The following is a 72,089-nucleotide window of genomic DNA, read 5'->3' as shown; positions in this document are numbered from 1 at the left end:
GGGAGCATTGAACTTGATATCAATAGATTGGGGAGCATTGAACTTGATATCAATAGATTGGGGAGCATTGAACTTCATATCAATAGATTGGGGAGCATTGAACTTGATATCAATAGATTGGGGAGCATTGAACTTGATATCAATAGATTGGGGAGCATTGAACTTGATATCAATACATTGGGGAGCATTGAACTTGATATCAATAGATTGGGGAGCATTGAACTTGATATCAATAGATTGGGGAGCATTGAACTTGATATCAATAGATTGGGGAGCATTGAACTTGATATCAATAGATTGGGGAGCATTGAACTTGGTATCAATAGATTGGGGAGCATTGAACTTGATATCAATAGATTGGGGAGCATTGAACTTGATATCAATAGATTGGGGAGCATTGAACTTGATATCAATAGATTGGGGAGCATTGAACTTGATATCAATATATTGGGGAGCATTGAACTTGATATCAATATATTGGGGAGCATTGAACTTGATATCAATATATTGGGGAGCATTGAACTTGATATCAATATATTGGGGAGCATTGAACTTGATATCAATATATTGTTACCTAGAAGGACAAAGGCAGGGACTACATGACACAATAACAAATAAATAGCATAGGAACAAATCAACGGGCGAAGCTGGTGTATATATATATATATTCTCTTTCTATCCGACTCCCCTCCGCTCCCCCCCCTTTCCCAATTCTCTTTCCCTTTCTCTGTATTAATTTTTATCTGCCTGTCTGTCTATGCATACGTCACGTGCAGACCCAGTCTGTGGAGCCCGCCCATTTCTCGTCGTCTCCCTTCAATCCTGTTTTGTGCATTTCTCCATGACCGCACCGTTCTATTAACCCTTTCCCTTCCAGCCACATTAACCCATTGGGCCTTGACTATAGAGCCGTCTGACAGCCATGATCCAGGTTTTCCCTCGTAGCTATGTTCTTGACAGAAGATAATCTCGCTGCCAAAGAGACAGAGAGAGAAACTCTCTAATCCACCTCGCTAGAACAGACATTGCAAGAAATATATTTAATTACAAGTAATGCAGGTATTTTTTTTCCTGTAAAATTACTTTAAATGAAAATTCTATGAGAAAATTGTAGAAACTATTTTAATTCCTAATGAGGTAATTTTTGGTAGTATAAATATTAATATTTTTTTTTATCAAAAATGGCATAACAAAAGTAAACTCTAGAATATATATATATAGAGAGAGAGAGAGAGATAGATAGATAGATAGATAGATAGATAGATAGATAGATAGATAGATAGATAGATAGATAGACCAAGCTAATGATTAACCTTGTGGCAAGGCCGGTCTTAACCATTCCGGGGCACTATGCGGACTGCGCAGGGGCCCTGTCTGGGTAGGGACAATGATAATAAGTGAAAATTAAGATTTTGTATTAGAAAATAAATTCGCCTTTGCAATTTATTCATTCTTTACTAAGTACAAAATCAAGATCACACAAAATTTACAAGCCTTGCGTTTAACGAAGTCATACAGTATATAAAAATTCTGTTTCCTACGTAGATCAGGGTCAGTATCAAGAATTATCAAATGTTTCAACTATATTCGACAATTGTTGACCTCAAGTAATTTTTCATTAGTTTGATGCGCGAGAAGTCTCTTTCATCAGATGCTATAGTTACAGGTATTGTATAATGCCGGTTTTTTTTATTGCGCTTAGGATTAGCGTTTTCCATATTGAATGACACCCAAAATGATAATTGTTCTATATTTAGGAGTTTTATATGAGTTTTCATAAGATTTTTATAATTTCAGGAGATTTCCAGGAGCTCTTGGTAAATCAGAAGGCCGCGGGAAATCTGTTATAGGTTATAAAAGGGTTTCATTTAATAATTTGCGCGAGGCCTATAAAAGTGCGGGCCCACTTCGGTCGCATAGGTTATAGTGGCCTAAGGCCGGCCCTGAGTTGTGGTTTATCTGCGTTCAGTAAGAAAGAAGTGCTGATAATATATAACCTCTTGGAAACGACTATGGATCCTCTCATGGAAGAGAAACGAATACTTGGGCATTAGCTATGGTCGAACAATGATCTGAACACACCCAATTGATCTATTCAAAGGAACGGCGAGTTCCGATACAGTTTGGGATCAGTGGCATCGCAGGCTCTGAAAGGGCTGCCTATGGATAACAGACTCCTTATTTTTCCCCAGGGTTGACTCCCGAAGCATTTCCATTGTTGGTTCAGCTGCAAAGCAGCAGATGTTTGAATAAAGAGTTTTCCTTCTCTTAAGAGGGTAGCCAGCCAAGGCTAACGAGTTTCTCCTGCCCGAAGCTGATAACCAATGTATATTAAATTAAAAGAAATAATACACTTTTTTTTTTCACTCTATAGCACTATCCAACTATAAATCTGCAAGCCATTCTCTTGATGCATGTGGTAATTTTTAATGCTTGGTTGCTAGCAGTAGTCTTAAAATCTGACGTCGTGGCGTTGTTTAGTTTAATATTGTTAGTTTAATTTATTTACGCATTTCACCAAACCTTTTCTTGTTTTATTTTCATACTTTTTACAAAGCTTATATCAACTAGCTCTGTCTGTATGGTAAAAAGTTTGTACACGTTATTTCTCCCAAACCCAATCTGGGATCAAGCTGAAATTTTGCACTATTATTTCTTATAACTGACAATACGAGAATCAATTTTTAAAAAATTAACCACTTAGTAATAAATATTTTTTGGTATCTCAAACAAGGGAAAGAATTTGTACCTGACTGAAGTGGTGGTATAAGGTGAATTGGTCCCCTTTATATATTGTTGCCTGAGGCTTAGTGAACACAGTTGTGAAATAGCTTTGGTCCACAAGTTTGAATTCAGATCGTTCACTTTAAAAAAAAAAAAACATTTAAAAAGCGATCAGCAAGATACCCCGTTCTTTCTTCTCCTACCCCTTTCCAACTGGACCAGACAAGTGATAGGATCATAGCATATTAATAAAGCTAAAAGCGTGAAATAGTGCTAAACAAAACAATTTGTAAAAAAAAATATTTCTAATCACACAGATGTATTAATGTTAGTCTAGATCTATTACAAATTTAATTTCATGACTGATCCAAACAAAATGATACACTTAATATAGGCTTTTTTTATTGGAAAAATTGTTTTTTTCCTATTTTGCTTGTTTCTTTAGATTCCATCACATTGCCTCAACATTTGTTCATATCTCTTTCTCTTCTGTTTCTATGTTACTTGATTTTATTGCTTGAAGAACGTAAACGGAATCTTTAAAAGAAAACATTCACACTTCCCTGGCTACACAGACAGTAAAAGGAATACCCTAAATCGAAACCACCTCTGCCTTGCGGCTATACAAGACATGGGAAAGGGAGTCAACCCTAAGAATAAATCCTAGTGCCCAGACAGAAACTGCAAACTGTGTCGGGTATTTGTCGTTCCTGTTTGGAGAAAGGGAAACTGATGTGTGGGCGCCATCATTCCATCGCTAATGCCCAGGCTTTCGCCTCACAATTTAGGAGATCAGCCATAGTCGTTCTCTTAGTGAAGAGGGTCACCCAAGTCTATAAGTCAAAGTCCTTTGATCACATTTCAGAACATAGTCCAACAATGAATGAGGAGCTCAAATGTAGTCAATCTGAGTGTTTCAATTTGTTTGGACCAATAAAAATGATCTTACCTTATCTAATCTCACAACGAAAATGGCCAAGCCCTGTAGATCACAACTCAATCTCCGTTCAGGATTTGAACCTGCGGTATTCTTAGATCAGCTATCCCCTCCCCCCCCCCCCCTTTCTCTCTTTTTCTCTGCTTCTTTCTTTATTCAAACCTTGTATCTTTTCTGTTTTCATCGATTCCATTTGTTTCTCTCTAAATTCCTCCTTTTATCCATCTCAATACTTTTCTGTCGATCTTTCTTAACTGTCTTTCTGTTTATGTCTTTGTCTTTCTGTTTATCTCTTTGTCTTTCGGTATTCATGTGTGTGTTTGTGTGTGAGTGTCATGTGAATGGAATAAAAGCCAGACATTTGTCCTGTCTGCCTCCAAAGCTTGTGTCTGTGTCCACTCAAAATGTCACTCCGACTTTCGGTTTACTCCTGAGATGCCAATCTATCTTCATTAGCGAAACCCTCTGTGTTGATTGTGATCCAACTACACATGAAACAGATAGGTTTTAAAAGCAGTTCGACAATTTGCAGACGATTTGTTAAACAGATACATAGGAAGCCCTAGGCTTATCATAGCGAGCACAGCCAAACAAAAGTTTCTTTAGTGTCAAGAAAACATTTTGTGTAGTGTTATGGAAGCATATGTTGTGTTGTCAGCAAATGTTTGTACTGTATGGGAATGATATCACTGACATATCTGTAATTATGAGTTTGTGTTTCAGTCTTTTTATCTTTCTTCTAAATAGTTCCTTTTAAAGACTTTAAATGTTCGAATAGCCTTACCTTTAAAACACACACACACACACACTGTGCTGCAGGCGAGATAAATCATGTTCCTTATTTTATGATAATAACATTTTATATTTGTCTTACATTAATATTTCGTGAATGCAATAAAAAAAATTAGCTGGAAAAAAATAAAAACTAGAAAATTAAACTCTATGCATACTCTAGTTAGATAGATAGATAGATAGATAGATAGATAGATAGATAGATAGATAGATAGACAGACAGACAGACAGATAGATAGATAGATAGATAGATAGATAGATAGATAGATAGATAGATAGATAGATAGATAGATATAGATAGATAGATAGATAGATAGACAGACAGACAGATAGATAGATAGATAGATAGATAGATAGATAGATAGATAGATAGATAGATAGATAGATAGATAGATAAAACAAGTGGAGAATTTAGGGTCAGACAGTTTAGGTTAGAGATTAATGAGTGGAGCGAGACCAATCGTTATATTAGGCCTCCACTATGACCTGCGATGTCTTAACCTGTGGGCAGTGGAGACCAATAGCTCGTTGACACGGGTTGCGACGTCGCAGGTCAATATTGATGTCCATTGAAAAAATATAAAATAGATAGATTATTATTATTGTTGTCGAAAAACTTATGTAGTTGGGTTTCTAGGTTTTAAGAACACTAGTGACATGTAGTTGGGTTTCTAGGTTTTAAGAACACTAGTGACATGTAGTTGGGTTTCTAAGTTTTAAGAACACTTGTGACATGTAATTGGGTTTCTAGGTTTTAAGAACACTAATGATATGTAGTTGGGTTTCTAGGTTTTAAGAACACTAGTGACGTGTGGTTGGGCTTCTAAGTTTTAAGAACACTAGTGACGTGTAGTTGGGTTTCTAAGTTTTAACTTAGCTTTTCTACAGCGGTGACGTCTTGTGAAAGGGGAGACAATTTCAGCTTTAGGGCAGGTTGAAAAAGTGGTCAATGAAGATTGACATAATGAAGAATCACAACGGAACACTCCAAGATTGAAATGCAATGTTTAAGGTAAATGAATGGACTCTTCACATGCGAGTTGTATGAGCTTTGAGCATGTCAGAGCTGCCCTACTCGCACAGCGACATTGTAATATAGGCAGCATCCCCTGGTCAGTAACGGATCCAGAACACACATAGCCCCTACTGCCCCCCCCCAACCCTCAGTTCCGCCAGGACTATGATTGGAGTTGGAAATATTTTGAAAGATTATTCCCTCTGTCCTAAGGAAGAAATGTACTACGATGAAGCTTGCTCCAAAGAGGACAGAAAAAGAGATTTATAAAAGCAACCAATATTTTATCAAGAGGGAAAAAGGAAACTGTACTCCATCTATTTGGTTGTATGCTAGAAACTTTTGTAGTTAGATAGATGGATTTTTTACATTTTAAGTCTGTTTGTTTAGATTAGTTTGGTTTTGTTACTTGCGGCAGTGTTATTGTTGTTAGAGGTATTATGTTATGGAGAATTTACTTTGTACAAAACTTATATCAACTAACTCTGTCTGTCTGTCTGGTAAAAAGTTTGTACACGTTATTTCTCCCACACCCAATTTCGGATCAAGCTGAAATTTTGCACAATTATTTATTTCTTGACAAAACAAGAACCAGTTTTAAAAAATTAACCGATTAGTTAATTATCTATTAGTAATTAATAATTTTGTTTGTATTTCGAACAACGGAAAGAATTGGTACTTGGCTGATGAGGTGGTATAAGTTGAATTAGTCGCCTTTGTACTTACTTTGCTTTAAAGTTTGAAACTAACAAAAGATAACTATAAGGCCTATTTTAATAAGCACTTCTCTGCTACAGTGGCAAGTGTATCTGCTTGAGGAAGCTTGAGGAGGCTAGAGCCCGCGAGTTCCAATCCAGCCCGTTCATTTTTTATTTTTATAAATGCATATAAAAAGCGATCACACAGATTCCCCCTTCTTTCTCCTCCCCACCCCTTTTCCAACTGGCCCAGACAAATAAGTGATAGGAGTATAGCGTATTGAGAAAGCTAAATGTATGACATTGAGCTAAACAAAAACAATTGGTCTAGTGTGTTTACTTAACTGCAGCTGTACCAATATTTTACTAAGGCAGCGAGATACACATTGGAGACCAAAAGAAAATCTGCTGCATAGGACAGACGTAGACAGCGAAAAGGGAACCCAAATCGACCACCGGCAGACAACGGTTTTGCCTGCACTGACAAAATATGTAGATGACAGCTAGGACTGTCACACGTAGCCAAGTGAAATAGTGTACTCCTCTTTAATCCCCGGACTCAAATGCAAGCCTTTTTAACACGGATGTTTTCCTAATATTTAACACTCATGTTTTCCTAATATTTAACACTCATGTTGTCCTTAGTTCATAATACAAATGTTGTTTTCCTAAACAATTTCCTGAACTTCTAAATCTTTAATGACCTAGACTTTTTAGTTCATAAGGTCTTGTGTGGCTAGTTCACACAATCCTAACTCAATGGTCTGTATTCCAAATATAACAGAAAGTCATTCATGGCAAGGACTCGATAGAAAACATGTAGATCTTGTAACGGATGCTTCCCCCCTCTCTGTACAGTATTCATAATGTTTTGTTCTTTTCGTTTATCAAACAAGCCAAAATAAAAAAGAAAGCAATCAAAACAGCACACGTGAAGGTCAAATTATTAGAAGGTCTACATTTAAACAAAATGACAGCCGGATTTCGGTAATCCAATGTAGTATTTGGATTAAATAGTACCGGAGAGCTCGCGTTGTGGCATCATATAGTCTTTCTTCATTAGCCGCGTATTGGATAATCCCTTGGTCTTTGGGAATAGTTTTATAGTTCAGTGCTAACTATGTCTCAGTAAGGATGTCCCAAGTTTATGTTTGGCTAATGAGATTCTAAAGCTTCGTGGGCGTGGGTACATACTTATGTCTGGTGACATCCCCAGAGAAGCTGAAATAAAATGTTGTTTACGTTTTGTGTTGGGTTCATGACATCATAGAATGAAGTTCGCTGCTCACGAGGGCGTAGCACGAAAAGTGATGACGCAATTTGTGGTTTAAGAGAGGCTCATATTTATGGGATTTCTTTTTTTTTGGTTTTAGTATTGCTGAATTTCAAAATGGAATCAGCGGTGGCGCAGTTCTGGGGGTGCATTTGAAGTTTATGACTTGCTACTATTTAAGTTTTTGAGGTTTACGCTTAGATATGTAGGCCTATAGTTTGAATGTTAGCCTATGTTTTAAAATGTAAGGTTTGATGCTTAGTGTTTTTAAGAAGTGCTAGGATCTTTATGTTTTGAGTTTTATGTTTTAAGGTTTATACAAACGTTTATACAGGGTGGTCGCTATTAAAGCGGAAAATTTGAGGGTCAAATGAGATGTTGAATAAAAAGCTCCACAAGCCAAGACTTATGTGTCATGGATGACTGCGTTTGGAGCTTGTTAATATCAGAGCTTCACAATTGTCCACGTGACATAAACTCTATTGATGATTGGAAGACAAGCTTGGGAAGAGCTTGGAACGATATCTTACAAGTTGCCCTTCAAAACGTTACCTGAGCTTGGATTTCTACGTAAAGACGCTGCTCTGAAGTCCACAGACGACATTTTGAACGTCTATGAATGTAATAAACATATGACTGGGGGAGGGAGAGATTAATGTTATTTTTGTATAAATCAATTGCTGTTTGACCACCTTTATTTTGATGCTTATTTTTTGAAGTTTTGTGCTTGATAATTAGGATTAAAGTAAAAAAAAGTAAAGTGCCCCTTACACGATCTTTAGGGCAGATGACATAAAGGTCATCTGTTTCTTTAGCCGATGGTTAACGAGGGTGTCATGTGGCCAGCCAACGTTTACTTTTCCCAATTAATGTCAGCTCGGGTGGACTCAGGAGCGTCTTAAAATTTCTGCGCCACGCGCTTTACAAGTCAGCCACCAGGCTTAGTGAACACGTTGGCGTAGATCAGTGTTTCATATAGTGGGGCAAGCGTGCCCCCAGGGATACGGGAAGAATTTGGAGGGGGTACGCGTTGCACCTCATTAACTATGCAATTTTTTCAATACCCATTTATTATGTTCTGTTAATAAATTAAAGTGTGGTGGGGGGAGGGGAGCGAGGGGTACTCAGCATTACAAAAATTGTACAAGGTGTACACAGAGGTCAAAAGGTTGTGAAACGTAAATGAAAACGTTTAAGGTTTATGTTGAGATGCTTCTTGTTTAAGATGCTTCTTGTTTGAAATGCTTTTTGTTTGAGATGCTTTTTATTTGAGATTCTTCTTGTCTGAGATGCTTCTTGTTTGAGATGCTTCTTGTTTGAGATGCTTCTTGTTTGAGATGCTTCTTGTTTGAGATGCTTCTTGTTTGAGATGCTTTTTGTTTGAGATGCTTCTTGTTTGAGATGCTTCTTGTCTGAGATGCTTTTTGTTTGAGATGCTTCTTGTCTGAGATGCTTCTTGTTTGAGATGCTTCTTGTTTGAGATGCTTCTTGTTTGAGATGCTTCTTGTTTGAGATGCTTCTTGTTTGAGATGCTTCTTGTTTGAGATGCTTCTTGTTTGAGATGCTTCTTGTTTGAGATGCTTCTTGTTTGAGATGCTTCTTGTTTGAGATGCTTCTTGTATGAGATGCTTCTTGTTTGAGATGCTTCTTGTTTGAGATGCTTCTTGTTTAAGATGCTTCTTGTTTTGAGATGCTTCTTGTTTGAGATGCTTCTTGTTTGAGATGCTTCTTGTTTGAGATGCTTCTTGTTTGAGATGCTTCTTGTTTTGAGATGCTTCTTGTTTTGAGATGCTTCTTGTTTGAGATGCTTCTTGTTTGAGATGCTTCTTGTTTGAGATGCTTCTTGTTTGAGATGCTTCTTGTTTAAGATGCTTCTTGTTTGAGATGCTTCTTGTTTGAGATGCTTCTTGTTTGAGATGTTTCTTGTTTGAGATGCTACTTGTTTGCGATGCTTCTTGTTTGAGATGCTTCTTGTTTGAGATGCTTCTTGAAATGCTTTTTGTTTGAGATGCTTCTTGTTTGAGATGCTTCTTGTTTGAGATGTTTCTTGTCTGAGATGCTTCTTGTTTGAGATGCTTCTTGTTTGAGATGCTTCTTGTTTGAGATGCTTCTTGTTTGAGATGTTTCTTGTTTGAGATGCTACTTGTTTGCGATGCTTCTTGTTTGAGATGCTTCTTGTTTGAGATGCTTCTTGAAATGCTTTTTGTTTGAGATGCTTCTTGTTTGAGATGCTTCTTGTTTGAGATGTTTCTTGTCTGAGATGCTTCTTGTTTGAGATGCTTCTTGTTTGAGATGCTTCTTGAAATGCTTTTTGTTTGAGATGCTTCTGTTTGAGATGCTTCTTGTTTGAGATGCTTCTTGTTTGAGATGCTTCTTGTTTGAGATGTTTCTTGTTTGTGATGCTTCTTGTTTGAGATGCTTCTTGTTTGAGATGTTTCTTGTTTGAGATGCTTCTTGTTTGCGATGCTTCTTGTTTGAGATGCTTCTTGTTCGCGATGCTTCTTGTTTGAGATGCTTCTTGAAATGCTTTTTGTTTGAGATGTTTCTTGTTTGAGATGCTTTAGGAGAACATAACTCAATGTTTAAGAGTTACAGTACGTTGATTGAAATAGTCAGGCTTAGTTATATCAGAAATCTACTTTAATTTTATAACGAGGATCATAATTATAATCATGGGTTGGGTCTATGTCTAGTCATATAATTACTCCTTGATACCCAAGGCACACCACAGAAAAAGGTGACCTTTACATCGACGCCTTCGAGGTCTCGGAGGTCACGTTTACATCATCTGACCTATAATGATGTTACTGTGCAAGGTTGTTTTGTAAATGAACACCCTTAACATTTGTCTCCTAATCAAAAGGAAATAATCAGTTTCGTATAACATACTCCTTTGTAGCTCAATATGAAAGTATTGCAAATATTAAGTGAATGTACACTGAAGACAATGTGAATGGATGTGCTAACAGATAGATCGTACTTTACGTTTCAAAGAGCACTGTTTTTTTTTTTGTTGTTTGTATGACTTGTTAATTTAAAATCCCAGTCTTCGAATCCAGGACCCCGGTTTGGAAACCAAGCGCTTTACCGATCTTTGGGCGAGGGGTCCCGGGTTCAAATCCTAGTGAAAACTGAGATTTTTTATTTCAATATCCACCTAGCTCTAATGGGGAAAAGCAAAGGCGGTTGGTCGTTGTGCTGGTCACATGACAACCTCGTTAACCGTAAGCCACGGAAACAGATGACCTTTACATTATCTGCCCTATAGACCACAAGGTCTGAAAGGGAAACTTTACTTTTTATGACTCTTGTAGTTCTATTGTGCTTGAATTTTTTTTTCTGCTAGCTCAAGAAATAATCTCTGCTAGTTACGGGTCATGATCTACTTTTAACATCGTGATATTGACATAAGGTACCAATGATGCAGACTGAGAAACCAGCATGTCACTGCTACTGCATGACGTCATAATCTACTCATTCCATACCTCACACACACACAGACACAATTACAAACTTGTCCTCCGACCCCCATGAGATGTCCTTGAACTCACAATGGCCCCCAACTGATTCGCAAGCTCATGAATCGTGCGTGATCCACCGGTCTAAGTTCACTTCCTTTTTGACTGAAACTTGGGACTTTGATTTTATTTTCTAGTGCTTGGAGAAATGTTCAAATTAAATTCGTCTTGTCATAAAGTCATGCGACTCTGGGGGCGATTATATATAAAACTATGAACTGGTATCAACTTAGGGTTATCAAACTACTGGCCACAAAGACGACATGCCCCCATTTATTAGTTATTTTTTTCCTCAGTCCATAAGGCATCGTCTTGAAATGTCCAAATGTCCGGATTTTGCCCTGTTCCTTATTGCGATGACATGGTAGCCTATCAAATGTCTCGCTCTGTTCCTTATTGCGATGACATAGTAGCCTATCAAATGTCTCGCTCTGTTCCTTATTGCGATGACATGGTAGCCTATCAAATGTCTCGCTCTGTTCCTTATTGCGATGACATGGTAGCCTATCAAATGTCTCGCTCTGTTCCTTATTGCGATGACATGGTAGCCTATCAAATGTCTCGCTCTGTTCCTTATTGCGATGACATGGTAGCCTATCAAATGTCTCGCTCTGTTCCTTATTGCGATGACATGGTAGCCTATCAAATGTCTCGCTCTGTTCCTTATTGCGATGACATAGTAGCCTATCAAATGTCTCGCTCTGTTCCTTATTACGATGACATAGTAGCCTATCAAATGTCTCGCTCTGTTCCTTATTGCGATGACATGGTAGCTTATCAAATGTCTCGCTCTGTTCCTTATTGCGATGACATAGTAGCCTATCAAATGTCTCGCTCTGTTCCTTATTACGATGACATAGTAGCCTATCAAATGTCTCGCTCTGTTCCTTATTGCGATGACATGGTAGCTTATCAAATGTCTCGCTCTGTTCCTTATTGCGATGACATAGTAGCCTATCAAATGTCTCGCTCTGTTCCTTATTGCGATGACATGGTAGCCTATCAAATGTCTCGCTCTGTTCCTTATTGCGATGACATAGTAGCCTATCAAATGTCTCGCTCTGTTCCTTATTGCGATGACATGGTAGCCTATCAAATGTCTCGCTCTGTTCTTTATTGCGATGACATAGTAGCCTATCAAATGTCTCGCTCTGTTCCTTATTGCGATGACATGGTAGCTTATCAAATGTCTCGCTCTGTTCCTTATTGCGATGACATAGTAGCCTATCAAATGTCTCGCTCTGTTCCTTATTGCGATGACATGGTAGCCTATCAAATGTCTCGCTCTGTTCCTTATTGCGATGACATGGTAGCTTATCAAATGTCTCGCTCTGTTCCTTATTGCGATGACATGGTAGCTTATCAAATGTCTCGCTCTGTTCCTTATTGCGATGACATAGTAGCCTATCAAATGTCTCGCTCTGTTCCTTATTGCGATGACATGGTAGCCTATCAAATGTCTCGCTCTGTTCCTTATTGCGATGACATAGTAGCCTATCAAATGTCTCGCTCTGTTCCTTATTGCGATGACATAGTAGCCTATCAAATGTCTCGCTCTGTTCCTTATTGCGATGACATGGTAGCCTATCAAATGTCTCGCTCTGTTCCTTATTGCGATGACATAGAAGCCAATCAAATGTCTCGCTCTGTTCCTTATTACGATGACATGGTAGAAATTCAAATGTCTCGCTCTGTTCCTTATTACGATGAGATGGTAGCCTATCAAATGTCTCGCTCTGTTCCTTATTGCGATGACATGGTAGCTTATCAAATGTCTCGCTCTGTTCCTTATTGCGATGACATGGTAGCCAATCAAATGTCTCGCTCTGTTCCTTATTGCGATGACATAGTAGCCTATCAAATGTCTCGCTCTGTTCCTTATTGCGATGACATGGTAGCTTATCAAATGTCTCGCTCTGTTCCTTATTGCGATGACATAGTAGCCTATCAAATGTCTCGCTCTGTTCCTTATTGCGATGACATGGTAGCCTATCAAATGTCTCGCTCTGTTCCTTATTGCGATGACATAGTAGCCTATCAAATGTCTCGCTCTGTTCCTTATTGCGATGACATGGTAGCCAATCAAATGTCTCGCTCTGTTCCTTATTGCGATGACATAGTAGCCTATCAAATGTCTCGCTCTGTTCCTTATTGCGATGACATGGTAGCTTATCAAATGTCTCGCTCTGTTCCTTATTGCGATGACATAGTAGCCTATCAAATGTCTCGCTCTGTTCCTTATTGCGATGACATGGTAGCCTATCAAATGTCTCGCTCTGTTCCTTATTGCGATGACATAGTAGCCTATCAAATGTCTCGCTCTGTTCCTTATTGCGATGACATAGTAGCCTATCAAATGTCTCGCTCTGTTCCTTATTGCGATGACATGGTAGCCTATCAAATGTCTCGCTCTGTTCCTTATTGCGATGACATAGTAGCCTATCAAATGTCTCGCTCTGTTCCTTATTGCGATGACATGGTAGCTTATCAAATGTCTCGCTCTGTTCCTTATTGCGATGACATAGTAGCCTATCAAATGTCTCGCTCTGTTCCTTATTGCGATGACATGGTAGCCTATCAAATGTCTCGCTCTGTTCCTTATTGCGATGACATGGTAGCTTATCAAATGTCTCGCTCTGTTCCTTATTGCGATGACATGGTAGCTTATCAAATGTCTCGCTCTGTTCCTTATTGCGATGACATAGTAGCCTATCAAATGTCTCGCTCTGTTCCTTATTGCGATGACATGGTAGCCTATCAAATGTCTCGCTCTGTTCCTTATTGCGATGACATAGTAGCCTATCAAATGTCTCGCTCTGTTCCTTATTGCGATGACATAGTAGCCTATCAAATGTCTCGCTCTGTTCCTTATTGCGATGACATGGTAGCCTATCAAATGTCTCGCTCTGTTCCTTATTGCGATGACATAGTAGCCTATCAAATGTCTCGCTCTGTTCCTTATTGCGATGACATGGTAGCTTATCAAATGTCTCGCTCTGTTCCTTATTGCGATGACATAGTAGCCTATCAAATGTCTCGCTCTGTTCCTTATTGCGATGACATGGTAGCCTATCAAATGTCTCGCTCTGTTCCTTATTGCGATGACATGGTAGCTTATCAAATGTCTCGCTCTGTTCCTTATTGCGATGACATGGTAGCTTATCAAATGTCTCGCTCTGTTCCTTATTGCGATGACATGGTAGCCTATCAAATGTCTCGCTCTGTTCCTTATTGCGATGACATGGTAGCTTATCAAATGTCTCGCTCTGTTCCTTATTGCGATGACATGGTAGCCTATCAAATGTCTCGCTCTGTTCCTTATTACGATGACATGGTAGCCTATCAAATGTCTCGCTCTGTTCCTTATTGCGATGACATGGTAGCTTATCAAATGTCTCGCTCTGTTCCTTATTGCGATGACATGGTAGCTTATCAAATGTCTCGCTCTGTTCCTTATTGCGATGACATGGTAGCCTATCAAATGTCTCGCTCTGTTCCTTATTACGATGACATGGTAGCCTATCAAATGTCTCGCTCTGTTCCTTATTGCGATGACATGGTAGCTTATCAAATGTCTCGCTCTGTTCCTTATTGCGATGACATGGTAGCCTATCAAATGTCTCGCTCTGTTCCTTATTGCGATGACATAGAAGCCAATCAAATGTCTCGCTCTGTTCCTTATTACGATGACATGGTAGAAATTCAAATGTCTCGCTCTGTTCCTTATTACGATGAGATGGTAGCCTATCAAATTTCTCGCTCTGTTCCTTATTGCGATGACATGGTAGCTTATCAAATGTCTCGCTCTGTTCCTTATTGCGATGACATGGTAGCTTATCAAATGTCTCGCTCTGTTCCTTATTGCGATGACATGGTAGCCTATCAAATGTCTCGCTCTGTTCCTTATTGCGATGACATAGAAGCCAATCAAATGTCTCGCTCTGTTCCTTATTACGATGACATGGTAGAAATTCAAATGTCTCGCTCTGTTCCTTATTACGATGAGATGGTAGCCTATCAAATGTCTCGCTCTGTTCCTTATTACGATGACATGGTAGCCTATCAAATGTCTCGCTCTGTTCCTTATTACGATGACATGGTAGTCTATCAAATGTCTCGCTCTGTTCCTTATTGCGATGACATAGAAGCCTATCAAATGTCTTGCTCTGTTCCTTATTGCGATGACATGGTAGCCAATCAAATGTCTCGCTCTGTTCCTTATTACGATGACATGGTAGTCTATCAAATGTCTCGCTCTGTTCCTTATTGCGATGACATAGAAGCCTATCAAATGTCTCGCTCTGTTCCTTATTGCGATGACAAGGTAGCTAATCAAATGTCTCGCTCTGTTCCTTATTGCGATGACATAGAAGCCTATCAAATGTCTCGCTCTGTTCCTTATTGCGATGACAAGGTAGCCAATCAAATGTCTCGCTCTGTTCCTTATTGCGATGACATAGTAGCCTATCAAATTTCTCGCTCTGTTCCTTATTGCGATGACATAGAAGCCTATCAAATGTCTCGCTCTGTTCCTTATTGCGATGACATAGTAGCCTATCAAATTTCTCGCTCTGTTCCTTATTGCGATGACATAGAAGCCTATCAAATGTCTCGCTCTGTTCCTTATTGCGATGACAAGGTAGCCAATCAAATGTCTCGCTCTGTTCCTTATTGCGATGACATAGTAGCCTATCAAATTTCTCGCTCTGTTCCTTATTGCGATGACAAGGTAGCTAATCAAATGTCTCGCTCTGTTCCTTATTGCGATGACATAGAAGCCTATCAAATGTCTCGCTCTGTTCCTTATTGCGATGACAAGGTAGCCAATCAAATGTCTCGCTCTGTTCCTTATTGCGATGACATAGTAGCCTATCAAATTTCTCGCTCTGTTCCTTATTGCGATGACATAGTAGCCTATCAAATTTCTCGCTCTGTTCCTTATTGCGATGACATGGTAGCTAATCAAATGTCTCGCTCTGTTCCTTATTGCGATGACATGGTAGCCAATCAAATGTCTCGCTCTGTTCCTTATTGCGATGACAAGGTAGCCAATCAAATGTCTCGCTCTGTTCCTTATTGCGATGACATGGTAGCTAATCAAATGTCTCGCTCTGTTCCTTATTGCGATGACATAGAAGCCTATCAAATGTCTCGCTCTGTTCCTTATTGCGATGACAAGGTAGCCAATCAAATGTCTCGCTCTGTTCCTTATTGCGATGACATAGTAGCCTATCAAATTTCTCGCTCTGTTCCTGATTGCGATGACATAGTAGCCTATCAAATTTCTCGCTCTGTTCCTTATTGCGATGACATGGTAGCTAATCAAATGTCTCGCTCTGTTCCTTATTGCGATGACATGGTAGCCAATCAAATGTCTCGCTCTGTTCCTTATTGCGATGACATGGTAGCCTATCAAATGTCTCGCCCTGTTCCTGATTGCGATGACATGGTAGCCTATCAAATGTCTCGCTCTGTTCCTTATTGCGATGACATGGTAGCCAATCAAATGTCTCGCTCTGTTCCTGATTGCGATGACATGGTAGCCAATCAAATGTCTCGCCCTGTTCCTTATTGCGATGACATGGTAGCCTATCAAATGTCTCGCTCTGTTCCTTATTGCGATGACATGGTAGCCTATCAAATGTCTCGCTCTGTTCCTTATTGCGATGACATGGTAGCCTATCAAATGTCTCGCTCTGTTCCTTATTGCGATGACATGGTAGCCTATCAAATGTCTCGCTCTGTTCCTTATTGCGATGACATGGTAGCCTATCAAATGTCTCGCTCTGTTCCTTATTGCGATGACATGGTAGCCTATCAAATGTCTCGCACTGTTCCTTATTGCGATGACATGGTAGCCAATCAAATGTCTCGCCCTGTTCCTTATTGCGATGACATGGTAGCCAATCAAAGAATCAAAGTCACTTCCCTATATCTTCTTACAGACGCACTTCTTGTTTATCATTGTATTTTATCTTTTTAAATTTATCACTAAACTAGCCTGTGGTTTTAACTCTTTCTCTCCGTAATTATTTACCACATTCTGGTGGAATCAACCCTGGTATCGTCAGTTAGGAGAGAAAGACTTAAGTTATTTTTAGAGCAGAATAAATTCTGTGAAAGAGAAAAAAAAAAAGCACTAACAAAAAAGCTAATTAAGAGGAGCAGATAGAGTTTGCGTGTCGACACGGCATTACCCAAGGTTCCAGTCGCTCTCACACAGACTTGACAAGTTTAATAGATTTCATTTCAGCTATGTCCTTGTTTTAGTTGACTTCTATGTGTGTGTGTGTGTGTGTGTGTGATTAGATTTGCGTGTGTATGCGTGTTGCTTTGTATTGTCTGTGTTAGTGCGTTTGTGCTTCTGTCGTCTGTTGTGTGTGAAAATTCCTTTAAAAAAAACTAAACTTTGTATTTTCTCCTTGGGATTGTTGTTGTTTTTTTTCGTCTCTTGGAAGTTTCTCTTGAGATTTGACTCTTCTCTTTGTTGCGTAACTCAAACATTAATGACATGGAAAGTACGTTGTCCCACAGACAGAATGAGATGAGATTTTATTATTGACATGTTATTATCATAATCATCTTTTTTTTTTTCAAAAGAGTACGCAACAAAAAAAAGGAAAAAAAAATAGTACAAATATCCTTCCGATGTTTACAATGTAACAAAGAGGTCAACACACAAGGCAAAGATAGACTAGAGAAACCTTTCTGTGATGGGTAGAATTACAAATGTAACTAACATGGTTAAGGAGTTTGAGATCGATGTTTAATAACTAGTGTACAAGAGTCGTAACTGGATGACTGACAAATAGAGTATACATTGATTTAGAAAACAATTAGATTATGGATTTCATACATTTTTTATTTTAATCACAAAGCTTATGCAAAGTTTAGTTGTAACAATTAGTTTGGATCAGTCATCTCATTAAATTTGTGATAGATTTAGACTAACAAGAATAAATGTGTGCAATTAGAAATATTTTTACCAATTGTTTATGTTTAGCGCAATGTCATGCTTTTTTTGGCTTTCTCAATACGCTATGATCCTATCACTAGTCTGGACCTGTTGGAAAGGGGTAGGGTGGGCAAGTATCTGGATCGCGCTTTTTATAATCTATTATTAAAAAAAAAAGTGAACGTCCTGAATTCGAACTCAAGGGCTAAGGCCTCCTCAGCCTCCTCAGCCTCCTCAAGCCAATACAGTAATCACGGTGCCAGGGTGATGCTTATAAAAGTAGGTGTCATAGTTATTTTCATTTTTGTTTTCTACAAACAATAAAGGGGACTAATTCAACTTATACCACTTTATCAGTGAAGGAAAATTTCTTTCCCTTGTTTATTTACCTATTATTAATTAACTAATCGGTTTTTTTATATTGTATTGGAGTGTAAAAGAAATAATTGTACAAAATTTCATCTTGATCCGAGATTGGGTGTGTGAGAAATATTAAGTGTACAAACGTGTTACCAGACAGACAGACAAAATGAGTTATTATAAGCTTTGTACAAAAAAATTAAAAAGCAATAGACCAAACTTTTGCAGATTGTTGTAAAGTTTCAGAGATTATTGTATTGTCTAAGAAAGAGAGAAAAGACAACATAAAGCTAATTAAAGTTCAAGGGTCAGAAATCGATGTTCAAGACTAAAAGCAGAAGCGGTCCTAAAGGGTGGCGAGTGGGGCTATTGCTCGGGCCCTGCGCCTTAGAAAGGCCCCGCGATAAAGAGAATCCTTTCTCCCCGTCAGTCCAACGTACAAATATTCTCGCAGCCTCTAGTACAGCGGTTCTCAACCTTTTAATGTCAGCGACCCCTTTTAGAATCCCCCACTCTGACACGACCCCCTAACACACACACAGCAATAGAAGAATAGACAAGAACAATCTATATTTTCGATGGCCTTAGGCTACCCCTGGCAAATTGTCAATCGACCCCCAAGGGCTGTCGCGACTCACAGGTTGAGAACCCCCTGCTCTAGTATAAGGAATAGATTAAAAGTCCGATAATTAACGACTAAGAGATTGGTGTATAACAAACGGGTGAGTCTGAGATTGGTGTAGAATTGTAGATGTATTACAAATAGTTAAAGACTATGATGGATGCACTATTATCGCCATTTCTAGAAGGCATGCCACTTCGCGAAGTTGCCTTTCATATCGCAATATGGCTGTAGATCTTTAGCCCACTTACCCAGGGGAGTCACTGCCATCTAACAATTTCAAAGTTTTCATGAGATAATGTTTCCTTTACAATGTTCCTTCAATTATCTAAACAAAATTCTACTGAACGCTAAGAAGACCACAAAAAGAGTGATCAGTGTCAGTGTTAGTATTTCATTTCATACCGGCAGGCTACTTGACAAGCACAAACCAGCAGAGAAGGATTCCTGTTCAATAGTGTCAAATGAAAAAAAAAACAACTCACTATTATTAGCTTTAGATCAGGGCTTTAAAAGTTGTTGGAACAGAGAGTGTTCTTAATAGGACAAGGACACAGCCCAGACTGTCCTGTGGAGACGAAAGAGTTAGCAGCTGAAATGTTGTTCCTATTTTTTTTTTTGTTGATAGCAACATGAACAAAAAGATTTGTCAGTAGTACTTTTATTGCAATCTATAGGAGGTGGAAGACTGGTAAAGCGCTTGGATTCTGAACGGAGAGATCTCGGGTTCGAATCTGGGTGAAGGCTGGGATTTTGAATTTCGGAATTTAATTTAGGACACCCTTAACTGTACCCAACTCTAATGGTACCTGACATTATTTGGGAAAAGTAAAGGCTGTTGTGCTGGCATCATGACACCCTCGTTGAACGTTGGCCAAAGAAACAAATGTCCGTCATATCATCAGCCCGATAGATCTCAAGCTCTAAAAGGGGAGATTATTTTTTTACTTTTAAAATCTACTTCATTACGTGATCAACCGTAAGTATGAACGTCATTACGTGATCAACCGTAAGTATGAACGTCATTACGTGATCAACCGTAAGTATGAACGTCATTACGTGATCAACCGTAAGTATGAACGTCATTACGTGATCAACCGTAAGTATGAACGTCATTACGTGATCAACCGTAAGTATGAACGTCATTACGTGATCAACCGTAAGTATGAACGTCATTACGTGATCAACCGTAAGTATGAACGTCATTACGTGATCAACCGTAAGTATGAACGTCATTGCGTGATCAACCGTAAGTATGAACGTCATTACGTGATCAACCGTAAGTATGAACGTCATTACGTGATCAACCGTAAGTATGAACGTCATTACGTGATCAACCGTAAGTATGAACGTCATTACGTGATCAACAGTAAGTATGAACGTCATTACGTGATCAACCGTAAGTATGAACGTCATTACGTGATCAACAGTAAGTATGAACGTCATTACGTGATCAACCGTAAGTATGAACGTCATTACGTGATCAACAGTAAGTATGAACGTCATTACGTGATCAACCGTAAGTATGAACGTCATTACGTGATCAACAGTAAGTATGAACGTCATTACGTGATCAACAGTAAGTATGAACGTCATTACGTGATCAACAGTAAGTATGAACGTCATTACGTGATCAACAGTAAGTATGAACGTCATTACGTGATCAACAGTAAGTATGAACGTTATGTTAGAAGAGAACAAGATATCAACACAATGTTTTCAAGTTTCTTTTCAAGTTTCTTTGCTGCACAACATTTGCTTCAATTCACGCTTAGTGTATGATCAAAACGCAACAATTGTACAGACAACAGTCATGAAATTACTTCTAAAACAACTAAATTTTTGTTTTGTAAGCTAATGAACAGAATGTGTTCTAAATATACATCTAGCCCAAAAAGTTCGAAGCGTTCATAACAAAGACTTCATTCGATAATTTTGTCAGTGTTGAGCAATGTGTGTGTGTGTGTGTTATCCTTTGAAATATTTCTGTTTCATCGGGTGACCTCTCTCTTGACCCGTATATCTATTGCTTTTAATGGCGGTACAACAATGTTTTGGTCAGGTGGGCAGTCTGCTATTGTGACACCAAGACTTGGATTTAGGTTTCTCCCGTGTTTTTTTAATTCCCAAAGGTATTTCAATCTACAAGGATCAGTTCAAAAACAAATTCTATTGGTTTATCTTTCAGTACATCAACAACAACCACAACAAAAAAGCACAGAATGTATTTTGTGAAGTATTTGTACAAAACTTATATTCACTCACTCACTCTGTCTGAGTGGAATCTTTTCTCCCGTTTCCCATTGCAATTTTGCACTATTATTCATTTTTGATGGCAACACATGAATCTATTTATAACAAAAATAGTTAACTCCTAACTAATTAATTTTATTTTTTTTATAGAAAAAGCACTAAGCTAAGATGAGATCAATCTTTCAATAAAAATAATAATTATAGCTTTTATAAAGCGTCACTTTCATTCTTATACTGAAAGATATGTCAGCTATTGAACGGTGTTTTCCTTTGACTCGGTATAAACTTTGTATTTTTCCAAGTATTTTTTTATAATTGCTTCATAAATAGATCTTGTTAGTTATCACATCGTTTTCAGAAATTCGAATTAAGAAAAATGTGTTCTATAATACTGCGTTGATATCAACAAACATTCCTATAGCGACTGAAAGACTTGTTTTTTACTTCCAATCCTTACAGGTACCGGTACTCTCAAACACCATAAGTAGTTAGTTAATGACCATTCGTGTTGATTCAATCAGAGTCATGGGCGTATTCTTTAAAAAAAAGTCTTTACGGTGTAACAGTAACTGTACTTTTACATGAAATGACTTGCCTGTCTCGTGCATTGATTACCTCAATTTTTTTTAGTCTGGCGAGATGCTTTAGTTAGTGCACGTGCCAGACATTTAAATCATATCTAATTCATGGCACTAGGAACCAAGTCAATTAGAAGAACTTTAAAACAATCTTGAACTTTTAACTTTATCTGGAACAGAGGTTCCCCTCATAAAAATTCTCAAACGCTACAAATGATGACAATGTTGGTATTTTTTTTTAATTTTCGAATTTTTTTTTTCTTTCTCATTTCTCATTTATAAACATTCAAAAACGTGTTAACCTGTGTTGGTAAAAGTCTTAGCACGCGATTTAATTTGCCCCAAAACGCCACGAAATTCGGTAATTTTCGTGATTGAAAATTCTAGATCCACTTTTTCGTTCCCCCCCCCCCCACCACCACCACCACCACCAACCATGAAAACCAACAAACAATGTCCAAGTACTTTCAGAAGTCAGCTTGTAGCTGTTTGGTCAGAGTTGAAAAATTGGAGGCAATTAGACAATGTTGGTGGAGAGTTTATGCTGGCAAGGCTAATAGGTCCAGGATTGTTAGAAGTATCCTAAAATTGAGCCGCATAGGGCGAGTGGTCTAGTTCGAGTCTGTAAAAAGAGAATAACAACAAATGACGCCTTCCTGTCGTCGTCCAGCAATGTGAAACAACAACCTTGAAGTGTCTGTGACATTGTACAAAAAATTGAAGTGTCAGTGACATTGTAAAAAAAAATTTAAGTGTCAGTGACATTGTAAAAAAATTGAAGTGTCAGTGACCGTTTATAAACCTTGAGGTGTCAGTGACATTGTACAAGAATTAAAGTGTCAGTGAAGTATATAAAACTTGAGATGTCAGTGACATTGTACAAGAATTAAAGTGTCTGTGACGTTTATAAACCTTGAGGTGTTAGTGACGTTGTACGAGATTTAAAGTGTCAGTGACGTTTATAAACCTTGCGGGGTCATTGACATTGTACAAGAGTTGAATTGTCAGTGACAATGTACAAGAATTGAAGTGTCACTGGCAATGTACAAGAATTGAAGTGTTATTGACATGTAAACCCGTGATTTGTTTGTGGCATTTTACAAGCCTCGAAATGTCATTGACCGTTTACAAAGCTGGCAGTGTTATGACATTGTTCAAATCACTAAGACTAAATCTACGCCATCACTATGACATTATGTATTGGGGGTTCTACTGCATCACTAATAAGTTGGAACTCAGCAGGGGGGAGTTTGATGACACCATGACCCATTCCATGCTAGGGTCTATTCTATATTCAACACGCACAGTAAACTTCTGGAGATCGCGGTGGCTGAGTGGTTAAGCGCTTGGCTTCCGAACCTGGGGCCCTGGGTTCGAATGTCATTGAAGACAGGGATTTTTGAACATTTGAGATTTTTAGGGCGCACCTGAGTCCACCAAACTCTAATGGGTACCTGACTTTAGTTGGGTTTGTCGTTGTGCTGGCCACATAACACCCTGCTCGTTAACCGTTGGCCAAAGAAACAGATGACCTTAACATCATCTGCCCTATAGATCGCAAGGTCTGAAAGGGGAAATTAAAAAAAAAATATTATTTATTCATATCAAACTTCTAGTCAGTCAACACCATACTAACTATAAAAGAGCAAAAACACACACGCACACAGATATAAACGCACACCTCTACTAAAAAGAGATATCAACTAGCTATCATCACATACCAGAACGTGTATGGACTGTGTAACCCCCAGGAAGGAGGCAACCATCACGAGAAGCAGGAGACGGTGTGGTGAGACTATTGAAATGTATCGAGCAAACGTTTAAATGGATTTTTTTTTCAAAAGTTTAATTCCATAAAATTTCAATTTCCTAATGTTTTTGTTGAGTTTCATGAGTCAGACGTCGAGTTGATCAGATGAATGGGTCACAGGTTAATGAGGGTGAAAGATAAAAATAAAAAATAAAAACATTTTGAATACGACGTCTGCTTCGACGTTTTAACGGATTGCTTCTATAGGTGAAAAGTTCCCGCACTAAAGACATGAATTTTCTGTTAAAAGCATTGTATCAGAAAAGCCTTTTCTGTACCGATAACATTTAGACCGTCATAGGTTTCTTTTACCACTAACATTTAGACTTTCATAGGTTTCTTTTACCGATAACCAGTGATGGAGAACCTTTTTTAGGAGAAAGCTAAAGACTTAAAGAAACAATTTTGGCGGCCATTATATAAAAAAAAAAGAATAGCTATAAATAGAAGTGAAGTATTGGAATATATAAAGTCCCTATAAAGGAGCTTGGTTTCATAGCAAATGAGACACACTTTTTGTTGCAATATTACAATAATGGTTGAACTCATTTAAAAAAAAAAATTCATTGTGAATGATGCTTTTATGATATTAAGGCTTTAACAACACATGTGGGCAGAATAAAACTTCTCATCGGACCGGAATTTGCCCACGTGCCGTGATTTGCCTATCACTGGTTTAAATTGTATTGTTTGCCTAAGGAATGCTTTTAGTCGTGAAGTCTTGTAGTTGGTTTGATTAGTTGTAGTCTTGTTATCAGACATGTGTTATCAGACATTTGTTATCAGACATTTGTTATCAGACATTTGTTATCAGACATTTGTTATCAGACATGTGTTATCAGACATTTTTTATCAGACATTTGTTATCAGACATTTGTTATCAGACATTTGTTATCAGACATTTTGTTGCGTGTTACAGACATTTGTTATCAGACATTTGTTATCAGACATTTGTTGCGTGTTACAGACATTTGTTATCAGACATTTGTTATCAGACATTTGTTATCAGACATTTGTTATCAGACATTTGTTATCAGACATTTGTTATCAGACATTTTGTTGCGTGTTACAGACATTTGTTATCAGACATTTGTTATCAGACATTTGTTGCGTGTTACAGACATTTGTTATCAGACATTTGTTATCAGACATTTGTTATCAGACATTTGTTATCAGACATTTGTTATCAGATATTTGTTATCAGACATTTGTTATCAGACATTTGTTATCAGATATTTGTTGCGTGTTACAGACATTTGTTATCAGACATTTGTTATCAGACATTTGTTATCGACATTTGTTATCAGACATTTGTTACAGATATTTGTTATCAGATATTTGTTATCAGACATTTGTTATCAGACATTTGTTACAGATATTTGTTATCAGACATTTGTTATCAGACATTTGTTATCAGACATTTGTTACAGATATTTGTTATCAGATATTTGTTATCAGACATTTGTTATCAGACATTTGTTATCAGACATTTGTTGCGTGTTACAGACATTTGTTATCAGACATTTGTTATCAGACATTTGTTATCAGACATTTGTTACAGACATTTGTTATCAGACATTTGTTATCAGACATTTGTTACAGATATTTGTTATCAAACATTTGTTACAGATATTTGTTATCAGACATTTGTTATAAGACATTTGTTACAGATATTTGTTATCAGACATTTGTTGCGTGTTACAGACATTTGTTATCAGACATTTATTATCAGATATTTGTTATCAGACATTTGTTACAGATATTTGTTATCCGACATATGTTATCAGATATTTGTTATCAGACATTTGTTATCAGACATTTGTTACAGATATTTGTTATTAGACATTTGTTATCAGACATTTGTTGCGTGTTACAGACATTTGTTATCAGACATTTGTTATCAGACATTTGTTATCAGACATTTGTTATCAGACATTTGTTATCAGACGTTTGTTATCAGACATTTGTTATCAGACATTTGTTATCAGACATTTGTTATCAGACGTTTGTTATCAGACATTTATTATCAGACATTTGTTATCAGACATTTGTTATCAGACATTTGTTATCAGACATTTGTTATCAGACACTTGTTATCAGACATTTGTTATCAGACATGTGTTGCGTGTTACAGACATTTGTTATCAGACATTTATTATCAGACATTTGTTATCAGACATTTGTTATCAGACATTTGTTATCAGACATTTGTTATCAGACACTTGTTATCAGACATTTGTTATCAGACATTTGTTGCGTGTTACAGACATTTGTTATCAGACATTTGTTATCATACATTTGTTATCAGACATTTGTTATCAGACATTTGTTATCAGACATTTGTTATCAGACATTTGTTATCAGACATTTGTTATCAGACATTTGTTATCAGACATTTGTTGCGTGTTACAGACATTTGTTATCAGACATATGTTATCAGACATTTGTTATCAGACATTTGTTATCAGACATTTGTTACAGACATTTGTTATCAGACATTTGTTATCAGACATTTGTTGCGTGTTACAGACATTTGTTATCAGACATTTGTTATCAGACATTTGTTATCAGACATTTGTTATCAGACATTTGTTATCAGACATTTGTTGCGTGTTACAGACATTTGTTATCAGACATTTGTTATCAGACATTTGTTATCAGACACTTGTTATCAGACATTTGTTATCAGACATTTGTTGCGTGTTACAGACATTTGTTATCAGACATTTGTTATCATACATTTGTTATCAGACATTTGTTATCAGACATTTGTTATCAGACATTTGTTACAGATATTTGTTATCAGACATATGTTATCAGACATTTGTTACAGACATTTGTTATCAGACATTTGTTATCAGACATTTGTTGCGTGTTACAGACATTTGTTATCAGACATTTGTTATCAGACATTTGTTATCAGACATTTGTTACAGATATTTGTTATCAGATATTTGTTATCAGACATTTGTTATCAGACATTTGTTACAGATATTTGTTATGAGACATTTGTTACAGACATTTGTTATCAGACATTTGTTACAGATATTTGTTATGAGACATTTGTTACAGATATTTGTTATCAGACATATGTTATCAGATATTTGTTATCAGACATTTGTTACAGATATTTGTTATCAGATATTTGTTTTCAGATATTTGTTATCAGACATTTGTTACAGATATTTGTTATCAGACATATGTTATCAGACATTTGTTACAGACATTTGTTATCAGACATTTGTTATCAGACATTTGTTGCGTGTTACTGTGACCTAAAAATAGGATAGGTCATAAGACCAGTGAACTGTACTGTACTAGCAAGTTAGTCCAGTGGTACTTTGTGGTCCCAATTATATTATCTAGGCTAATAACTATAGCCTCTAGATGTATAATACTACCGAGACAAACAAATAATAATTCTGAGATTTCAGTTACAACAAAAAAAAGGAGTTTATTTACAAACAAAAGGAAAAGATCATGAAAAATATAAATTGCAATAAAGGCTCACCAAAAGAAAATGACATAATGAAACTAAGCAAAGTAGCAAGACAGTTTCAGGTCAATATAATGAAAGGACCACCATCATAGAGGCACAATAATGTCTTATGCCGAAAAACCAAAAAGATGGTTTATAATAATACCATACATGCATTAACAATGAAATGACGTCATTCATGAGACATTTTATGTCAAAAACCAAAGCGAGGGTTTACATTAGTTTACAATAATATCATACATACATTAACTATGAAATGACGTCATTCTTGAGACACACTACTGTCTCGTATCTAAACAAAATATGTCTTTCAAAAAAAAAACATACAGAAGAGGATAAGAGACTAAGTAGACCTATACCATTTACATAAATCAATTTAGTACTAACAAATTGATAAAATCTACTTAGCTCATTATCGAAATACTCTTCCCACAACAGCGGCACACTCCTCTTGAGTAACACAACAATAGTACAACACAAGGATGAGTTAAACAGTATATAGATTTAATTCAAAATACACTGGTCAGTTGAAAGGCTCAAGAGAGAGTGGCGATCGTAAACAATTGACAGGGACTTAAATCAAGTCATAAAGGGGGCTAACTCTAATAAAAAAATAAAGGTAGCCACCCTTATTGTCCCTCTTGTCACACCTCCCCCCTTAAAAATGCTCTTGTGGGGAAATTATATGATGCACAAGGCATTCAAATTGTATACAAAGAATACAGTTTTTTCAAAACCCAAAAATTACATCAGCTCAATATTATCGTCCTTTGTCTAAACAACACTTCTAATCCAAAGGAGAGGAAAAAGTCTGAGTAACATTATTTACAATACAAAAGTATCAGTAGACTGATTGTCTTCTACTGTATAATGTTATCTACACTCTTGACAGAGCGTCAGCAACTACATTCTCTTTCCCTTTGACATGTACAATATTTAGATCAAACGGTTGGAGAGTCAAACTCCATCTCAATATTCTTTGATTCTTCCCCCTCATTTGGTTAATGAAAGTTAGGGGGTTATGATCTGTGTATACTGTTACAGGATACAGATTACTATTTACATAGTAGCTGAACTGTTAAAACAAGACCCAGTGCTTCCTTTTCTACCACGCTATAGTGCATCTGATGGGACTTAAATTTTTGGGAAAAGAATGATATTGGGTGTTCATTGCCAGTTTCATCGGTTTGGGTCAAGACCGCACCCACCCCAGAGACACATGCATCAACATGCAAAATGAGAGGTTTAGAATGGTCAATTGCTTTTAAAACTGGGGCTGTACTGAGAACACATTTCAGCTCTTCAAAAGCTCTTTGAGCAGAAGTGTTCCACTGAAATTTCCTTTTCCCTTTTAGGAGGTCAGTTAATGGGACAGCTATAACTGAATAATTACAACAAAGCTTACGATAGTATCCTGTCATACCTAAAAACCTTCTGACTTCCTTTAAAGATTTAGGTACAGGGTACTCTTGAATGGCTTCCACTTTAGCCTGAATAGGTTTAACTTTCCCGTTACCCACAATGTAGCCTAAATATTGTATTTCTGCTCTACAGAAATCACATTTGTCAAGGTTAATTGTAAGATTAGAGTTCTTCAGCTTTTGAAATAAAGTCCTTAGACAAGCCAGATGAGCATCAAAGTCATCATGGTATATGACTAAATCATCAAGATAGGCTGAACAGTTTGGGATGTCGGCAATAACTTTGTTCATCAACCTCTGGAAAGTAGCTGGAGCGTTTTTCATACCAAAAGGCATAACTTTGTACTGATATAGGCCATCTGAAGTGCAAAAGGCAGAAACTTGTTTCGCCTCCTCCGATAAAGGAACTTGCCAATACCCAGACAAGAGATCGACTTTTGTTACATAGGTGGCCTGTCCAACTCGATCAATTAAGTCATCAATGCGGGGAATTGGAAATGCATCTGCTTTGGTCACTAGATTCACCTTTCTATAGTCAGTACAGAATCTATATGTACCATCAGGTTTAGGTACCAACACGCATGGTGAGCTCCATGGGCTTTCACTTCTTTCTATAATGTTATTTTCCAGCATATAGTTTATCTCAGAAGCTAGGAATTGAGATTGGGCGAGAGGAAGTCTGTAAGGGTGTTGCTTCACAGGAGTTGCATCCCCTACATTAACTTCATGTATCACTAAGTTTGTCTGCGTTGGCACATCAGAAAACAGCTGCGGGTACGCTTCGATTAAATCACTGATTGCTTCCCTTTCTCGTTGACTAAGATGTTCTAATTTTTCTGACAACTTACACAGGGCTTCAGAATTTTTTATCTTAACTGTAGGGATTTCTTTGTCGAGAACGGTATCCACGAATACCTGGTTCTCTTTTCCCATGGGGACTGAACTCTTTACAATAGCTAGTGCAGTTGCCTGATCTGAGGATCTTTCGTGAAATTTCTTTAACCTGTTTATGTGACAACGAATTTTTCCTTTTCTCTTTCCAGGGACATGTATGGTGTAGTTGACATCACTTTCCTTGCCCACTACCTCGTATGGCCCATCATACCTTTTCTGAAGGGCATCACCTTCCGTTGCCGTTTCCACTAATACTTTGTCACCTATTTTAAACTGTCTTTGTTTGGACTTCTTGTCATAGATAGATTTGGATTTATTTTGGCTTTCTCTAAGATTGCTATAAGCAAAGTCATTAATTCTAAAAAGTTTGTCCCTTAGATTTCTAACATATACCCTCAAGTCTTTCGTTTCCTCTTGAGTTGGTATCCAGTTTTCTTTAATTATATTCAATGGACTTCGTACTGTGTGCCCAAACACAAGTTCAAATGGACTGAACCCTGTCGATTCTTGCTGGGCATCGCGTAGAGCAAACAGTAAGAAGTTAATGTTTTCATCCCAAGTGTTTGTCTCGGTCTCAGCATACGTTCTCACCATGTTTTTCAGTGTTTGGTGAAAGCGTTCGATGGCACCCTGGCTTTCGGGATGATATGCCGTTGAAACCGAGTGTTCAATTCCCATCTGACGAAGTGCCTGTTGGAAGATGTCTGACATAAAATTGCTGCCTTGATCTGTATAACCTTTGGCAACCCGAACGTTGTGATAAATTTTGACAATGCTGTCACAATGGTTGTTGCCTTGATGTTTCTCAAAGGTACTGCCTCTGGATAGCGCGTAGTCTTGCACATTATGGTAAGAAGGTACTGGTTCCCTCGTTTTGACCTTGGCAATGGACCAACACAGTCCATAAGGATGTGTGAAAATGGTTCTTTTGGTGTTATATTCTCTTGAAGAGGCGCTTTTGGAGGCGATTGATTAGGCTTTCCCGTGATTTGGCAGGCATGACATGATCTGCAGTACTCAGCTATTTCTCTGTTAATGCCTGGCCAGTAGAAATGTTTGTATATGCGTCGCCGTGTTTTGTCAATCCCTAAGTGTCCGGACATAGGGATGTCATGACCAAGCCTTAATATTTCAGACCGGAACACATTAGGTATTACAATTTTAAGGGTCTGTTCGTCAGTGCTGCCATTAAGTGATGATTTTTCTGTCCACTTTCTAACAAGAATGTCATTATGCATGGCATATTGTTGGCCTATTTTTGTATCGCCACCTTGTAGCTTGTGGATGATGTTGGCTATTTCCATGTCATTCATCTGGCTATCACGAAGGTCAGCTATTGATGGTAGGCCGTTTTGAAATGGATTACAGAAAAAGTCAACTGAAAGTTTAGGTTTCTCATCTATCTGGTCAGTATCTTTCTTATCATTTCTTTGTTCTCGGATTAGTTTTTGTTGCCTGGTTTCTACTTGTTGTATCGTTTCTTGTACTACATTTGTATTTTCATGACATCGGTTTAGTTGTTCCATATCCTCTACTTGTCTTGGCCACCAGCTATAAGTTTCTTTCCATTTGGTAATTTGAGACTCTGTTGGAAAACCAATGTTAGGAACATTTTCTATCAGCAGTTCAAATGGTCCTTCATCCACCACTATTACTTCCACCATTTCGTTGAAGTATGGGGAGTTGATATGTACTTTGGCTGTCGGATACTCCTTAATGTGGCCACCAAAACCTTGAAGTCTGCAACGTTTCCTACAATATTGATTAGGATTCACCAACTTTGCCAACACCACACATTTTGTGGCCCCTGTATCTCTTAGGGCTGCCTGGATGTAATGGCCATTCACGATTGCAGGGCTGACATATGGTGACAGGTTGTTATCTAGCCCGCCTACATAAGCCACTACTTCCTTTTTCTTATACATTTTTCTGCCTGTGTCTCTACATTGTTTCACCACGTGTCCAAATCTACCACATGTATAGCATCTTGTACTCTGTCTTGAATCTGTTGTACTAGATTCTGTAAATTTGGATTCCGTTGTGGCAAACAATGCACTTGCTTGATCCACAGGAGCTTTTTGCAAACTTTCGCCAGGATGAGCAGCAACGTATCTTTGGCATAGGTACAGGACTTCGTCCACATGTCTGGGCTTTCTTTCTTGGAGGAATGCAAAGAGATTTTCCCCAGCCGACGAAATTATTTTATCTACTATGATGAACTGTTTCAAGTTCTCGAAAGATTCCTCAATGCCTGAGGACTGAAACCATTTCTCGAAAGTAGCTTTCACCTCGCCGACAAATTGTTTCATGTTGCCGTCGTTCGGTGGTTTCAGAGCGTGGAATTTACTTCTATAGTCGTCCTCACTGCATTGGTAAAACTCTAGTAGAGTCTTTTTCAGCAAGGTGTAGTCTCCCACGTCCTTGTCATTCAGCACCTGCAGCGCATCTAGTGCTCTTCCACCCACTAGGCTGAGGAGTTCTCTGGCCCATTCTTTCTGGGATTCGCCTTCCAGCCTCATCAGCATTTCAAACCTATGGATGAATGAATCCATTCTGTCTGTCCCTTCAACAAACTTCTGCATTTTTGTGCGCCTTGTATTTCTGATGTTGGGTTCGTCGTTGGCTTCAGCTGTTTTGGACTCCTTTGCAATTCGTGCCTTAGATTCGTGTTCCTCCATCTTGATTTTTGCTGTCACCTGCAGTTCCTCCATTTTTCTTTTGAACTGTGTTTCTTCTTCCTGCATTCTGAACTTTTCTCTTCTCTCCTCTGCTCTTGCGTCCCTTTCTTCATTTTGCCGGATAGCTCTGGCAACCCATTCTTCAAGTTCTTCTTTCTGGTAACCTAATTTCTTTCCTGTCTCGTACAAGTCCAGAAGTTCACTTTGTTTTACAGACATTTTTAGGATTTAGAAACCTGAAAATAATACTAGTACAGAAGAAAACAAAAAATAATGAAATCACAATTCAGAATTTTACAGTATACAATCAAAAATTACAATGAAAAAAAACTATACTGTCCTTGTAATATCTCAGTAGGGTTCAAGGGAAGACGCACTGGTCTTTACGAAAACAAACAAACTATTTCACCCTGTTCACGAGCCCCCATGTGACCTAAAAATAGGATAGGTCATAAGACCAGTGACCTGTACTGTACTAGCAAGTTAGTCCAGTGGTACTTTGTGGTCCCAATTATATTATCTAGGCTAATAACTATAGCCTCTAGATGTATAATACTACCGAGACAAACAAATAATAATTCTGAGATTTCAGTTACAACAAAAAAAAAGGAGTTTATTTACAAACAAAAGGAAAAGATCATGAAAAATATAAATTGCAATAAAGGCTCACCAAAAGAAAATGACATAATGAAACTAAGCAAAGTAGCAAGACAGTTTCAGGTCAATATAATGAAAGGACCACCATCATAGAGGCACAATAATGTCTTATGCCGAAAAACCAAAAAGATGGTTTATAATAATACCATACATGCATTAACAATGAAATGACGTCATTCATGAGACATTTTATGTCAAAAACCAAAGCGAGGGTTTACATTAGTTTACAATAATATCATACATACATTAACTATGAAATGACGTCATTCTTGAGACACACTACTGTCTCGTATCTAAACAAAATATGTCTTTCAAAAAAAAAACATACAGAAGAGGATAAGAGACTAAGTAGACCTATACCATTTACATAAATCAATTTAGTACTAACAAATTGATAAAATCTACTTAGCTCATTATCGAAATACTCTTCCCACAACAGCGGCACACTCCTCTTGAGTAACACAACAATAGTACAACACAAGGATGAGTTAAACAGTATATAGATTTAATTCAAAATACACTGGTCAGTTGAAAGGCTCAAGAGAGAGTGGCGATCGTAAACAATTGACAGGGACTTAAATCAAGTCATAAAGGGGGCTAACTCTAATAAAAAATAAAGGTAGCCACCCTTATTGTCCCTCTTGTCACAGTTACAGACATTTGTTATCAGACATTTGTTATCAGACACTTGTTATCAGACATTTGTTACAGATATTTGTTATCAGATATATGTTATCAGACATTTGTTATCAGACATTTGTTACAGATATTTGTTATCAGACATTTGTTACAGATATTTGTTATCAGACATTTGTTACAGATATTTGTTATCAGACATTTGTTATCAGATATTTGTTATCAGACATTTGTTACAGATATTTGTTATCAGATATTTGTTTTCAGATATTTGTTATCAGACATTTGTTACAGACATTTGTTACATATATTTGTTATCAGACATATGTTATCAGATATTTGTTATCAGACATTTGTTACAGATATTTGTTATCAGACATTTGTTTTCAGATATTTTTTATCAGACATTTGTTATCAGACATTTGTTACAGATATTTGTTATCAGACATTTGTTATCAGATATTTGTTATCAGACATTTGTTATCAGACATTAGTTATCAGACATTTGTTGCGTGTTACAGATATTTGTTATCAGACATTTGTTATCAGACATTAGTTATCAGACATTTGTTGCGTGTTACAGACATTTGTTATCAGACATATGTTATAAGATATTTGTTTTCAGCTATTTGTTATCAGACATTTGTTATCAGACATTTGTTATCAGATATTTGTTATCAGACATTTGTTATCAGACATTAGTTATCAGACATTTGTTGCGTGTTACAGATATTTGTTATCAGACATTTGTTATCAGACATTAGTTATCAGACATTTGTTGCGTGTTACAGACATTTGTTATCAGACATATGTTATAAGATATTTGTTTTCAGCTATTTGTTATCAGACATTTGTTATCAGACATTAGTTATCAGACATTTGTTGCGTGTTACAGACATTTGTTATCAGACATTTGTTACAGATATTTGTTATCAGACATATGTTATCAGACATTTGTTATCAGACATTTGTTACAGATATTTGTTATCAGACATTTGTTATCAGACATTTGTTATCAGACATTTGTTACAGGTATTCTTATTATTAGCGCGACATCTATGCTTCTAATACTCATATAGCAAATCAGTGAGCTCAGATTCACGCACATTTGTGGATAGGTGGGGTAGAGGTGCATCTGTCGGAAGTCTCTGGGCGCTCAGCAAAACCTATCGGCTGGAGTCAAATTTCAAATTTAAATTTTCTACTTTTCAGCCACACCTACAAGCATAGATAGAAGTTTTGCTATTGTAATTAATTGATTAAAAAAAAAACATCCTCATTAGTCACTGGTCAAAGAAACAATAAATGACAACTACTTTTTAAAAAAAAAAGATGAAAAGAAAGATCTCTTACTAATTATTGCTAACAATCAACAGGCGAACACAAGTAATGGACAATAAGTAGGGACTGCTTGACCCCGAGAAGATCTAGAGATTACCGCGTGTTTTGGTCTTTGAGCTGGCGTGACATGACCTATGTTCCGAGTTCTCTCACGCTCACACTTCCTGTCGTCTTGTTCAAGGTTGTCGCCCAGACTGTACTCGTCCACATCCTCAGCTTTTACCTAACGAGACTAGACCCAAAACCACAAGTATTTTTGTTTCGTTAGTGCTATTTCTTTATCACGCCATGCTAGATCTACATTTTGACATTTATTGCTACAATACAGTGGAGGCAACTCGTGCATGGCAGTAGCATGTTTATTTATTGTCCTTCATTTACAGGCGGAATCTAAATGAAAGCAATAAACTGTCAGCTGTGTGTTGTGGTCCATCTTGAGGCTTAGTGTTTTAACTTCTTCTGTGTCATTGAGATAATAATTACTAACCTATTGGTGGCTCCTTGTTTTATGGTTCTCAAATATTATTATTTTATTATTTTACCCAGCAGAAGAAATTATAAGATTGTTTGTAAAATGTTTTACATGTTTCGGATGTTCCTTCAGAGTGGAAGATGATTACTTTCTAGTCCAAACCTCCCGCAGGACGACGGGGGATGGGAGCGGGCAGGGTTTGAACCCGGGACCATCGATAAATCTGAAAGACAGTCCAGTGCGCAAACCGCACGACCAGGCAGCCATCCTAGATTATTCGATAGCAATGTCCTACTTGGATTTTACCTAGACCATTTTAAATTCGTGCTGTCAAAAAATGTATTTCATATCGAATTTTAATTAGTTTTTGCAACTTATTTCTTTTAAATTCATATAGGCCTACTAGTGACAAAAAAAGCGTTTCTTAACCAGGCAGCATTGTTTCTCACTTCTTCACATACGTAAGCGCGCACACACACACACACACACACACACACACACACACACACACACACATACATACATACATACATACATACATACATACATACATACATACATACATATATATATATATATATATATATATATATATATCAATAAGCAAAAGTTTACCGATTTATTCATAAATTAGTGGTAATGTCTTAATTTAGTTTAATATTGATTAAAGGAAATCTTACAGTATTGATATATGTGGCTATAAATATACATTTCTTCCCTTTAGATATTTTTTGGGGGTAAGAATTTTTAGCACCCCCGAAAGGGGAATAGACGCTATTAGTTTTGTGTGGTCCGTCCATCCGTCCGTCCGTCCCGTTTAGATCTCGTAAACTAGAAAAGATATGGAAAATCCGACATCATGATATTTTAGACCTTTTAAAGTTCTGATGCAACGGCTACTTTTTTCTTTTCTGAAAGCGAAAAAAAATTTCTTTAATCAACTCTGCAAGCAGTTTTTTCATAAAAGTACACCATTTTTACAATTGTTCATTATAAATAGTAACACAAACGGGAGACTATTTAGTAAGGTAGATGACCATTTAACATATTTTTTTACACATTTACGCAAACGGTTTTAGATTTTTTGTAAAAAGAATTTGTTTAAAAATTGTATTACAAAGTTAAGTAATCATCAGTCCTATAATCTACTATATTTACAAAAAAAAATTACTTTTATTTTAAAGAGAACAAAATGTATTTAGTATCCATACAAGTGGAAACAGTGTTTCATATTATAGACAAGAATTATAACTTCTTGCATAGACTGAGCAATATGACAAAGTGAGGAGTTATATTTATTGAAACTATAATTGAGAGAGTAACTCTTTACAAAACAATTAGCTCTGGATCGCTCCTCATGGCGTGAAGCTGTGAATCTTGGAGTCTTAAGATTTGAAGCAAGAAGATTGACCAGGGTGAAAGAGCTGAGAGAAGAAGCAGGCCTATCTGCAACTGACCCAATCCACCCATGCCATGTATACGGCTGGCTTTTTATAGCGAGGATTGGACTTTACAGTCATCTTCGAATCCATAGAAATGTGTTCATCTTCGACCACGAAGGAGGAGCTATATATATAAATAGATAGATAGATAGATCAATTAGATAATCATTCCATAACATCAGTTAGGCCAGGTTGACATTTAACTTCGCGTTCACCTTCTCCTTTCCCTTTATCTGTTGGACCGTTGGGGCACCACACAAAATCAGTCAACCGTCTTTCTCCATTCCTCTCTGTCCTTTGCATTGGATACAATTTCATTCACTGACAGGCCTGTCAATTCTTTTGATACTGTCTTCCCATCGCTTTCTCTGACTTACTCTTCATCTTCTTCCTGGTACTGTTCCCTGAACGAAGGTCTTTGCGAGCCCCGAGGACCTTGTGATGTGGCCATATTAGTTATTAATCATGTTTCTAATCTCTTCAAGTGACACCTAGGATTTAACTATATCGTTGAACGTTGGCCACAGAGTCAGATGACCTTTACATCATCTTCCCTATAGACCACGAGGTCTGAAAGGGGAACTTTTTTTTTTTCATAATCATCAGGTGATTGAATGCAAATGAATATTAACAATGCACTAATAATAGCATTAATATATCTCCATATCAAGTCGTTGAACAAACTCGACACCATCACGTCTCCTCTTTTTGTATCTTTTTGTAGCTGTTGATAGTTTGTAGCTCATAGTTTGTAGTTGATAGTTTGTAGCTCATAGTTTCTGATATTCTTTCTAAAATATAGAAACTTGCCTTTTTATCTACCTGAGCGAATCTTTTCGGGGGCCTATTTTGAGTTTGAGTTTTCCACACAAACTCTCTTTGTAACATTTTTATTTTGTTGTTGTTTTTCAATATTTGGCTTGTTCATTTATTTGATTAGGGCGATGGCTGTAACAGAAACGTATTCTCTTGACATAGATAGATCATAGAGCATTTATTTCCTATACAACGAATAAGGAAGTTGTGTGGTCAGCACGGGGACCTCGTATCTTTACTACCCACAACTGAGACCAGGGACACATTAATCCAGGGACCGTAGCAGTGATCTCCATGTTACGAAAAAAAAATGTATCTACGTGCCTCCACGAGAACCGAGCATGCGACTTTCGATCAACATTCAAGCGATCTATCCTTCTGCCCGCCGCCGTTTAAAATAATTAGGATTATTGCAGTTAGATAAATAACAAAGTGGAGATTTTATAAATAAAACATGAATTACAAATCTCAAATCAGGAAGTTCGGTAACAAATGTAAGCGACACAACTCACTTTATTAAATCGTTGTAAATTTTCGTAGTTATCTCCCTTAGATGTGTGGTCATAGAATTAAACTTGGCCATTACTTGTGATGTTAGTGGTGGGAGGATGTTAGTTAAAAGTGTTAAAGTGTCAGTGCTGCTATGTTCGAGTCTAATCCAGCCAATGACAGCAGTTAAGACGTTGCCTAGGCTCACCCTTCACGCGAGGATTTGTTAGTCCCAGGTCCAGTCGTCAAGTTGTTTGTCCCGTGTGACAGCTCTGTTGGGGGACAGGTTCGGGTGACAAGTCGCTTCTTCTCACGGCATCAGTTGGAGGGAAAACAACAAAAGATGATCTCTTTACGATTTGTTGGCATGACAAGCAGACGTGAAACAGTTCACCGTCCAGGCAGAGTACACTTGATATAGAAAACTGTTGTTTGAAGTTCAATCCAGAGTTAAGACACGAGTTGTGTTTGTGTGTTTGTGTTTGTGTGTTTGTGTGTGTTCTATTATTTTTTTTTACTAATAGTACTTCCTGTTAGCTTGATCTTTCTAACTCGATCTAAACAATTCTGTAATATTGATTTCATTTTAACACGTTTGCACAATACAAAACAAGGTGATAGAAGACATGAAGTCAGAACATGGAGTCACTATTCGGAGTCAGAACATGAAGTCAGAACATGAAGTCACTATACGGAGTCAGAACATGAAGTCACTATACGGAGTCAGAACATGGAGTCACTATATGGAGTCAGAACATGAAGTCACTATACGGAGTCAGAACATGGAGTCAGAACATGAAGTCACTATACGGAGTCAGAACATGAAGTCAGAACATGAAGTCACTACACGGAGTCAGAACATGAGGTCACTATACGGAGTCAGAACTCGGAGTCAGAACATGAAGTCACTATACGGAGTCAGAACTCGGAGTCAGAACACGAAGTGACTATACGGAGTCAGAACTCGGAGTCAGAACATGAAGTCAGAACATGAAGTCACTATACCGAGTCAGAACTCGGAGTCAGAACATGAAGTCACTATACGGAGTCAGAACATGAAGTCACAACATGAAGTCACTATACGGAGTCAGAACTCGGAGTCAGAACATGAAGTCAGAACATGGAGTCACTATACTGAGTCAGAACTCAGAGTCAGAACATGGAGTCACTATACGGAGTCAGAACTCGGAGTCAGAACATGGAGTCACTATACGGAGTCAGAACTCGGAGTCAGAACATGAAGTCACTATACGGAGTCAGAACTCGGAGTCAGAACATGAAGTCACTATACGGAGTCAGAACATGAAGTCAGAACATGAAGTCAGAACATGGAGTCATAAGAACATTCGCAAATATTTATTTTGGTTTATTTTACAAGCTTCGAACGTTCTTTGGCACTAAAAATGATTTACGACCTCGTCCAAACCTCCTGCAAGACTGCATCCCGCAGAACGTACTACACGACCAGCCAGTCATTCGTATATGGACCTACATAAGACTAAGACTTGCTCTATTGATCCTTGTGGAAATTTGTTGTGATTACAAGGACTCTTTTCTAATATAAAAACAACACAATAGAAACATTCACAAAAATAGAACAGACACAACATAAAGAATTACTTGAGTGACTACACACAGACCTCTTGATCCTTTTCAGGTTTCCGGATCAACGAGTAGCGTTGATATAGTCTGACCTAGTAAGGAACGAACGAGTTTTTGTATCGCTCGGTTCTAGTCTTGATGGACAGAAGTCTCCCACTTCGCGACGACTTGATGTAGTTATGAAATCAACTATCTTTGTGCATTTGTAGAATTTATACTTCTTGCTTTTTTATTTATAAATGCAGTCTCATTAGATGTGCAGCCTAGGGATCAGATTGTTTATAATTTAGTCTCATTAGATGTGCAGCCTGGGGATCAGATTGTTTATAATTTAGTCTCATTAGATGTGCAGCTTGGGGATCAGATTGCTTATAATTTAGTCTCATTAGATGTGCAGCCTGGGGATCAGATTGTTTATAATTTAGTCTCATTAGATGTGCAGCCTAGGGATCAGATTGTTTATAATTTAGTCTCATTAGATGTGCAGCCTGGGGATCAGATTGTTTATAATTTAGTCTCATTAGATGTGCAGCCTAGGGATCAGATTGTTTATAATTTAGTCTCATTAGATGTGCAGCCTAGGGATCAGATTGTTTATAATTTAGTCTCATTAGATGTGCAGCCTAGGGATCAGATTGTTTATAATTTAGTCTCATTAGATGTGCAGCCTGGGGATCAGATTGTTTATAATTTAGTCTCATTAGATGTGCAGCCTGGGGATCAGATTGTTTATAATTTAGTCTCATTAGATGTGCAGCCTAGGGATCAGATTGTTTATAATTTATTCTCATTAGATGTGCAGCCTAGGGATCAGATTGTTTATAATTTAGTCTCATTAGATGTGAGGCCTGGGGATCAGATTGTTTATAATCGTTAACGTCTGCAACAAATATTCTTTTAAAATAAACATAAAAACGTATAGTACAAACAATCGCAGACGCCAACAAGAAACTTTTTTTTATCGTATTTTTAGGTAAGAAATATTTAGAGGAAAATTTAACAATAAATACTAGTATTCTATTCACTGCACATCCCGCCTCCACTCAACAGATTCTAATTTAAACTATTGAATGTGATCTCCTTGCTTGAGAACAATAATATCGGCATACTGTGCTCAACTGGCATGTAGAATGTCAGCGTAATAAACTGAAGATACTATTTTTTTTTTTGGTTATGCATTGTATGAAACATTTTTGCCTAATCTTCAGCAGAGTTTCTAACACAAAACAAGGTTTGACAACAAACAAACATATTTATTATAAACACTTAAAATGATATTAAAATGACAATAATGAACTAATACAAATTAGAGAACTCCTCTGTTTTGATAGTCACTCTTCAAATAATAAATCTAGATCAGTGGTTCCCAACCTTATTCAGCGCGAGGGCCACACACATATCCGACACGCATTTCACTGGGGCCTTATTCACGCACACACACATCTGACACGCATTTCACTGGGGCCTTATTCACGCACACACACAAAGTTGAGTCCATCGGAACCAAGTTTATGATTTCTGTGCACGAGGGTTAAAAAAATGTCGAGGTGTCTTATAGCACCGCGTCACTTGCTGGATATGGCCCCCGGGTCGTAGGTTGGAAAGCACTGATCTAGATGATGGGAGTCTTGTCAGTTTCGTTATTCAAGTTCTGCTTGATTCGATCCAGCGCCCGAATTCTGCAGCAGGTCATCTGAAGCAGCAAACACAGGAATACCACCATGCCCCCGACGAGGAAAGCCCCTAACAGCAGTCCTTTAATCTTCGTCTCCATGGTTACAATGTTTGGTGGATGGTACACTGGAGAAAGTAGTACACAAAGTTATAGACAATAAAGAAATAGATCTATATACGTTTGAGAGATACATATAAAACGATAATTATAAATACTAATAGAAATACAAAAGTCAATTCGTTATTGAAATGTGATCATTGTGATTCGCGATGTTTCTTTTTTTTTGTTTTCCACAATCTATAATTGTACATATGTTCAAAACTGATTTAAAACAACAACATAAAAGAACAAAGCAGTGTGGTTTTTATTTCAGAGGACAGTTCTCCGCAAAGAGTTTTTAACATTAACAAACATTACAAAGGATAATGCAGTGTAATAATCATTTACCTAGGATTTACCAGGAGAGTTTGTAGGTAACAAACAGCTTTTGAATAGGTTCATAATTAATTTCACTTACATTTCACCAAACATCTTTTAGGAATAGTTTTATTTACAGGTTTTTTTGTTTAAAAAAAAAAAAAGTTTACATCTATAAGCATATTTATGAAATATGAATACTTTATTTTTTTAAAAAAGGAACTCCCTCAGAAAGATCATTAGTAGAAGATACATTTATTTTGAGTTCATGAAGAGGATGTTCAGATTGGGCTTTAAATAGCGCTTTGTGTAAGAGTGTGTGTGTGTGTGTGTGTGTATGAGAGAGAGAGAGAAAACACTACGGGAGTGACCACTCAGAATACTGAACGAATGAAGTCAACAGTTTGATCAGAAATTACACGGCGGCACGTTGGCCATAATCTCGCCGGCGGTTATTGGAGTTGTGCGAAACGTACCACAGATGAGTCTAATGGCTTGATTCTGAACAGAGTCTAGATTCGCTAGAGACGTTAGCGACGCCCAGACCTGAACAGGTAGACTGTAGTCCATGTGAGACCTAACTGCACCCATGTACAGTGATCTCAGCACACCCGCCTTCCCTCCCCATTTTCGTTCCAGCTAGCTTCTTGACGATGTTCAACCTCTGGAGATGGTCGCACAAGGTCAATATCTGATTGAGGATGATCCCGAGATACTTTAGCTTTTTGTCCCATGCCAGAATCTTGCCGTCCATCCATATCTAAACTGGTTCCTTCACTATATCACGTCCTGACGTAAACCAAGAGTAAACTGACTTCGAGTGGTTCACCTCGAGGCCCCACAGTCTGGCGTAGCAGGATACCGTAGTCAATGCTTGCTGGAGAGTGCCGATGAGCTGATGGCGATCTCTCCCCGACTCCCACAACACGTTGTCGTCTGCAAACAGAAGCTTCTGGCATTTCAAGAGAGCCGGTAAGTCGTTGATGAACACAAGAAAACGTGAACAACTGAGTACCGAACCTTGCGACACGCCCTGCTCCAGTGGAAGTTTCCTAGACACCTGTTTACCAACTCGTGTCTGCACCGTTCGCTCCCTGAGGAAATTGTTAATCCACCTCAGCATATGAGAACCCACACCTAGAGTCATGAGCTTAAGAAACAAACCGGGCCTCCATACCTTGTCATGGGCTTGTTTGAGATCGATAAATACCGCTAGCGTCGACTGACCAGGTCGATTCGTGTTGCCCCATTGGAAGCCGTCCGCTACTTTCTGCATGAATAGCGTCACCTGGTTGATCGTCTGCAAGACTTCAAGACCAGCTTAGGCGTCAACTTTCCTTAGCTGACATAGCAGAGAGCACCTGGTTGCATGCGGCTTTAGAACGAGACAGTTGGAGGTCACTCACAAAGGCTGCGGGATACACATTTGAGACCAAAAGAAAATGCGCTATCGAGGACAAAGGCAGACGGCGAAAAGAAAATCTAAATCGACCACCTGCAGACAATGGTTATGTTTGCCCTGGATGTGGCAAAATATGTAGGTCATAGCTGGGGCTGCGCAGCCACGGGAAATACTGCATTCCTCACTAATCTTCGGACTCGAAGACAAGCCTTATTATTAATATTATACAATTAAATCTCTCAAATGTTTAAAACATTGTAGTTATTTATGTTCGATTTATGTTTTTAATGGTATTAATAAGCTAGTAAATTCAAAATAGATTCTTCTTGTCAAGATCTATAATATATATATATATATATATATATATATATATATATATAGAGAGAGAGAGAGAGAGAGAGAGAGAGAGAAAGAGAGAGAGAGAGAGAGAGACATACAGACAGACAGACAGACACCACATATACACACAAAGGCGTAAAAGGTGTAAACATTTGAAACTATTAGTTTGATATAAAACTAAGACAAATTAAGTAACGAAATTATTCTTTATCAAGAGGGATTGGGTTTTTGTTTGTTTGTGCCACATCGACACAATTTAGGCCATGTTGTTAATAAAGATTGTCAAATTTAATGTACAATTCGAGTTTTGAAGTGAAATGGAATTTTAATGTAAAAGAAAATTAAAACCAGTTAATATGATTTAATAATAGTACCAGTTCTTTGACAAAGAAACGTCTCTTGGGTGGAACATTCAGCTGACTCCCAGGTATTGTCTTCAGGGATGACTCGTCCACAGTTAAAGCCAGGATCATGGCCTGAGTCACACACAACACACGAGATGTAGAAAAAAGATGTAGATGTAGATATTTAGTTATATTTATGTGAATATTTAAGGATTTATTTTCCTTGTTGGTCTCAAACAAAATAAATAATTACCAGTAAATTTATTGACTAATTTGTTAACTTTTTTTTCTTTTCAGTAAATTTAAAAATTCGAATATTTGTATACACTGTTTTATTGAAACCTGTAGACGTACCGGTATAGAAGAACCAAAAGTAAATAAATTATTATTATTGAAGCCAATGTTTTCTATTGCAATACAGTGGGGGATAAAATCTATATAATATTTTTTGGAAAATTTAAATGTAAAATGTAATTTTTAAAATAAATATGTTTCAGCCTTAAGAATCTCCCAATTTCGTGTATGCCTTAATAGTATCAAATAAACACTAAAGAAACAATTTAAAACTAGCAAAAGAATAAAGAAAAATTGATAAATAAAACTTAGATTATTTAAGGGAAAGAACTGCACATTTACTATATTTCTCAATACTATAATATTTATTTACATTTTGCGGTATAAAATAATTATTAATAGTTATTTTTTTTTGTTGATTCATTTTTGTATGGACAATGAATAGATGTGCAAAGTTTCAACTCTAAGAATGGAAAGTGGAAGAAATAACGTGTTCAAATGTGTTCAGACTATTATTTTGAGAATTGTATTGTTCACACTATCAATTAGACCTTTTGTCTTAGAAAGTAGGTTCGGAGGTGCCTCGATATAAAACATACGGAAGAAACAGTGTAGAATCCATTTTTTTTCTAGAATTTAATATTTTCAAACTCAACTCAATAAAATAATTAAGTCAATTGAAAAGCAAAATTCACATAAAACATAAATCAATCGCCCTAATCATATGAATAGTAGGAAGGTTTAACTTTGGTTAAATTAAATACATACAAACACTCATGATCAATGACAACGATAGAGTCTCCTAAAATGATATTTCTGGACTGTTATATAGTTCTAATAAGAACTTTCTTTCGTACAACGAACCGCATAGTTGTTTTTATATAAATATATTTTCAGGGACTTCCGGAAGGATCTGGTCATCTTCACACGCGGGTACATTCCAGGTCTCATCGTGTCACTCCGTGGAGACATCCGTAAGACAGGCTACCTGGGATAGAACACTGCCTCCAGAGTGACAGCAAGTTCTAACGAACAATGTATTGCAGGTGGAGAGCATGTAAGACTGTTTCAAGAAAGGCTCGCTAACCCGTCCTGACCGCAACGCTGATCCGTCTTTTCCTAGCTACTTAAGTGATGGAGCGTGTTACTGTCTGTCTTCTTATCTTATATAATACAGACGTTACTTCAAAAAAGAAGATGATTACGTCCTATGCGTCATGCATTCAGTCATGCATATTAACCAATGACCTAAATTCTGCCAAGTCACTGGTTTTCCTGGCTAGTTTAGGCAACCCATTCCATGCTCTAATAGCACTATGGAAGAAGGAACATTTGTAAAAATTTGTCCTAGCATATAGGACGAGGAATGTGCCTTTATCTTTGTGTCTTTCTAAGTATTTTATGTGATGGCTGCCTGGTCAGGATGGCTGCCTGGTCGTGCGGTTTGCACGCTGGACTGTCGTTCAGATTTATCGATGGTCCCGGTTCAAACCCTACCCGCTCCCATCCCCCGTCGTCCTGCGGGAGGTTTTGACTAGGAAGTAATTATCTTCAACTCTGAAGGAACATCCGAAACATGTAAGACATTTTAAAAACATTTTAAAAACATTTTACAAAACATTTTACAAACAATTTTGTTTTTGTATTTGAAGATTATGGTTCAGTGTTTTATGTATAAATGTCTAATATGAACTCAGTGTATACGATTAATGTTTCCTTTTGTACTTTGTAAAGTATATTGTAAAGTATATCTCGTTTTTTATTTTTATAATTTATGTATTTAATACAATTTCAGTCTTTATACGCCACCCAGTCAGCGATTGGTCGGTGCCACTCGTTAAACTCGATTAAAAACATCTACATCATAATCATCATCACCATTTAACTCCGTTTGAGTGAGGGCAATGAGAGGCCCAAAACTCCTCCGTTTGAGTGAGGGCAATGAGAGGCCCAAAACTCCTCCGTTTGAGTGAGGGCAATGAGAGGCCCAAAACTCCTCCGTTTGAACAATCAAGTGCTATGCTTGCATGTTTCTACACAACGTCATCACTTCAACAGTAAATGAACTAATCAACAATCTGTCGTTGTTGTTGTTTTCTCTCTTGCTTTCTTCTACGTTGTACTTTGCCTAGTAGAACATTTTCAACGTTCTTAAGACTTAGACCAGTGGTCTTCAACGGGGGCGATATCGCCCCCTAGGGGGCGTTTTCAAGATTTTGGGGGGCGCTGAGAGCCAAAGGGGCGGTAGGGGGGCGCTGGGCACAAAATGGGGCGGTAAGGGGGCGCTGGGCATAAATGGGGAAAGAAGAAACTAAAGGTGCTCTGAAACAAAACAAATTAAAAAATTCTTCAACATTAAAGCTGGGAAACTAAATATAGACACATTATAGTTAACTTGCTTCTAATTTAAGAACAGTAACAGCGTTAGAAATTTAGTTCGGGAATCCTATTTTCTTTTTTTAGATTCTTACTCTTGCTATGATTGGGGAGTATTTATTGTCCTTGGATCTCGCGCTTATAAACGTTTAAGATTTGATTAACAAAGTAGGTAATACGCCTTTTAGGTTATAGTTTATTTTATCTACATATGTTAATATATTGATATGTAAATGTTAATTGCAAAAAACATTAAAGGTAAAATTTAATAAAATAATTTAACTTTTTAAAAACAAAAAACATTGATAAAATGTTGTCACGAAAACTCACTGGTATGTCATGTAATATTTCCTTGAGATTTAGTGAATTGCCACTAGAAAAAAAGTAAGTTCTACTTTGATGGCATTTTCAGATGAGGTTATGAAACCAAGTTGGCTTCACGAACATATAGCGATATCCAAAAAGAATTTAAGAATATTCATGAACAATTATAAAAATCTACAATTAAAACAATATTAAAAACAAAAAACTGCAAAGCAGGATATGTTTTAGTGGCTTCTTAGAAAAATGCATAGCTTTTTAAAAATTCTTATGATATTGTTGAAAAATTGATTATAACTAAATTTTTTTAAAAACATGTTACACAAAAAGACTTTTTTTCTGTAAGAGATGAAATTTTATTTCAAAATTGTCTAGTTATGTAGCTTATGAGGACATATAGGAAACCATCAGTGGTTGGACGCTACAATGACTTCATAGATAAGAATAAAGAACAGATCTATTCACTATTCACATTGTGAGTTATGATACACAAGAAATGTTTAGCACGCAATTTCATTTCTATTTGAATCTAATTATAAAACTGTAAATAAAATACAAACCCATGCCGAAAATAAGAGCATCTTTCAACAGTTTTGTGAAACAAATGATGAAAATGGTGTTAGACTCTTGTTGTAAACTGAAGTTCGCTGGATTTGGAAAGGGGTTTGTTAATTGTTATGGCTCGTTTTTTAAAAATCTCTTAAATAATTTTTTTTGAGAAACGGTTGGCGATGACTTAAAGCAGGCTAAAAAATGTTTTACATGGTAGGCATCTCACACAAATGAATGAAACCAACCTCGGACTGCTAGGAAAGATTGACTTTGATAATATCATTTTCTCTTTTATCGAGATATTAAATCTATTTTAAAGAGTTTTACACTCTCACATAACTTGTTTGTTGACAAATGAATTACTGCCCAAGGACACCGATAGCCTACCTATGCAATTCACATAACAATGCTCTATGAAGAAATTAAGATTCGCTTCTAAAATTTAAAAAAAAATATATAAATGACAATTATTAAACATCTATTACTGATGTTCAAATTGAATTGCATGAAAAAAATAGATTTACAAAACTATGTCTTCAGTAAAAAGAATGTAAACATAGAAGGCCCACAGTGGCTCAGCTAGAGTGGGGTGAGGGGGGAAATTTGAAAATCCCCCGGGCCCCCATTTAAGGGAGGCCCAAATTAGTGCTTTTTTAATTAATTAAATTAAATATTACGCAAAATGCAGCGGCCCCTAAGGATGTCAAGCCCCCTGGCCCCCAAAATAATGGAAATTCCTAGCTACGCCCCTGGAGGCACAACAGAGATGTGGCTGCATTTAAATGTTTCAGTAAAATTCCAAAACTGTGGTCGAAATTGGAATTATGTTTTAGCTTTTCAGTAAACATACATGGTTAACCTAATTTAGTGCGTAACAAAGTTAATGAATAAGCAAAGAAATAGACTGGATGTAGCGACTAGAGGAGACCTTCGCCTTGCTTTGACTAATTAAAAGCTTGAAATTTCTAATATTATCAGACTGCAGCAGGCACAAGGTTCCCATTAGCTTGATTTCTTTTTGTAGTGAATTCAGCAATAATAATATTTATATTAAAAAATAAAACTAAATTTACAATTAAACCTAAAAGCAGTAGGCCCTAATATTCAAAAAATTAAACGGAGACTATTCTTAGGATTTGAAAGAAATTCTTTATAATTAATTTTGTGTAATCACTGCAAATTATTTTACATAATTTTTGTATAATGATAATATTGTCTGTTTTTGCCTTTAATTCCGAAGATTACGTCTGAGTCCAGTGTTTCACATAACTACGCTAACCCAACTGCGACCTACATATTTTCCCGAAATTTGTGCAGACAAAGCCGTTGTATGCTGGTGTTCTATTTAAGTTTTCTTTCCGTCTTTTGCAACTGTCTTCAATAATGGCTTTTCTTTGAGTATCAAATGTTTGTCCCGCAGTTTTTGTAAGAGCTCTCGAGCTGTTTCTATCAGAGACTATCTGCTGCCAGAGAATGCTGCCAGGTACTTTCCTCTATGCCAGTGAGAGCGAAATAGCGCCTGAATAAATCTTTATAGCGCTCACATGGAAGGGGGGCACCTCTGTAACTCAGTCCTCCTCAAAGCTCGTCAGTCATAGGCCAAGGAGTTCACAACAATCGCCTTTGGCATGCGGTCGTCTCCCAAGCGGGATAAGTGTTATTGACAGCATAGAAATTAATGGATAGATGATATTTTGTTCAAATTTGCCTTCTCACGCTTCTTTATTAATGTTTTTCTTAGAGGGGGGCGCTGGCGGATTTTTTAAAAGAAAAAATTCGAAAAGGGGGCGGTAGGCCAAAAAAGGTTGAAGACCACTGACTTAGACCAATAGCTTGAGAAATGATGTTCATGGCAAGGGGTTAGGTGCTAGTTTAGAATGTTCTCAGTGGCGTAGCAAGTGTGGCGGAGGGGGGTCCGAATTAGAAAATTCCCCCAAGCTTCCACTTAAGGGAGGCCCCCAAATGAGTGTCCGATATTTGTTTTTACATTAAATTTTAAATATTACGCCATTATATCATTTCATGATGTCGAATCTTAAAATTGCAAGGACCCCTTAAGAGGTCAACCCCGGGTCTCAAATCCCTAGCCACGCCACTGAATGTTCCAAATTTAGACCAAAAAAATGTGTATCTGTTTGAAATCACGACGCAATGATGCAACGCTAACTTTGACTGCATAGTTTCTGCTCTAGTTGTGTTGTCCACTTTGGTCTAATCCAGTCTAAAATGACAAAGACAGCATTTAAAGCATTTTGGTCTAATCCAGTCTAAAAGACAAAGACAGCATTTAAAGCATTTTGGTCTAATCCAGTCTAAAAGACAAAGACAGCATTTAAAGCATTTTGGTTTAATCCAGTCTAAAAGACAAAGACAGCATTTAAAGCATTTTGGTCTAATCCAGTCTAAAAGACAAAGACAACATTTAAAGCATTTTGGTCTAATCCAGTCTAAAAGACAAAGACAGCATTTAAAGCAATTTGGTCTAATCCAGTCTAAAAGACAAAGACAGCATTTAAAGCATTTTGGTCTAATCCAGTCTAAAAGACAAAGACAGCATTTAAAGCATTTTGGTCTAATCCAGTCTAAAAGACAAAGACAGCATTTAAAGCAATTTGGTCTAATCCAGTCTAAAAGACAAAGACAGCATTTAAAGCATTTTGGTCTAATCCAGTCTAAAAGACAAAGACAGCATTTAAAGCATTTTGGTTTAATCCAGTCTAAAAGACAAAGACAGCATTTAAAGCAATTTGGTCTAATCCAGTCTAAAAGACAAAGACAACATTTAAAGCATTTTGGTCTAATCCGGTCTAAAAGACAAAGACAGCATTTAAAGCATTTTGGCCTAATCCAGTCTAAAAGACAAAGACAGCATTTAAAGCATTTTGGTCTTATCCAGTCTAAAAGACAAAGACAGCATTTAAAGCAATTTGGTCTAATCCAGTCTAAAAGACAAAGACAACATTTAAAGCATTTTGGTCTAATCCGGTCTAAAAGACAAAGACAGCATTTAAAGCATTTTGGTCTAATCCAGTCTAAAAGACAAAGACAGCATTTAAAGCATTTTGGTCTTATCCAGTCTAAAAGACAAAGACAGCATTTAAAGCAATTTGGTCTAATCCAGTCTAAAAGACAAAGACAACATTTAAAGCATTTTGGTCTAATCCAGTCTAAAAGACAAAGACAGCATTTAAAGCATTTTGGTCTAATCCAGTCTAAAAGACAAAGACAGCATTTAAAGCAATTTGGTCTAATCCAGTCTAAAAGACAAAGACAACATTTAAAGCATTTTGGTCTAATCCGGTCTAAAAGACAAAGACAGCATTTAAAGCATTTTGGTCTAATCCAGTCTAAAAGACAAAGACAGCATTTAATGCATTTTGGTCTTATCCAGTCTAAAAGACAAAGACAGCATTTAAAGCAATTTGGTCTAATCCAGTCTAAAAGACAAAGACAACATTTAAAGCATTTTGGTCTAATCCGGTCTAAAAGACAAAGACAGCATTTAAAGCATTTTGGTCTAATCCAGTCTAAAAGACAAAGACAGCATTTAAAGCATTTTGGTCTTATCCAGTCTAAAAGACAAAGACAGCATTTAAAGCAATTTGGTCTAATCCAGTCTAAAAGACAAAGACAACATTTAAAGCATTTTGGTCTAATCCAGTCTAAAAGACAAAGACAGCATTTAAAGCATTTTGGTCTAATCCAGTCTAAAAGACAAAGACAGCATTTAAAGCATTTTGGTCTTATCCAGTCTAAAAGACAAAGACAGCATTTAAAGCGATTTGGTCTAATCCAGTCTAAAAGACAAAGACAACATTTAAAGCATTTTGGTCTAATCCGGTCTAAAAGACAAAGACAGCATTTAAAGCATTTTGGTCTAATCCAGTCTAAAAGACAAAGACAGCATTTAAAGCATTTTGGTCTTATCCAGTCTAAAAGACAAAGACAGCATTTAAAGCAATTTGGTCTAATCCAGTCTAAAAGACAAAGACAACATTTAAAGCATTTTGGTCTAATCCAGTCTAAAAGACAAAGACAGCATTTAAAGCATTTTGGTCTAATCCAGTCTAAAAGACAAAGACAGCATTTAAAGCATTTTGGTCTTATCCAGTCTAAAAGACAAAGACAGCATTTAAAGCAATTTGGTCTAATCCAGTCTAAAAGACAAAGACAACATTTAAAGCATTTTGGTCTAATCCGGTCTAAAAGACAAAGACAGCATTTAAAGCATTTTGGTCTAATCCAGTCTAAAAGACAAAGACAGCATTTAAAGCATTTTGGTCTTATCCAGTCTAAAAGACAAAGACAGCATTTAAAGCAATTTGGTCTAATCCAGTCTAAAAGACAAAGACAACATTTAAAGCATTTTGGTCTAATCCAGTCTAAAAGACAAAGACAGCATTTAAAGCATTTTGGTCTAATCCAGTCTAAAAGACAAAGACATCATTTAAAGCATTTTGGTCTAATCCAGTCTAAAAGACAAAGACAGCATTTAAAGCATTTTGGTCTAATCCAGTCTAAAAGACAAAGACAGCATTTAAAGCAATTTGGTCTAATCCAGTCTAAAAGACAAAGACAACATTTAAAGCATTTTGGTCTAATCCAGTCTAAAAGACAAAGACAGCATTTAAAGCATTTTGGTCTAATCCAGTTTAAAAGACAAAGACAGCATTTAAAGCATTTTGGTCTAATCCAGTCTAAAAGACAAAGACAGAATTTAAAGCAATTTGGTCTAATCCAGTCTAAAAGACAAAGACAGCATTTAAAGCATTTTGGTCTAATCCAGTCTAAAAGACAAAGACAGCATTTAAAGCATATACCAAATACAGACTAGAAAATTGAATGGACATACCTGGAAATCCTTCTGCCCAGTTATCGTATTGTAAAGGGGAAGAATCTACCCAGATGGTGAAATTTTCTTCAGAACGCATCCTTTGTAAGCCAATCCAAATGTTTCTATGGAAGAAAGAATTTCATTAGAAAGTGGTCTCTGATCACATTGTCTGATACATTAAAATAAAATTTGGTTTAAAAAAATGACCCTTTCCCTCATTAAAAAGGTCATCAGTCATTTCCTAGCTGTGTTTATTTAAGTTTATTTGAGTTTTTCAGTTTACTTCATCTCGATCTAAATAAAATAAAAAGTAGGACGTCTGCAAGTTCAAACGAGTGTTGCAATCGACCTGAATATGATTTATCGTTTCTGAGACCCTAGCGTGTCTCAATGTTCCTGTCAAAGGGAGCTAAACTTGGACAGTACTGGCAGATGGCAGTAAACATCTTCCGCTGGGGGGAAACACTAATCTCACTTTATGACGGCTTTAAATAGATAACAAAATGTGATTATTTTGTTGCTGTACCTAATGGTGTATTCATAAGATTAAGCCTATAGAGAGAATCTATTGAATTTTGAAGATTTGTGCACCAATTTTCAATTGCACGGTCAGAATGTTTAACAAGATGAAAGGCGTTCTGAATGAAAACAAAAACAACTATACTCGTTCATACTTTAAGATATATCTTTTTGACAGTTAATGTATATTCAAAGGGAACAAGCTAATTGGACGTCTTTGGCAATTTCTAGTCAGACCGTTATATTTTTCAAAGTATAATAAAAAAAAATACTTTTTTTAGAAAATAGAAAGCGTATAAAAGGGAAAAAACTTCTTCTCTTTTAAATTACAGACGTCGTTAGTTCAAAGGAGATGATGATGTCGCTGTGTCAATCTAGTCATGTGGTCAGTGAATGAAACCGTAGACCATTCGATATAGAAGGCCTCAACACTGACCTGCAACGTCATGACCTGTGGGCAGTTTAGACCAATAGCTCGATGCCACGTCACATGACAGACGGACTGACAGACTGAAAAAAGCCATACGAATATATCAGCTACTTCTTCTGTCGGAATGTGGACATCAGAAGAGAAAACGGGGTTCAGCCCTAGTGACTTATGGAGAAGCTGTGCTAAAAGCAGACCTTATTATTATGTGTCTGTGATGTCTTGTAAATAAACACCTGTATGTCGTACGCGTCTAGAGTTGCTTCTTGTGTGATGTTTCTCTTTTGTGCACCATAATGGTTTGTGCGCTCTAGTTCCTAAGGACGCGCTTTGCTGATGGCTGATCTTTTGTTGGAGTTTTCTTTGTTGTTTTCTTCCCCAGTATTGGGTAAGTTAGTTTATTTGACTTGATTCTTCGTGGTGTAGCTCTAGATTCGTTGGTCCTATGATCTTGTGAATGGCGATCTCAAGGGATGCGTATTTTTCTTGTTTAGGGACGCAGGCTTGGGACTCAGTGATAGTCAGCCTGATTTGGTGTGGTCCGTGCATCCAAGGCATTGTAAATGTTTGTGTGTGGGCTTCGCGAGCCCTGATCGAACTGTGACACTTAGATTAAGGTGTGCTATGTTATTTTTAATAAGCTGCTTGTTTGTATTTGACCATGTATAATACTAGTTACCAAACCCGTATTCATCTGTCATGTCCTGTTGCATTATTTATTCATTAAATTGTTGCATTTACATTATTGTTATTTAACTGATATAAGTTAACGTATTGTCAATATTATCTACGTATTAAATAAACTGTCCGGGATGTCAGGGCAGACGAGCCCGGCCAAATTACAACCCCGGCAGGAACCTAATAACCATCGTTGGGGTGGGGAACCCGGCATAATAAGTCATACCCTAGACCTGCAAAACCCACCCTGACACTGTCCTCGTTGAAATGTCTCCATTATATTTATTGTAATATTTGAGTTAGCATCATCCAATCAAAACTTTAGCTTTAGCCGCCTTTAGTACTGTTGTTTTTTCATTAACCATGGTATTGATTTGAATCCTTCCAGGAAACAGGAGTAGGCCCACTACAATGAGATCATCCAGTTTCATAAACATCCTTTTAATTCTCACTCCTTTACTTAAATGATCTGGGCTCTTTTTCATTTATACGATTTGTGACATTTGTTACAGACACCTTAGAGAAAAATAAGCCACCGTTACTCAATCAATACTCTTTGACCGTATTCCGTATCAAAGGGTAGCTCTTCTTATATGTATAAAAACAACTACAAAGATGCGGAGAATTTAAAATTCACTTGTGGCAAAGCTTAAGGAAATTCAAAGGATCGATGATCTTATAATGTCAACGTACCGTGTCCAAGATTCAATGTAGAAAAATAAAATAAAATAAAATAATTTACAACTGTCAGGGTTGGAGGCTTTAAAAAAAAAAAAAAGATGCTATGTACAAGTCTTCGCTTTTAAAAAAAAATCAATAGATTATTTTTAAATGTCAATCAATGTTGGACAATCATTGCCAATGACAGGTGTTGGGAAGTGTTAGAATACTGTGTATATCCTATGTAAGAAAGGGGGGATCATTTGTTAATTGTGTCCGCTTGATCCACATATGCTTCAGTGTGTTTCACAAATATTTCCTAAGTAATGAAAGTTTTCAAAACAAAAAAAATAAAAATGCATCTCATGCGTGTTAATTGCTTTAAGAAGAAAATCCTAAATCCAGTGCTCTTGTCAGACTGCAGACGACAGTAAAAAAAAATGTTTACACACGTGCGCGCGTGTGTGTGTGTGTGTGTTTTGTTTTTTCTATGGTGACGACGGAAAGAGGTTAGTGATTGGCTGGCGGCTACGTAGTGTAAATGATACATAATCAGCTGTCTTGGTTAAGACAAACGACTCCAGAATGCCAGAGTGAAAAGCCGTGTTTGTTTTTGTTTTTTTTTTTTGTAGTTAGATTTTGTTCAATATACCATTTTTATATTATTTCTAAAGTCTACTACATTTATTTATTTCAGTTTAAGTTAAAATTTGTCTCTATTGTAATGAAAGTTCTATTTAGCTTTGTCACAAAGAAGTTCTTCAAGTTATTTCCGATTTTACGTTAATATAATATAATACTCATACAGAGGTTTAGGTGTCTACCTGCAGTTTGGTGCTACAAGTCAACGGCCGTCAACAGCAGGCATATAATACGAGCTAAGCATTTCCTAGAAATTGAAGCAGGGCGCAGTATGAGGGGGCGAAGGCGTTTTGTTTTTAGTTAGCTTTTTTAACGATAATTTTATTGTAGTTAAATCAATAGTTGAGTTTTAATGAAGTACAAGAGAATGTTATTAACACTGTAATACAATAATTAAATCAAGAAAGTGACACGGTTCTATCATCTAAGTAGAACTGATTAAACCGTAGGCCTATACGTTAGAGGCGATGGCAACATTAATGATTCAAAACGTTCTTTATTTCAAACATTTCATGTTTCACCCCATGAGCAAGTAACAAAAATTATTTTTTTTTATCAATGAAGCTAATGAGTTGATATAACGGCATAATACTTTTATCAATTAATGACAGATAGATACAATAAAAGGAGGGGAAAAAAACACGCCCCAATCCCCCCTTTTTGAAAAAATCCTGGATTCGCCCATCTATGAATCTACTCAGAGTTTAGAAAATTCTAGTTTGGTGACATTGATCCAGACTTGGAAACATTAAAAGACAGTAGTCTAGACTATAATACTTGATCTATTTAGAGATAGATCGATAGTGTGTACTGATAAGTTGTGTAAGCCATTAGTGCCATGCACATATGTATATTGTCACAAATGAATTCTAGCCCTCCAGCTTATGATTTCTACATAAGTTGTAACGCAAAATGTTTATGAACATCTATTTTTTTAACTAAACTTTTTACTGAATGCATACAGGAATTCTCATTGAAAGGTGTTCAATATAGACCAAATTTAATTTTAAGATGATTAGGCCAATATTTTCGAAAATTGTAACGCTCAAATCAGATTTTTCACACTGGGGCCAATTAGTAATTTTTTTTCTCAAATATATATTTAAACTGTATAATTTCTAGGAAAATCGTTAAAAGCTTTTTTTTTAATCTGTGACCACCAGGTCTTGGTAGGGCTTACAAGGCGTTTCGCTGAACCCGATGATGCATTGGACGACTAAGCCCATCACAAATGTACAGGAGCTCCATGTGCCTTGAATTTATTCTCGGCCAAACCGCTTCTCAATGTACCTCATCTGGACCAGAAGGAATACTGAGTTACATACGCAAGGAGAATACATGCTTTGAAGCATAGCATGCAAGGAAAACACTTTTCGCCAGATTCTGACGGGAACGCATTCTTTGTAAGCCAATCCAAGTATAGATATATAACAAGGCGCTCCTCCAGACCTCCTATCCAGGAGTTGCGAATCTATGACTTTAGGTCGGGCGATGGGGTCTATAATAAAAGCATGAGAAATAATGCACTGGCTAATGATAACACTCTCTATATTCGGTTCTCCACTGACCTACCCTTTTTTCCAAATCTGTGAGTCATTTATTAACTGTTGGTCATCTGCTGAATCAACTTTGGCTAACATATGGCCATGATTCTGGCAAATACTTTTGGCCTCATACCAGGTAGCCTTCTGTTCAAAGAAGATGTACTTAGCACCTGGAAGGGACAGAACTTTGGTTAGTCAGATGGGTACACATTTTTCTTTTTTTTTATTGTATAATTTATTTATTTTTTATGTTTGCATATGTCATTTATTTTTTTTATGTTTGCATATGTCATTTGTTTGTTTTTGTTTGCATATGTCATTTGTTTGTTTATGTTTGCATATGTCATTTGTTTGTTTATGTTTGCATATGTCATTTGTTTGTTTATGTTTGCATATGTCATTTGTTTTTTATGTTTGCATATGTCATTTATTTGTTTATGTTGCATATGTCATTTGTTTTGATTATGTTTGCATATGTCATTTATTTCTTTATGTTTGCATATGTCATTTGTTTGTTTATGTTTGCATATGTCATTAGTTTGTTTATGTTTGCATATGTCATTTATTTGTTTGTGTTTGCATATGTCATTTATTTGTTTATGTTTGCATATGTCATTTATTTGTTTGTGTTTGCATATGTCATTTGTTTGTTTATGTTTGCATATGTCATTTATTTGTTTATGTTTGCATATGTCATTTGTTTGTTTATGTTTGCATATGTCATTTATTTGTTTATGTTTGCATATGTCATTTATTTGTTTATGTTTGCATATGTCATTTATTTGTTTATGTTTGCATATGTCATTTGTTTTGTTTTCCTTGTATCGTTCTAACTAAGTCGTTTGTGTTCGTTGACTAAATAGGGACACGATCAACTTTTGTATTTATACATTTATTCCCATGAACTCCAGTTGTGGCGGAGACCAACACAAATTGTTGCTCTAATGTGAAAATGTACTTTTATTTCAAAGCAATCAGACAGCGATAGCGGCAACTAACATTGTTGTCCCATAATGGTGACGAGCCCTTAATGTTATTGTTGTTTTTGTTTCGTTTCTTTCTTTGTTTTTTTTTGTTGTTTTTTGTAAACACAAGTAGCAAGTAGCTATGGATTATGGACCATTCAGTTTGTTGCTGTTTTTATCACATGCTAATGTTTTCATAGAACTTTTCAAAAAACCTGATTCAAATAGAAAAGTTGGTCATACTTTTTAAAAGCCACGCCCCCAGGGGCGTTTCTTAGATGTAAAAAAAGAAGGGAAAGTTGGTCCCTCCTCCACCACCGTCCACCCCACAAATATTTTAGGTATGACTATTTTACTTTACACAAATAGTGAGGGCTTTCATACATGGAGACGATCCCATAAATAACCAGGTTTCTAAACTTTGATTACGGAAGTAGTGATATCACATCATTCTTTTGTGCACTCTTTCCGCACTATACATTTCTAAACTCTTTCGCTTGAAGCACAAAGTCATTTCTAGTATTTCGTTGGGAACAATGATCTTTCAATATGGCGTCCTTGAAATTGTTTTGTTTTGTGTTCATTTCAAACTACGTTTTTAATCTTCCACATTTCATGTTCTTACGTTATTCCTTAGGGTAATATTATTTCCCCAACACATTTCTTCCTATCACTTTCTCTTCTTTTTCTCTCTAATTGCATTTCATTGCTTAAAGAACGTTAACGGGATTTAAAAAAAAAAATCAAAATGTAAACAAAAAGCAGATTACTGTGATCAACTTGTAGCGTGAAAATCCCATTTTTTCTAAATGGTCAATGCTGACAACATGTTTGCTATTATTACATTTTTTTTGTTTTTCCTTGTTAAATTTTGGGTCAACGCTTCCAAAGTGACGAGCTAAATGAAGCAGTGGGCTGCGTCAACATTTCAACTGCTGCTAGTTTCTCGATTTTTCCCACCCCACCGTTGCAACAGGACAAAGGGAAGTAAAAACACTTAACACGGAATTATTTCTTCTCTCCCATTTTGCAACAATACTTTGTCGAGAAACGGGCTTGTCATTCGTAGGTCACAGTGTGCCTTTTTCTTTTTTAAAGTGCTTGCAAATAGAAATCAATATCGCAGCACTTTTAACCCAGAATAGCACATTGGTTATATTTAGCACTCTCTGTACCTCTGTTTTAGCACTGTTTAAGTATATTAGCATTTTAATTACATTCCTAAAACTTTTATTTAGCAATATCGGAAATGTATTTAGCTCTTTCGATACTAAGTTAAACAGTTCATGATCTCTCACTCGATATTCATATTTTACTTAGCAACCAACTCATTACCCTATTCAGGCATATCGCAGCACTTTTCAAATGTTAGCACTTCTAAATATCTTATAAATTTGTCAAGATCTCAGCACTTTCTTCAACGTTTAACCCTTAGTTTAGCACTTCTTTAGTAAAGACATTAGGTATTCTTATACTCTTCATTTCTGTCCTTCACTAAACATCATTGATGACTTACTCCCGTAGAAGTAATGTGTTAATTAAAGCGCTCCTAAAGTTTATGTCCTTCACTAAACATCATTGATGACTTACTCCCGTGGAAGTAATGTGTTAATTAAAGCGCTCCTAAAGTTTATGTAAATCATTTTACTTAGTAATGTTAAGAGTGTAATTATTTAATAGAAAAAAAAAACACTTTACAATCTGGGTAATTAAACGAAAATTAATACAGACTACTTATCATATTTAATGTGAACCAGTTACACAGACTAGAAACTCAAAAATACCCAGGTGTTGAAATAAATTATCATAATATACCCCTTTTGAGGAAACCATTTTTAAAAACCAAACAAACCCTTGAAGTTTTAAATTAGTTAAACTAGAAAACAGTACATAATACATTACTGACCATGTGCATTTCTAACATAATTCTAGTTGGCACATGATATTAATAATGAAAGATTAATTTTTAGAATTGGAAATGTTCAAACTAAAAGTTCATCACAGTTTACATTTACATTTTTAAGATTCCATTTACGTTCTTTAAGCAACGACATTCAGCAATGAAATAAAGAAGAGAATGATATAAAGAAATGTGGTGGTGATATAATGGAAGATTTAACAAATCGTTTTCAAATATTTTATGTTTTTTTTTTAAATTAAAACTTTGCTTATCAATAGCCCCCCCCCCCCTACTTCCGTAGTTTGTACAGCGGATACACCAAAAAAGTCTTGCTATTCACAGCTGTGAGTCCATGTAGGAAACCCAATCATTCACAGCTTGGAGTCCATGTAGGAAAACCAATCATTTACCCTATTCCTGGACACGCGTAGACCTATTTAACCAATCTGTTGTGTTACCTTTTTTTTATAAATGTTTCAAAATAGTAAGTCAATGTTTTCTATTCCTAATATTAACGAAGAGTTAGCATTTCACGTGCCAATACAGACCCATTATTGACCTGTACTTGTTGCGACAGATGATGCAGACAAAGTCATTATCCTCCTTGGGGGGGGGGTCTATTTAAGTTCTCTTATCGTCGTCTGCGCGAGTCTTTGACAAGGTCTTTGTGTCTCGAATATTTGTCCCGAGACCTATTCGAGACCTATCCAGGCTGACTCTTTCAGAGGTAATTTGCTGTCATATCATCTAGGAGGTGCGGTGGCTGAGCGGTAAAGTGCTTGGCTTCCGAACCAAGGTCTCGGGTTCGAATCCTGGAGAAAACTGGCATTTTTAATTTCGGGATCTTTGGGATCTAATGGGTAACTAAAATTAGTTTGGGAAAATAAAGGTGGTTGGTCGTTGTGCTGACCACATGACACCCTCGTTACATCATCTGCCCTATAGATCGCAAGGTCTGAGAGGGAAATTGAAATGGCCACTGTTACACAGCCCTCCTTTAAGCTTGCCAAAAGAAAATCCTTTTTTTTTATTTGCATGCTGTTATCCCCCATACCGTAGGAAACCCCCTACGCCGGCCACCAGCAGAACATTATTTGTAAAGTACATTGTTTGGAGCAATTATAAAATTTTAACTTAAGAAGTAAAACAATACTACCAAATAGTACTTGTTGACCAAATAGTACCTGTTGACCAAATACTAATTTTGCTTTTGACGAAATATTAACCAAACAATGACAAAAATGGTATAAATTAAACAAATGACAAAAAAACAAACAAAATAAAAGTTTCTCTACTTACTGAGTACGCCGTTGAACGAACAAACAAATGCTATAAGAATAATATCACTTGAAGCAACCATTTCCCTCGCATCAACCTTTGTAGGAACAACACTCAGCAACTGAACTTCACAAGCAGAAATCACATCTGATCAGTTTTGATGAATCGATTTTCTTTTTTGTTCTCCATTTGAATAAGTCCCGACTATTAATTTATCCAATGTGTTTGTTGAGTGTCAATTAGTTTTTCTTGTTATTGATGTTCAGATTCTAAAAGTTTTTGTTGTAGTTGTTATTGAGATTTTATGGTTTTGTTGTTGTTGTTATGGTTGATAAGACTAAGCAAATTTCGTATATTGTTGCTTGATTTAAATTGTCCTAAACAAGTGTAAGCCAAAAATAAACTCGTTTGCAATTTTAATTAAAAATGTAAATATCTCCAAATCTTGTTCTCAATGTTCTGTCAAGTGTAAGCCTTCAAGTAATCGAACCACACCAGCTAGAACACGTCTACCCGAGACTGGCCTCACAATCAATCGATCACCCATCAACCTGTAATAAATACATTGAACACTAAATTCAAAACAAATTTCTCCGTGAATTACAAAAAAATAATAATATTTTTAACGTGTTGAAGGTCGATGACAGGATGGTCTGGTCACGACTGCACGTGACATGATAATAAAAGAAAGCGTTAACCACCCCTTCTCTCGTAATAGGCAAGCCAACCTTTAAATGTCAATGTTTAAAAAAAAATATTGAAAGTAAAGATAAAATAAATAATTCTTCACAAATTAAAAAAAAATGAGAAAATTATAATATTTTAGATTTTAATTTCAATACGGTAGGCTCATTCGGTTTCGTGATTCAAAGAAAGAATAGAATGAAATCAATCTACACTACAACATAACAATGAGAACGATGAAGAAGAAGAAGAAATCAATTTGTCAAGAATAAATTCTTCTTTTTCATATCTTATCTATTACAGACGTTACTTTAAAAACAAAGAATATAATAACGAATAAATGAAGTCTTAGGACTATGAAAGTAAAATGCAATGTTTTAAATTACGTATTTTGCAAGTTTGAAGAGCAACCTCGGTAACGCTCCATGACCAACCTCAACAGAGGAACTACATTTAGTAACTACATTTAGACCTAAATCTGTTATTTTAGGAGGCAGTAGTATATAGCCCCAATTTAATTTCTCCTTATGTTATTTTGTCCCTTACTTTTGTGTAGCGCAACTCTAAGGCTACAAACACGCTCAGCGCTATGGTCCGATCTCTTTTGTGGGCACGTCGGGGGGGCGGGGGGGGGGGGGAGAAGGTTTAGTGCTGACTAAGACTAAGACTGCTTTATTGATCCATATGGAAATTTGTTGTGATTACAAGGACTCTTTTCTCGTATACAGACAACGCAACAGAAACATACACATAAATAGAACAAACACAACATAAAGAGTTCATTTAGTGATTACACACAGGTACTCAGCAAACACAGCTTAGTTTGAGTCCGGATCCGAACTCATACATCTTTGTTATGTAGCCAAGCGTTGTTGTTTTTTTTTCACTAAGCCACAAATCCATTTTTAAAAGGTGCTAATTTCATGTGGGTATTATTAAATTAGCCAACATTCACAAAGTAAGCATGCAAAGCCGGCACGTGGTGCGTACGTTCTATACCAGATAAATAGGCCTAAATTTTACTCTGGGAATTAACCAAATAGCCCAATTTAATCACAGAGTTTCGGCATACATAAATTACTTTGTAAAAAAAAAATTTAGCCTCTGACTTCTTTGCGTGTGTGTCGCATTAAAAGAAATGGCTATATATGATATATTGTCGCCTATCTTACTTGTTTCGTTGAGTGGGGTCAATGAAAGGTGCTTTCTTTGACTGGATATTGAAATTCAATAGAATTCATGGCAAACATGTTTTCGAGAAAGTCGAAGGTGATAAACATTTAGCGCTTCTATCGATTGAGCGCAGTTCGAAGAAACAAATGTAAAATGTTGTTTGCTTCCTTCAGTCCTAGAACGCCTATATGGTCATCAGAATGTCATGAGACTGTGGAGCTGTCATGAGACTGTGGAGCTGTCATGAGACTGTGGAGCTGTCATGAGACTGTGGAGCTGTCATGAGACTGTGGAGCCCTGTTCTTGAGAGGCAACCGGGTCATTATTTAACGCAGATTAAGGTGACATTCACTTTGGTGCCAAAATGTTTCGTTTGGTAATCTTTCCAGAGCAAACGCCAATGCCTTTTCGCTGTCCATAGCTTTCTTTGTCATCATCTCTCTCCACGTAGTGCGGTCTAGGACTATGCCTACTTCCCAGTAGTCAGCATCAATGGTCACTACTTTGAGGTCCCGCATACACATTTCGGCGTTGGGGACGACCATTTTATCCAGAGCCAGTCACAAGTTGACCAAAAATGATGACTTTCGGGATACAGTTGTCCTCCATAGGTAACATAAAAAATTTGTTTAATCCATTCCTTGTTTAAGAAGATGATGGTTGTCTATAATTTCTCACTCTATTTTTTTTTTGTATTGCTTCTTTATTAGGGCCGGTCTTAGGCCATTGCAACCTATGCGATCGCAGTATGCCCAGAGCTAATTCTAGGTGTAAATTATTAAATGAAACAAATCATTATAACATATAACAGGGTTCTTGCGATTTTCCAGGAACTCCTGGAAATATCCTGAAATTGCAAAATATACGAAAAAGCTCTGGAAATTTACTGAAAACTCATAAACTTTCCTGAAAAATAGACACAATTGTCATTTTAGGGTTTCATTCAATATGGAAAACGCTATTCCTACAAGCGATAAGAAAAAAGACATGGCCAACTTTCATTTAATACAAGTGTAATGCAAAGACAAATTTATTGTCTATTACAAAATGTTCACTTATTATTATCCTTATCCCTGCCCAGACTGGGCCCGCTCAATTCGTTTCGCATAAGACCCCGCATTAGTTAGGGCCGGCCCTGTTCATTATTTATTATAATATATATCCTTGTAGTGAGCTTTTTGTAATCAAGTTCTTATGTTAACATTATAGTCCAGCTACATAAAACGGTAGCAAAATGTTCATAAACGTCTATTTGTTTATTTAAACTCTTTACTGAATACAAAGAAACAGTGGAGTCAAGTGCGAGAATTCCCGCACAAGCCGTCCTCATACGTTAAAAGAAAGTAAACCAAATTGAATTTTAAGATTCAGTTATACAATTTGGCAATAACTGACTAACCAGAGTTTTCACTGCGTGGTCAATAAAGTATTTTTTCCCCCAAAGATTAGGCCTATATAAAAATAGGAAAATAGTTAAAGCTGTTTTCGAAGTACCCGTCCATCCAGAGTCCATCTGTTTAAATAGGAGGAATTAAAAAAAAAAAAAAAAAAAAAAAAAAAAAAAGACGTGTGGTTGAGAACTAATTTATTTTAATTAGTAAATAAATCCAATCACCACTTTAATTAATTGATTTATATAATAATTTATTATGTCTTATTTATTGTATACTGCTATAGCCTACTTAAAGAATGTACATACTTACTTTTTTTCAAATAATCTTATTTGCAAAAGACTCACGCTTTTAAAGCTTGCCTCAATACTAAATGTTATTCCTATGCTGGTCAATCACAGAGGTGAACAGAAATGTATATAAAGAAAAAAAAATACAACTTGTTTAATAGACTCTTAGTTTGGTCAACGCGTGCTGCCTAAAGACTTCGTCTTGCCTTCGTCACACTTCATTGATTCAACCAGTCTGTTCCTGGTTTGATTTCATAACAATTTACCTCCGTCCTCAGCGGGCCAGTTGCAGTGGCGTAGCTAGGGTGAGGGAGGGGTTCAAATTTGAAATTCTCACAGGGCCCCCCCACGTGAGAGGGTCCCCAAAATGAATGTCCGAAATTTGTTTTTACATTAAATATTACGACATTATCTCATGTCATGACGTCGAATGTCAAAATGCAGGAGACTCTAAAGAGATCAAGCCCCCTCCCGGGACCCCAAATCCCTATCTACGCCACTGACCAGTTGCAAGGATAAACAGGGGACGAAAAATGAAGAGGGGCTGATCGAGTTTACTTTAAAGTGTTTTTTTTTTATTATTATTTAACAAACTACTCACGTGACCTGGGATACATACAATAAAGGCTTGTGTCTTCAGCTTGAAGAGGAGTGCAGACTTTCATCTGGCTACGCAGTCCTAGCTATGATCTATATATTTCGCCACAATCTACACAAACATAACCGCTGTCTGCAGGTGGTCAGTTCAAGCATTCTTTTCGCCGTCTACGCGTGTTGTAGCAAGTAGATTTTGTTATGGTCTCAAAAGCGTATCCCTCGGCCATTGTAAAAGATTTCCGTCTCTTTCAGAAGCCGCCTTTTTCCTCTATGCCAGTTAAAGCAAGCTGGCTTTAAAAGCGTTTTCAGAGAGTACCTCTGTTGCATCGTTCCATTTTCAGCTCGCCAAAACAGATAGGCTTGGATACATAAAAGTGCTATTAAAAAGTCCCCAAGTTGTTTAGTCCTTATCTGCTTATTGAGGGTCACGGCTCTCTAAGCCGTTGCACGGCTCATCCCTGCCGTAAACAACGATGTAGTCACACGATGTAGAGCCATTAACTGTGAGATTAATTTAGAAGTGGCTCATGTACATTTAACGAGGGCCCATAGGCGGACACATCTGAGGTCGCCTAAGTTTTATGTTCACACAAAACTCTCTGTAATCTTGTTTTGTTTTTAAATTCTAACTTCAAAGTTTGGTGAAGCTATTTATTGTACTAGTTGGTTAATTGTACTAGTTGTTTTAGAACTCTCAGCAATAAGTTGCGGATTTGGTAACGTCCTCTGCGTACAATGGACACCAAACATTTTTTGTAAGTACCCATATAAGACCTTGCGATGTTCAGAGCATTTGATTACATGGCCGATATTTTTTTTTTCATTGTTACACCAGAACCCTAGGGACGACTTGTCTGTGTTGAGGAATTAGTTTAGAATAACACAGAGCTGTAACACATTTGTTGTTCTATTTATGTATGTGTAACTGGTCATTATAATCCGTTCACAGCATGCTAGATATGTATAGGCTACTGTGTTCGTTCATCGAGTGCAGTAAAGATGGACAATGTTTCTGTTTACAGCACCAACTAAAGGCTGAGTAATGAGATTTATGATTTACTACAAAGTAGGTGCACACTTAACCTCGATCTAGATCTATAGATCAAAGTGCTCAAGAAACAGGGTTCCAAAGAGACATGCCAAGACATTAATTTCTTTTGTTACATCCTAACCCAAACTTCTGAAGGACGGCAGGGGATGGGGGTGGAAATGGTTTGAACTCAAGACCATCGTGACTGGCCCGAAGCGCATACCACACGTGTTATCAAAGGGTAAAGATTTATGATTAATTTATGCAAGAAAAAAAATGAAGCCAAGAAATGTTTAGAATTTTGTTAAGTTTAGGGAACTTTCCTGTTAAGTTTAGGGAACTTTCTGTTAAGTTTAAGGAACTTTCCAACAGAGAACTAAAGAAGAAGGAAGCACTAAGAGATAAAAACATAAGACTCTATCTTTTTAAATTTTTTGTTTAATAACAATCAACATGTTTAGTGCATTTAAATACAATCCATTAAAAACAAACAACTTACAATTAAACATTGAAACAAAAAAAAATATATAAAAAGAAATTCTTTTCATTGACATTTTGTACCCAGAATGCAATGTTTTCACTCAAACATCAATAAGACATTTTCTATTGACCAACTTCAACACACTAAAAAGCTGTATTTTATAAGAATAATGCATAAATCTTTTGTCTGACAGACTGCCTGTGGGGGGTACAGCCATTAGCTAGATAAACACAAGACTCTGCACAATCAGATCTTCACATACACACACACCATCGGGCTGTTTGGCTTTCTCTCCTCCTCACAGCTCAGCAAATAAAACATAAGTGTACACCTTTCTCTTCTGGAATCTCCATTGATTTCCTTTAATCAGTGGTGGCCTTCCTATACCAGAATCTAGCCCTGAAGTCATCGCTACAGGACACAAAGGCTGGACCGGTGGGCGAGTGGGCAAGATAGCGGACCACGCCATTGTGACCTGAAGAGTATTGAAAATTTAGTTAAAATTTGATAAGTTATTGGTTACACATATTATATTTAAAGGGTTAAATGTTCTATGGTACAATGCCCACAGTTTTGTTACTTATAACAATACCTCTATGTCCGCAGGTAGGCCCTATTCATTAAAGAGTTTAATAAAATAAAGACTTTCAGGAATGTTCAGGAATATTTTGCACACCGTCTTCAAAGTCAATAGGCCTATCATTGCAATTTTATTTACGCTGAATGAGTAGATTTATACATGCGCTGAATCCAAGATTTTTTTTTTCATGGGGAGGAGGAATTGGAGCAGGGTAAAAAATGTTTCCAGTTTGATGAAATCTTTCCTTCATTATTATAAAGAGTTTCAATATTCACTCTTACAAAACATTCATCATCTTCTTAAAGGAGGATTTGTCTTTATTTATTTATTTATTTTTTTTTTCATTTTACTTGCTTAAGACAGTAATTAAAAATGTAGCAGGGTCAGGTCCTCTCTACAAAATAGTGCTAAAGAAAACCCAGGGAACATGACTTTTAGGGAACTAGTGTATCAAAAAAGTCATGTAAAATGCGAAGCAATACAAAAGATACCTCCTTTATACAACTTATAGAGATAATTTTTTTGCTCTTAATAACTAATAAATGTTAGATTTAAAAAAAAATGATCTAGACTCTAGACTGTGCTAAATGTTCCTGAACATTAATTTACTAAACTCTTTTATGACTAGGACCTTCTTGTGGAAATACCTGAAAATGTACAGTCTGTTCAAGATAAGTATTTTCTAGCCAATTAAGTTTTGTACTTTGAACAATTATATCAGTCAAAAGAGAGTTTTTGAAGTGTGGCCAGCTAGAGATTTTTTCCTGACATACATTAACTGTCAAATTTCAAATGTACTCAGATGTGGCCCCTGAAGGGCCCACCCATGGGTAAAGAGGTATGTCTCAATATTTTCAGCACAAATAACAGAAGCTATGAAATACTAACTATCAACAACCACAACCTCAGCTGTCTTCATAAAAAAACGTGAGTGGGGTAAAAGTGTTGCCAACTTGATTGTATTGTTTGGCCAGCTGACATTATTATTATTATTAGATTGTTTATATGCATAAGTATCAATGAAGATATGTTTAAATGTGCGCCTGGCCTGGATGAGATTGAATGATCAACTTCTTGATGGCTGACTTACGGACGCATAGACCGAAAAAGGGGGGGGGGATGGCTGCCTGGTCGTGCGGTTTGCGCCCTGGACTGTCGTTCGGATTTATCGACGGTCGAGGGTTCAAACCCTGCCCGCTCCCATGCCCCGTCGTCCTGCGGGAGGTTTGGACTAGGAAGTAATTATCTTCAACTCTGAAGAAACATCCGAAACATGTAAAACAGTTTACAAACAAAATAAATCTCTCATTCATGGCTACTGGAAGAATTTGGTCAAATGTCTTAAGGGCTTTTGGGCCTAAATGTCGTTAGATTTTTTAGTCATGAAAAAACATTAAACAATGTCTATTTAATCAAGTTTAAAAATAAGTAGGATTATGTGCATACCAATTGCCTTCTTCATTAATAAAAAAAAATAAATAGCTTAAACAACAGAAAACACATAAGTTTATAATAAATATAATTTGTTTAGCTTTATTCTGGCAAATCACACAACTGTATGCTTAAAAATTATAAATGATCACTTCTCGGTCTTCAATTACTCAATTAACTCAACATAAATGTAGCCTCCCTTAATATACATGTAGTTTATTTTTAAAATGTATTTTTATGAGAAAACAGCTTACACATGTAATTTTATGAACAAAATGATTGACGTTCAGAAGATAAAAAGTAGATGTTGCATGCTGGGAAATATCATGAAATCTTTTCTACTTTTTGATATCTAAAAATGACAGACAGACCACACAAAACAAATAGCAGCCTTACAAGGGAGGGGGGCCACTAAAAATATGAGACAAAACAACAACAAACTTGAGCAACAGACTAAATAATGTCTACTCACCAAGGGAGAGCAATCTTTGTCTCTCAGCATTCCTTGAATCCCAGCAACACAGACTAGTTGTCTTCTCATCAGGGAACAGAACTTGGAGAAACAAGAACAGCTCAAGTCATAGACGATTAGGAATACATTCTTATAATTATTAATTACATCATAAATTATTTATAACAATAAATAATGCAAGTGCATTTCTGTTATGTAAGTGTTTTTATTAAGGGTACCTATGTGTTGTTATGTGAGTTCTTTATCCATTCATAAAAAAACAAAAGAAAACTCTTTAAGTTAATTTAAAAACATCAACTTTCATTGTTACCAGAACAAAACTTGCTAAATTTTTTTCTATAATCTCCGGAAACATTTCCTGTGACTGTATGACTCATGGGAAATAGAAGCCAGCATACTTGCTATATTTAAGTACTGACTTGTATAAACACTCCTAAAAACTTGATGTACGTGACTAAAGGATCTTTGATTGAACTGTTGTCTGTTGCCATGATTTCATGATTTCTGTAAACTAGTTTATGAAATCTTCAATGACTTACCATAGTCTTCAGTATGATTGAAGCAGGCCACTGTTCCATGTTCCATAGCTCCAGTAACACCTGCTCCAGTATAGACAATCAAACATCTGTTGGTGGATAGCTCCCAGACCTTAACCAGACTGTCTTTACCACTGGATAATACATACTGCAAAAGACAGAGGAATGGATAAAAAAAAGATGAAAATATCTTATGTGGTGCACCAACAGTCAAACAGACTAAGTAAAGTAAAGGAAAGATCACTCTTTTATTTCTGCAAGTGGGACTAGAGTTACCCAACAAAAAAAAAAAAAGAGGGGGGGGGGGGGAGAACAAGTAGTATTAATCATTGTGACCAAGAAGTCATGGAAAGATCACTCTTTTTTATTTCTACCCTACGTAGTTTTAGCGGCGAAAAAAAGAGGGGAGGGGGAGGTCAACAAGTAATCTACTCTCTATTCACCCGTCACTAAATAGCAGGGCCAGACTCAATCGTTGTGCAAAACTGATTTCATGGTGCCAAATTTGGGTAGGGATATGGATAATAAGTGAAATTTAAGAGTTTGTATTAGAAAATAAATTCGTCTTTGCATTTTATTCATTCTTTACTACGTACAGAACTACTTTATGAGCCTTGAAGGTAGCAAAGTCATACAGTATATCATAAAAATTTGATTTCCTACATAGATCAAGCCCAATAGCAAGAATTACCAAATGTTTTTATCTATCTACAAGAATTGTTGACCTCAAGTAATTCTTCATTAGCTTCTTTCACCAGATTTCAAAATTACGGGCTAATGCATTTTTTTTTATTGTGCGTAGGATTGCCGTTTTCCATATTGATTGAATGACACCCCAAAATTACAATTTTTGTCTATATATTTCAGGAGATTTGCCTAAGGCCAGCCCTGCAAAATAGCGGCGTATGCTACGCCGCCGATCGACTAGTAAAAGAATAGTTTGTTTTTAATAATAAGTTGGATTATTAAATCTTACTCAATTGTAATGATCGTAAAACAATTGGATATTTTCAATCAAACACAAAAATAGCTTAACATTTTCAATAGACAAGACTTAGAAAGCATTGTTAACTTTGACTTTGAAATTCATTGAAGAAAAAAAACATTAAGAATTGTACTTTTTTTTTTCCCAAGAAAATTAGTCAGAAAAGTACTTCTTTATAACAATACATTTGAAATATTTAAAAATGTTATGGACACAGAACCTAGAGAAAAGTTGAGATGTTTGGTCACACCCTGAGAAAAGATACCAACAACAGAGCTAGGCCTTAGAATGGAGCCCCCAGGGCACAAGACACAGAGGAAGACTAAAAAGAATGTGGTGAGGTAGTGTACTAGATTGTCACAGTCTTAGTTGACATTGCATGATCTAAAGTTCACGTCATGTTAATAGTTTAAAAGACACGTGGAATTCCTGATGTAGAAAACAGGAAGTAGAATGAAAAGTTGACTTTGAGTTCAGTCAAGTCAAGTCAGTAAGGTCTTGCTCCCGGTCCAGGAAGGTTGGACGTTTCTTCCTGGACTGGTGTATATATGTATATAGCATGATTGTTGATTAATAATATTTGAGAGTTGATTTCATAATGTGCTTATTGGATATTAAGGTATTATTCGTATTTCAATGGATATCTATAGTTGAAGCTCCAGTGTCACTAGTAGTAATTGTTCTTATTGTTACCCGCTGAGATGCGGACGTGATTGATACTTTTGATACCGCTGTTATGCGGATAGGATTATTATTTCTTGACTTGTAGCACTAACAAGGAGTGCAGTATATTATTATTATGTTGTAAATAAAATCTTCATGTTGTCTGCTGAACAGACTTGAGTCAGTCGTATAGTGTTTGTCTCGTCACGTGTCTAGAGCACTTCAGGAAGTAAGAACCCAGTATTACACCATTCAATCAGTCTCTAATATTCAACGTACATTTACATAGATGAAGCCGAGAGGACAGAGAGCTGGGAAGCCATTAACTCTTTCTCTCCTAATTCAGGATGCCAACGTTGATTTGACTTCCATTAAACTAAATAGATTTTTGGATTTATAAACTTTAATTTATGTTGAGTAAAAAGAGCATGCATTCTCCCATAATTCAATACCAAATATAACATTTTGTGATGACAAACAAAAAAGTTATTGAAGTTTAATCCTAACAGGATAGTGAAATACAAATAAGCAAAACAAATAATACTATCGGAACGAGAAAAATAATTACAGGGAGAGAAAGAGTTACAAAACTAGCAAAAGACAGTGGAGAGTGGCATGTTTTTGCTGAGGCACTATGTTCCTGAGGAGTACAAATTAAAGATGATGATGATGATGATGTAGACAAAATTTAGATTCCTAAATTACTGGTACTATCATCATAGTTTTTTAAAAATTAAGTAAAGGAGTAAACTGGCAGTATATATCTATATGCATGTCTACAATGTCTGTTACATATTCTTTCATAGGTGTACAAAACAGATTTATTTGTAATAAAATGTATCAAGCAATATTAATATACATAATGTAGACTCAAGACGCTATGAGAACATACAGACATAAAAAACAAAGAGTTAAAGTGACAAACTAATTTTGAAAAAATTTTGAAGTGAGGTCTTCATTTTCTTTTTAAAAGTATTCAAGCATGTGGTTTCAGGACTCAATGATATTTCTATATCCAGAGCTGGCCTTGTGAATTGCAGGGCCTAATTTAAAGGGTGCTTGTAAGCCCCTCTTCTAATTTTTGCTTACAATAAACACAAAGATGTGATTGAGTTAATTAAAATTAC

At 36.5% G+C, this 72,089-nt stretch overlaps 5 protein-coding genes across 5 annotated transcripts in view; all 5 read right to left on the bottom strand.

Moving 5' to 3' along the window:
• The window catches only part of LOC129922418 (uncharacterized), a 1,809-nt gene extending 885 nt beyond the window's left edge, over positions 1 to 924 (bottom strand). The window contains exons 1-2 of the mRNA XM_056008408.1: positions 919 to 924; positions 1 to 522 (exon numbers count right to left, since the gene is read on the bottom strand). The exon at positions 1 to 522 is cut by the window's left edge and continues 885 nt beyond it. Of these exons, the coding sequence (XP_055864383.1) occupies positions 1 to 522; positions 919 to 924 (528 nt within the window). The remainder of the gene's footprint in view (positions 523 to 918) is intronic.
• A 7,735-nt stretch (positions 925 to 8,659) lies between these two features.
• On the bottom strand, positions 8,660 to 10,906 carry LOC129922417 (involucrin-like). The gene is made up of 2 exons (XM_056008407.1): positions 10,826 to 10,906; positions 8,660 to 9,997 (listed from the first exon to the last, which is right to left on the bottom strand). The coding sequence occupies exons 1-2, from the start codon at positions 10,904 to 10,906 to the stop codon at positions 8,660 to 8,662; spliced, it is 1,419 nt and encodes a 472-aa protein (XP_055864382.1).
• A 19,042-nt stretch (positions 10,907 to 29,948) lies between these two features.
• On the bottom strand, positions 29,949 to 32,246 carry LOC129922416 (uncharacterized). Its single transcript, XM_056008405.1, has one exon. The coding sequence runs from the start codon at positions 32,244 to 32,246 to the stop codon at positions 29,949 to 29,951; it is 2,298 nt and encodes a 765-aa protein (XP_055864380.1).
• Positions 32,247 to 40,714: 8,468 nt separating this feature from the next.
• On the bottom strand, positions 40,715 to 64,408 carry LOC129922249 (macrophage mannose receptor 1-like). The gene is made up of 7 exons (XM_056007385.1): positions 64,210 to 64,408; positions 60,671 to 61,200; positions 56,535 to 56,676; positions 52,055 to 52,158; positions 43,690 to 43,791; positions 40,967 to 41,282; positions 40,715 to 40,925 (listed from the first exon to the last, which is right to left on the bottom strand). The coding sequence occupies exons 2-6, from the start codon at positions 60,729 to 60,731 to the stop codon at positions 41,095 to 41,097; spliced, it is 597 nt and encodes a 198-aa protein (XP_055863360.1). The 5' UTR covers positions 60,732 to 61,200; positions 64,210 to 64,408; the 3' UTR covers positions 40,715 to 40,925; positions 40,967 to 41,094.
• Positions 64,409 to 66,234: 1,826 nt separating this feature from the next.
• The window catches only part of LOC106050305 (cleavage stimulation factor subunit 1-like), a 21,420-nt gene continuing 15,565 nt past the window's right edge, over positions 66,235 to 72,089 (bottom strand). The window contains exons 11-13 of the mRNA XM_013205261.2: positions 69,318 to 69,462; positions 68,779 to 68,859; positions 66,235 to 66,770 (exon numbers count right to left, since the gene is read on the bottom strand). Coding sequence (XP_013060715.1) covers positions 66,658 to 66,770; positions 68,779 to 68,859; positions 69,318 to 69,462 — 339 coding nt within the window. The 3' untranslated portion in view covers positions 66,235 to 66,657. The remainder of the gene's footprint in view (positions 66,771 to 68,778; positions 68,860 to 69,317; positions 69,463 to 72,089) is intronic.

The sequence above is a fragment of the Biomphalaria glabrata genome, chromosome 13, assembly GCF_947242115.1.
Source record: "Biomphalaria glabrata chromosome 13, xgBioGlab47.1, whole genome shotgun sequence".
Lineage (NCBI taxonomy): Eukaryota > Metazoa > Mollusca > Gastropoda > Planorbidae > Biomphalaria > Biomphalaria glabrata.
This window is presented reverse-complemented; position numbering and strand designations above follow the sequence as displayed.

What these genes read in the sequence shown, in the direction of transcription:
- LOC129922249 (XM_056007385.1), bottom strand. Translation starts at nt 60,731, where the DNA reads ATGGTTGCTTCAAGTGATATTATTCTTATAGCATTTGTTTGTTCGTTC. An exon ending in CTGGGCAGAAGGATTTCCAG is followed by an intron (nt 43,792 to 52,054) that starts GTATGTCCATTC and finishes TGTGTGACTCAG; the next exon opens with GCCATGATCCTGGCTTTAAC. An exon ending in GTTTCTTTGTCAAAGAACTG is followed by an intron (nt 41,283 to 43,689) that starts GTACTATTATTA and finishes TACTTTCTCCAG; the next exon opens with TGTACCATCCACCAAACATT.
- LOC129922417 (XM_056008407.1), bottom strand. Translation starts at nt 10,906, where the DNA reads ATGACGTCATGCAGTAGCAGTGACATGCTGGTTTCTCAGTCTGCATCA. An exon ending in TCAATATCACGATGTTAAAA is followed by an intron (nt 9,998 to 10,825) that starts GTAGATCATGAC and finishes GTTCTCCTAAAG; the next exon opens with CATCTCAAACAAGAAACATC.
- LOC129922416 (XM_056008405.1), bottom strand. Translation starts at nt 32,246, where the DNA reads ATGTCTGTAAAACAAAGTGAACTTCTGGACTTGTACGAGACAGGAAAG.